The sequence below is a fragment of the Erpetoichthys calabaricus genome, chromosome 5 (assembly GCF_900747795.2).
Source record: "Erpetoichthys calabaricus chromosome 5, fErpCal1.3, whole genome shotgun sequence".
Lineage (NCBI taxonomy): Eukaryota > Metazoa > Chordata > Cladistia > Polypteriformes > Polypteridae > Erpetoichthys > Erpetoichthys calabaricus.
Genome location: NC_041398.2, coordinates 23117598 through 23189686, shown reverse-complemented (window position 1 = coordinate 23189686; position 72089 = coordinate 23117598). Strand labels below are relative to the sequence as shown.

General features: G+C 39.9%; 1 protein-coding gene and 3 non-coding genes across 4 annotated transcripts; 2 read left to right on the top strand and 2 right to left on the bottom strand.

The window, feature by feature from the left end:
* Nucleotides 1–28478: 28478 nt before the first annotated feature.
* On the bottom strand, nucleotides 28479–28560 carry trnas-uga (transfer RNA serine (anticodon UGA)). Its single transcript has one exon. It is a non-coding gene; the product is annotated as a tRNA-Ser (tRNA).
* A 1076-nt stretch (nucleotides 28561–29636) lies between these two features.
* trnak-cuu (transfer RNA lysine (anticodon CUU)) lies at nucleotides 29637–29709 on the top strand. The gene has a single exon. It is a non-coding gene; the product is annotated as a tRNA-Lys (tRNA).
* Nucleotides 29710–30400: 691 nt separating this feature from the next.
* Nucleotides 30401–30474, top strand: trnai-aau (transfer RNA isoleucine (anticodon AAU)). Its single transcript has one exon. It is a non-coding gene; the product is annotated as a tRNA-Ile (tRNA).
* Nucleotides 30475–50193: 19719 nt separating this feature from the next.
* LOC114643705 (oocyte zinc finger protein XlCOF6.1-like) lies at nucleotides 50194–71333 on the bottom strand. The gene is made up of 3 exons (XM_028792216.2): nucleotides 71178–71333; nucleotides 58623–59133; nucleotides 50194–51784 (listed from the first exon to the last, which is right to left on the bottom strand). The coding sequence occupies exons 2-3, from the start codon at nucleotides 58999–59001 to the stop codon at nucleotides 50829–50831; spliced, it is 1335 nt and encodes a 444-aa protein (XP_028648049.1). The 5' UTR covers nucleotides 59002–59133; nucleotides 71178–71333; the 3' UTR covers nucleotides 50194–50828.
* Nucleotides 71334–72089: the final 756 nt, after the last annotated feature.

Here is a 72089-nt window from a genome sequence, read left to right as displayed (position 1 = left end):
AAAGAAGATCGGAATAAAACATTTCACCACAGGAAATAAATTAAAGGCCTCCGTGGTGGAGAGATTTAACCGCACACTAAAATCTAAAATGTGGAAATATTTCAGCGCTTATAACACGAGAACTTACATCGATAAATTGCCGGATCTAGTATACTCTTACAACAAAAGTTATCATTGAAGCATAAAAATGGCTCCTTCCGATGTAAACACGTTAAATTCCTGGAAAGTTTTCAAAAACTTATATGGCGTAGCCAACCCCCCGGGTCCGCTGTTGTTTAAGTTCAAAGTAGGATACAGTTAGGGTGTCTAAAACCAGACATTCTTTTGAGAAAGGTTATGAACAAACATTTTCAGATGAAATCTTTACCATATCTGAACTTGTACCTAGGGCACCGGCGGTGTACAAACTGAAAGACTACAACGGTGAAGAGATCGTAGGATCCATTTACGACCCTGAATTACAGAAAATTAAAGTCGGATCCACAGACGTTTACAGGATCGAAAAACATACTGGCTAGGAAAGTTAAGAATAAAAAATGACTCATTTTAGTCAAATGGCTTGGCTGGCCAGAAAAATTTAACAGCTGGATACCGGAGAGCCAAGCCCAAGATGTTCAATAAAAGCCAGATCGCTCCTTATCGACTCTTCATTCTCTAGAGATATACGATGGAGTGCAAAAGTTTTTTTGTGACTCTACCGAGCAACGCTTCCTCAGACATTTTCCCTAACAACACAATTTCCAATTTCACGACGAAGCTTGCTAAACCCATAGAATTAGAAGGTTCTTGGGAAGTCGGTCTAGCCGAAATTCAGTACCCACATACGTGGAATACCATAGACAAACCGGATAACGAATTCTACGTTTCAGCTCTGGGGGTAAAAAAAATTACTACATTCCATGCGGATATTCCGAAGGTATTCACGACCTACTATCTTTTATGAATTCGATAACCCTAAGCCTACCCACTTTGACAGATGTTGCAGCTGGATTTGTCTCTTCTGAGAACCCTGTGAAATTCAGTTATAATGCTGTGGAAAGAATAGTCTACGTGGTACCAGGTGAAAAGGATGAAACTATACACTTAAAAGGACAGCTGGGTTGCATATTAGGAGCACATTCTGATCAGACTCGGGGTTTAATTTATAAGGCTCCTTTCCCCGCCAACATCAGGGCTGGCTTTTACACGTTGTACATGTACGGGGATATGGTATCTAATCAGAGAGTCGGAGACAGCTATGTACCCCTTTTGAGGTGTGTTCATATAGAGGATCAGGCCAATAAAATTACAACCATCACATACGACAAACCGCATTATGCCCCAGCCAGCAAGAATCATTTTGACACAGTGACTATTGAAATAAAGACGGACCAGAACAAAAACGTGCCATTTCATTTTGGTAAGGTGATAGTGAAGTTGCATTTCAGACCCGTCAGGCATTGTATGCACAACTGAAACAACTGAACTACCAAAGTATGTGGTGATTGGCATGGTAGATAATGAGGCCTTTTCGGGGTCTTATACACGGAACCCGTTGAATTTCAAGCACAATGATGTAGAGTTCCTGGCTCTGTACATGGATGGTGAACAGATTCCGGCCAAACCTTTTCAACCGGACTTTGTAAGCAGCAACAGTGCCAGAGAATATTATAACCTGGTATTGGCAACTGGTAAGCATTTGAAGGATCAAGCTCTGTCTATCAGCCGTTCAGAGTTCTCTCAAGGATATACTCTTTTCGCTTTTGATCTAACCCCCGATCAAGAATGCGGTGATCATTTTTCATTAGTTAAAACTGGAAACATGAGATTTGAATTACGCTTCCCCGTCCCTCTCCCTCAGACCATCAATCTAATTGTATATGCGGTCTTTGACAACATCATTGAAATCAACCAGAGATGTAATGTTCTGTATGACTACTGTAGAAGAAGAATGTTCTCCTCAGCACCATGTATTTTGTGTGTTTAGTAAATTAGAATCTTTATAATAACTATTTTGTAACTTGCCAGTGAGAGACGCTTTGGCTTATGAACTAACAAAAATATGTTATTCCAGGGTTCAGGAGAAATAGTGTCCAGATGAATAAAATGTAAGCTGTTTCTTGTTTTCCCTTTCTCAGAGTGAATGTTTCAGGGACAAGGTCACAAGGCTGCAGAAAGTACATGTAGTTATGCAAAGGCGTCTCTCCTGTGCTTAGCTTCCAAAACACAGATAATGCTTAGCTCAACAGACATATTGTTTAACTTTACTGTTTTGATAAGGATGTTCTTTCTGTCTTATTAATCATGAGATGCTGAAGTATAAAAAACCCCTCCTGGCTTTTGATCAGGGTTCAATTGAGCTTTGCGGCAATAAGTTATACTCTTTTGAATCTCTACTTACTGCGACTCCGAATGAATAAATAAAGTGAATTGAGAAAATATTATCTGTCTGCTTTCCAGTGTGCCTTTTTCGTCCACAGTTTTTGGCGCCCGAACATGGGGCAGGAGACGGGCAGACGACTCCCTGGGCGGGTTCGTCCAAGTGGACCGATTTCCGCGGATCGAGGACCAGCTCCGGTAAAAGTTAGGACTGGCCAACCTTGGGCGTTTTCCTGCGTGGGGAGTCGCTGACCTCCTCCTGACCGAAACGAAAAGCAACTGGATGGGATTTTTCCAGGCAGGCAGAAGGAGTCGTGGTGAGTAGATTCGGGGGATTCCCGTTGGTTTGACTGGTGTGCTGGAAGAAATAGAAGTATACGGGGAAAAGAAAAAAGAAAATAATAATAAAAGAGAATAAAAAATAAAAGCATGCTGAAAGAATAGAGAATCATACCGTATCGACCTAGAAGGGTTTTAGGGATTCATAGAGAGTGACGGCACAGTGTGAATGCTAGTAAGTCATCCCTTAAGAATTCGAGTAGAAAGGACCGAGTGGCACGTTCCTATATTAAGAGGAATAGGGGTGAAAGGGGCAGTTAGAGTACGTGTGAAATTTGGAAGAGGGGAGGTTGATTTCCACTTGTCGACTGGTTGATTCCGGGGACGACAAGTGGGATGAGAAATAATCAAGGATTGAGTTGCTCTCTGTTGAAGGCCTGCCGCTTACTATGGGAAATTATAATGGCACGCCAGTCAAACAGGTCCCCCAGGGTCCTCAAAACTTAATGTTAGAAGGATTATTTTCAGAGAATCACCAGGCTCCTAGTACACCGTCGGGATTGAAAGCGGGTCCCCTAAACAGTTAATAGAGAAGCAGACTGGGTTGGATTTAAAAAGGCATGTAAGAAGTGGAATAAGCAGAGGCGTAACAACCTGCTGGCTGCTGAAGTCAAAACACAAAAAAGACAAGGAAGAATTATTGCTAGCGTTGCAGAAAATGAAGATAGAGACAGCGCCCAAGCCTGAAAGTAAAAGAAAGCAGACCGAAAAGAAAGACCCCCTATACCCCGTAATCTGTCCACCCCCTCCTTACCAAAACTCCCCCGCTTCCACCTCCTGCACCCTCTTGTCCAACAACACCCCTGTTAACAGACGAACCGTCTGGAGCAGGTTTTTACGATGAACAATATCATTATGACCCGTCCTCACATATTGACCCTAAAGAAGATAATTCAGATCATTCACAAGGTGCTACTGGATTGTAATGGCAGAAATTAAAAGAGTCTCCCAGCGCACGAGCAGTCGGTGGACTGCAATTTGTGGAGCTGTTACAGCAGCTGGATAACATGTATAAAACAAATGCTGCAGAGTGGACACAGGTGCTCCGTCGACAGCTGAGCACCACATGGACAACTGTAAATCACGGTGATCATAATGGTGTCCCTTGGTGTTGGAATGAAGGTCCTTTCCTCGCCCAGTGAGAGCCTTTGAAAGGAGCCCTGGCAGAAAAAATATAAAAAAAGGGCACAAACTGGTCACTAATTTCAGCCGGCTCACCGATTGCAAGATCTGATGGCTAATCACTCTGGGCTAGACAATACAAACGATAGAACTCGTGCTGCAGTGCCTCCTTTCATCTCGGGACTGAGAAGTGCCATTCAAAGCAAAGTCTGCACGTCCTGCAAAAAGGCTGAAAGACCGCAACGTTCGAGGAAGACAAGCGTCATGCAGAGCATGCTGACAGACAGACTAAATTAAAAGAGTCAGACACACAGACCAAACTTTTGGCTGCACAAATAAATTACTATACCGGAAGAACTGACCTGGCTAGGGGGAGAGGACGTGGAAAATTCTTTGGAGGTCGAGGGCGAGGGCACAGAAGAGGACGCGGGTTCCATTTATCAAACCCTAATAATCCTTTTGCTCAGATGCCTAACCCTTCGGAGCAGATGCCAGCGTCATATGCCTGCCGCTGCTGCGGTGAACTTGGACATTTCAGACGCAACTGCCCACACAAGCGCCTCCGTCACCCCCTCTCCCTGAGCCTAATGACATTCCTTGGTCCTAAGAATTATCAGGGACCCAAGCCACTTTTTCCAGTTTCCTTTGCTTACTCGTCATGCTGAAATTGATCTTTTATTGACTTTAATGGCAAAGAAACTGCCTTTGAAATGGACACAGGAGCCATGCGCTGAAGGAGGTTCCTGTGCAATTACAGCTCGGCATTAACAGTTTCATTATTGACTCGTTGCTTTCTGTTAAATCATTTGTGTCCTGTGAAACTGCTGGGATGGAATCTTATGACTTAAATTGTCAGTCTCAATTTTCTTTAACTGACAAAGGATTTTTGCTGCTCCATTCCTAAGCTCCTGTGCCACACTTCACACCCCAAGCCCTCTTTTACAGCCTGGACCCTGAACATCTCCCTGCACACCTTCCTCTTGAAAGCCCTTCATTCTTTCCCCTCATGCCTATTTTCCTCACTTACAAGTCCCGGACACCCTGCTTTGTACTGCCCAGTATTTTCCCTACTGAAGTGGACACACCTTGGTTAGAATCTTTTCTTTCCTCCAGCACATGCCCTGAAACTTTGCACATTCCATGTATTTTTTGTTGTCTACTAAAGCAGTTGCTTCAGTGCACCTCACATATTCACAAAGCGTTTTCTATTTAGGAGATTCGGTTCCCCATGTTTCCTTAGCACTGTCGTCCCAAGGGAAAAATTGATTATGGAAGGATAGCACACTGAGCCACTGGTGATTTTCTCAAAATCTTCCTTCTGCCCGTACCATGTCCAGGATCCTCTGTCTCCAGAGGCAGAGGCTGGCATCGCCGCCGTACATTCTGATCTCGTGAGGCGAGGAGCAATTATTCCAATTACATACTTTCCAGTCAACTCCCCCATTTTTTCCTGTAAAAAAGGCTGACGGGTCCTATGACAAGTTAACTCTGCGTTTTTTTCCTAGAACACCTATTTTTCCTAATCCTTCCACTATTCTTTCCACGATGCCCCCGTCCGACCGGTACTTCTCTGTTCTTGACCTTGCTAACGCTTTCTTTTCCATTTCCCATGCACCCTGATTCTCAATCCTGGTTTGCTTTTACCTTTCAAAACCGCCGATGGACCTGGACCGTCATGCCTCAGGGATATACTGAAGCCCCTTGTGTTTATGGTTTTGGCCAGAAAAAGATAATAAATTGATACAGTATATAGATAAGAAAAAAGAAAAGAAAAATAAATAAACAACAAGTGCACATGATACTCAGAAAATTGCTATTCTTTTTAGGTGAAAATGGCCATAAAAAAGTGTCGAAGAAAGAAAAAAAAAAAAAAAAAAAAAACTGCAGTTACTTCAAGCTATCGTTAAATATTTAGGTCATGACATTTCATGCGATACAAGAGCTCTCTCTAGCGGCCGTTTAACCATCATTCAAAACCTTCCAAGACCGGTCACAAAACAACAGGTTAAGTCAGCATATTTCTCTGTGGCTGCATAGCTTTTGGTGGGAATGTTTTCTTGTTGTGGAGTTGTGCTGTGTGTTTCCCGAGATGGATTATTTTTGTTTGCAGTTGGCATTTGGGTCGCCACGGAAATTAGTGTTTCCTTGTTGTCGCTGACCCGGTTCCGCCTCAGACTTTTCCATGATCTGGAGGCTAGCATGTATGGCACCACGGTAAGATGAATTCCTTATTTAAAAGTAGTACCAGCTTGCGGCCTGAGAAGTTGTTTAATTGTAAGTTTTTCAGGAGGAGCACAGCCTTTACAAAATCTAGCTAACACTGCGATCTGGCTGCATGCAGTGGTATAGCAGGCTGACAAGGCTCTATGTGATTAAAAAAATAAATAAATAAATAAATAATAATAATAATGCATTACTCTCACTAACTATATTCTCGTCCATTCACTGTGTTCGTGGACGAAAAAGGGGGGATTAATGAATGCAGTTTTAACGCAACCACATACAGACAAACAAAGTGCTCATGAGCCCCCTAACAGTAAAGGTACCTCACACCGTTCGTTCTATTTTAGTAGAGGATTTAAGACCAGCACTGGCAAACCGATCCAACATCAAAAACTGATTGAATCCCTCTTAGAAGCTATAACTAAACCATCAAAGTTAGCAATCGTTAAATGTCAAGCTCACATAGGGAAACAAGATCCTGTCAGCAAAGGAAACGAATTAGCTGATCACTTTGCTAAATAGGCTGCATATAATAACACACCAATTTCTTTATTCCAACAGAGAAATAACCAGGACCCTGATAATCAACTTGTTTCTTTACAGAATGCAGCCACGGACAGAGAAAAAAGAAAATGGTCCAAAGAAGGGTCCCTCTCTGATGGAGTCTGGACCCATAGGCAAACTAACAAACCTTTCCTCCCAAAGGCTTCTTTCCCAGGTATGGCAAAAATCGCTCATGGTCTAGACCATGCTGGAAGGGACGCCATGATTCAGGATGTTGAAAAACACTGGGAAGCTGCAGGCTTTTCTACATATGCAGAGCAGTTCTGCAGATGCTGTGCATTATGTCAAAAGTCTAATGTAGGAAAGGGCACCCAGGTAAGTCCAGGTAAGTCCCGCCGTTACACCTAATCCAATGGGTCCGTTTGAACACCTCCAAATGGATTTCATTGAACTAACTCCGTCTAAAGGTTATCGTTATTGTCTAGTAATTGTTGATGTGTTCTCCCGATGGGTGGAAGCTTTTCCTTCTAAACACGCTGATGCTAAAACTGTAGCCTAAGCTTTAATCAAAGAAATTATTCCTAGGTGGGGCATACCACAGAAATTGCAAATTGATAATGGCACCCTAACATCTAAATTAGCAAAAATCTGTGAGCAGACAAATTTATCCTGGCCAGACACTTTGCCTCTGGCCTTAATGAGATTGAGGGCAAGAACACACCGGCAATTAGGACTGTCGCCATTTGAAATTCTGACCGGACACCCATTCCTGTGGGCATGGTTATAGGAAATGTTAACCTGCATACTGTGGACAATGATCTTCTCTCTTGTCTTACAGGTCTCCGAGCTTCTCTGAAAGAAGTCCACGAGCAGGTTAACCAGGCCTGGAGGACTAGTCTTCCATCTAAAGACACGCCGATTCCCTTAGGCACTTGGATCCTCGTCCATGACACTCGGAGGAAACATTGGCATCAGCCGAGGTGGAGAGGACCGTTCCAAGTTCTTCTATCCACACCACATGCAGTGAAAATGGAAGGATTGCCCGCCTGGATTCACGCCTCACATTGCAAGAGATGGCACCCTTGATTGCTGTGCTACTATGCTTTCTTTTCCCTTGTCTACTGCCCTGGTCACCTTGACTTTCCCGTTAGAAATCACCACATCAGTGCAGGTTGATTTCTGCTCTATTATCAACTGTGGGACTGGTCGACAAGCCCAGTGGACCTGGTCTGACAAATACGTGTGTATGACTGTTACGAAGTATTATTGGGGAAGTAACTGCGACAACTGGCAATGGGTTTTTGCTAACACTGGAACTGAGGACTGGGGTTCTCAACCTTTTGAGGCCCAAAAATACGGTTTGAAAAATCGATTTTCTATCATAAAAGGACATGCTTCTCATAAATGTGTTGACAACCATTGTAACCCCTTGATCATCATTTTGAAGAACTCCTCTTTACATGACTCAGGAACCTATATATTAGGGGCATATGTATCTGGAACAGACCCTTTAGGGAGATTTCAAATTAAGATTGACAATCCTGTTACTAACACCTCTCATTCTCCTGCACACACACCCGTCTCCCCCACTTCTGGTTCAGACTTTTCTCCTGTTAAGATTATGAATATTTCCACCCTTTCATCCACTTTTTCAATTGAAACTGGCTATGGCGATCAGAATCGTTGGTTACAGTGGGTATTATATTCGGCTAAGCAAGTAAATCAATCTGATTGCTACGCCTGTGCTATGGCCAGGCCACATTTGGCTACCGTCCCTTTCCCTCTTTCTAATATTTACCCTGTTGGTCTTCCTTGTCTCCTTGCCCTTTTTACCTCTCCGTCCACACCAAAAGACTCTAACTGCATTACACTTTCTCTCCTCTTTCCCCCCCCCCCACTTCTCATATGACTCCCCCGATGTTCCAGTCTCATGAAGGCAATTATACCTGCTTCTCTAGTAATTATAGTTCCCCCTTCCGAGGTACTAATGTTGGTCATATCCCTTCTTCCTTCTGTTCCCAGACTTTCCAGGTTAACTCCACCTCATTTAATTCTACATTATCACTTTTCCTGTTGACACAGTCCACTCCGCATGCTGATATTTGGTGGATGTGCAGTAGATTAAAATTACTTGATATTCTTCCCCCTGTTTGGACTGGCACATGCACATTAACCCAACTTGTTATGCCATTCCACCTCCTCCCTTTGAATTCTCCTCGCGTGTCGTCCAGCTCTGGCCGACGTTGTCGACCCCGCTCTGCTGACCCCTCCACATTCTCTCTTCACGGCCCTGGCGTTTACTTTGATTCCATTGGTGTCCCTTGTGGAGTCCCTGATAAATTTCAAGCGCGAGATCAAGTTGCTGCCGGATTTGAGTCTATTTTCCCCCAAGTTACAATAAATAAAAATGTAGATTGGATTAATTACTTATATTACAACCAACAGCGTTTCCTGAATTTTACTAAAGAGGCTGTTGAAGGGATACATGAACAGCTTGATAGAACATCCCTTATGACTTGGCAAAATCGATTAGCATTAGATATGCTCCTTGCTGAAAAGGGGGGTGTATGTGCTCTGTTTGGTGATGCGTGCTGCACTTCCATCCCTAATAATATGGCTCCCGATGGATCAATCACCATGCTTTGCCAGGTTTAACTGCCCTTTCAAATAAATTAGCTACCACTTCTGGCATTTCTAGCCCCTGGGGCTGATGGCTCAGGTCAGTTTTTATTTCACTGGCCGTTGCTTTTATCATTCTGTTGCTTGTGGCCTGCTGTATAGTCCCCCTAATTAGATATCTTGTGTCCCTGTATTTCACTGCCTCCGTGGCCAAGGCTTATACGTTACACGAAGAATGCATGCTTCCCATTTCTTCCTCCTTTCCTTCCACTCCTTCCCCTTCTCCTACTTTCTCCCTTGTTACTCCTATGTCACCCATATTTTTGTTGGTTCAAAAAGGGGGGAATGTAGAAGAAGAATGTTCTCCTCAGCACCATGTATTTTGTGTGTTTAGTAAATTAGAATCTTTATAATAACTATTTTGTAACTTGCCAGTGAGAGACGCTTTGGCTTACGAACTAACAAAAATATGTTATTCCAGGGTTCAGGAGAAATAGTGTCCAGATGAATAAAATGTAAGCTGTTTCTTGTTTTCCCTTTCTCAGAGTGAATGTTTCAGGGACAAGGTCACAAGGCTGCAGAAAGTACATGTAGTTATGCAAAGGCGTCTCTCCTGTGCTTAGCTTCCAAAACACAGATAATGCTTAGCTCAACAGACATATTGTTTAACTTTACTGTTTTGATAAGGATGTTCTTTCTGTCTTATTAATCATGAGATGCTGAAGTATAAAAAACCCCTCCTGGCTTTTGATCAGGGTTCAATTGAGCTTTGCGGCAATAAGTTATACTCTTTTGAATCTCTACTTACTGCGACTCCGAATGAATAAATAAAGTGAATTGAGAAAATATTATCTGTCTGCTTTCCAGTGTGCCTTTTTCGTCCACACTACTAATAAACACCATGAATACAAAACAATTAACAGAACTACTGTCCCAAGACCCCTACACTGAAAGATATTTACACGGTGTGCTGGGGTGTGATCAACTATTGGAAAAAAATAACGGTGTGCCGGCCATGTTTGTAGTGAATACTCACCGTCAAACCCAACCCGGAGAACACTGGCTGGGGATTTACCTCACAGAAGACGGAAATGGGGAGTTTTTTGATTCCTATGGAAATCCTCCGGACTTTGTCTACTTCCCGAATGACATTTACCGTTTCTTAAGCAAAAACTGTAGACAAATCATCTATACTAATAAAAGGCAAAGCCCTCACTCACTCACTCACTCACTCACTCACTCACTCACTCACTCACTCACTCACTCACTCACTCACTCACTCACTCACTCACTCACTCATCACTAATTCTCCAACTTCCCGTGTAGGTGGAAGGCTGAAATTTGGCAGGCTCATTCCTTACAGCTTACTTACAAAAGTTAGGCAGGTTTCACTTCGAAGTTCAAAGCGTAACGGTCATATACAGTAATGGACTGCAGCTCGCTGTCCGTGGGAGGCGGGGTTTGCGTATCACGTCATCACACCTCACACGTAATCACGTGAACTGACTGTGAAGGAGAAAGGACGGCCTTACATGGCGTTCGTTTATAAAATAGCGGACAGGCTGTGTAAAGGCAGCTTCACAAAAAAACAGATCCTTAACAAATTGTTATTAGTATATTTTCCCTCAATTTAAAAAGGTTTTCTTTTCTTCTTAATTAAAATTTAAAAGCAATACTTCACCGCTGTGAATCCCCTCTAGTGCTGACGTCCGAGGTTCGATTACCGTAAGCGAGTGCAGTGAGTGTGTACGCCTGATGAGCCAAGAATAAGGGGGAAACACGTGTCGCGTAATCTTTACATTATTTGACAGTAAACTATTTTCAACCATTCTATGATCTGCTTCTCACAACTGAAGGCACCATGGCTGATATTAGCAGACTTGCTGGCCAACCATAAGCGTTACCTGGTAGGTAACCACCCACGCACTTCACTCCCTTACAGGAATTGAACCTCGGACATCAGCGCTATAGGCGAAGCCCCTAAAATTGCGCCACGGTGTGTGGTTCGTTTATTTCACAGCATGTAGATCGGGGTAATTACATTCACGGCATTCGTAGTCTGATTCACAATCTGATTGTATGGGTGGTTACCTACCAGTTAACGCTTATGGTTAGCTCAATTTAAAAAGGTTTTCTTCATAATAAAAATTTAAAAGCAGTACTTCGCCGGTGCGAAGGGCGGGGATTTGAGCGACTGAAACTGAACTGACAATGTGGTATACAAACAGAACTATAACAATCGTAATAAACAAAAAAAAAAAAGCAGCGGACAACCCGTGGATTAAATAAAAAGGCTGGCGAAGCAACGAAAAAGGACGACCTTATATGGCGTTCGTTTATAAAACAGCGGAGAGGCTGTGTGAAGTCAGCTTCACAAAAAAACAGATCCTTAACAAATTGTTATTGGTATATTTTCCCTCAATTTAAAAAGGTTTTCTTTTCTTCTTAATAAAAATTTAAAAGCAGTACTTCACCGGTGCGAAGCGCGTGGATTTGAGCGACTGACGCATACAGACATATTCATGAGTGCAAGTACTTCGGAAAGAAAGCACCGTGTAAACCTAAAGTTTAAATTAAGTTCATAGACCTACAAAAGGTTGCCATTGATTTGAGGCAAGATTGCTTTTCTCCTGTACAACTATACGTTGCATTCTTTAACAGTAAGCTTGCATGGCTTGGTCATATTACAACCGGAGTACTGAACTGACAACGTGGTAAACAAACAGAACTATAACAATCGTAAAAAAAGAAAAAAAAAAAGCGAAGAACCCTTGGATTTAATAAAAAGGCTCCTTCCTTGGCGAAGCAAGGAAAAAGGAAGACCTTATATGGCGTTCGTTTATAAAACAGCGGAAAAGCTGTGTTAAGGCTGCTTCACAAAAAAAACAGATCCTTAACAAATTGTTATTGGTATATTTTCCCTCAATTTAAAAAGGTTTTCTTCTTAATAAAAATTTAAAAGCAGTACTTCGCGGGGATTTAGATATAGATATATATATAACTTTTTTCACATTGTCATTATGGGGTGTTGTGTGTAGAATTCTGAGGAAAAAAATGAATTTAATCCATTTTGGAATAAGGCTGTAACATAACAAAATGTTGAAAAAGTGATGTGCGGTGAATACTTTCCGGATGTACTGTATATAGTGTAGCAGTAGATGCTCGTGTCCACCTCTCGAATCCTCAGGTACCACTCTGATGACCAGGTGAATGTATAAATTATATTTATTTTATAATTATACTGTAGTGCACCAAGCACTCTCCTCCACACACTCATAAACACAATACTCTTCTCTATAACCAATACCTCCTCTCCCAGACACGTCGCCACCCTACCTCCCAGCTCAGCTCAATGTCTGGGCTTACCCATAGTCCTTTTATAGCCCCTGACCCAGAAGTGGCTCCAAGCCAAACCCACAAGTCCGTTTTCCTTCCGGGTCAGGGCAAACAGTCCTTTTCTTCATCCCGGGAGCACATCGCTTCTTCCAGTCACGTGACTGGGATGCACTCCCGGGTTATAGGGCATGCCAGAGCCCACTAGCCCCCCTACAGCGACTCCTGGCGGCCCCCAAGGTATCCAGCAGGGCTGTGTCAAAACACTACAAAGTCCATAAGGCCCTGCTGGAACTCGGGGCACAAATATGCTGTCTGGAGGGCTCCTCCTAGCGGCCTGGGGGTGATGACCGGAGTCCATAGCCGGTCGTCTATCACAATAGATATATATATATATATATATATATATATATATATATATATATATATATATATATATATATATATATATATATATATATATATACTAGCAAAATACCCGTGCTTCGCAGCGGAGAAGTAGTGTGTTAAAGATGTTATGTAAACATATATATACATATACATATATATATATATATACATATCTACATATACACATATCTACATATACATATATATACATACATATACACATCCACATATACATATATATATATATACAAATTTACACATCTACATATATATATATACATATGTACATATATATACTTATAAATATATACATATACACATATATATACATATGCACATATATATATATATATATAAATATAGACATACATATATACATACATACATACATTCACATATATATATATATATAGCAAAATACCCGCGCTTCACAGCGGAGAAGTAGTGTGTTAAAGAGGTTATGTAAACATATATATATATATACATATACATATATACATATATACACATATCTACATATACACATATCAACATATATACATATATATATATATATATATACATATAGACATCCACATATATATACATATATCAACATATATATATACACATACATATACACACATACATACATACACACATAAATATAAATATATATATATATACACATACAGACACATATATATATATATACATATAGCAAAACACCCGCGCTTTGCAGCGGAGAAGTAGTGTGTTAAAGAGGTTATGTAACCATATATATACATAAACATATATACATATATATACATATATATATATATAGATATACAAATTTACATGTCTACATATATATATATATATATATATATATATATATATATATATATATATAGATATAGATATAAATATAGACATACATATATACATACATACATTCACACATATATATATATATATATATATATATATATATATATATATATATATATATATATAGCAAAATACCCGCGCTTCGCAGCGGAGAAGTAGTGTGTTAAAGAGGTTATGAAAAAGTAAAGGAAACATTTTAAAAATAACGTAACATGATTGTCAATGTAATTGTGTTGTCATTGTTATGAGTGTTGCTGTCATATATATATATACAGTAAAATACCCGCGCTTCGCAGCGGAGAAGTAGTGTGTTAAAGAGGATATGAAAAAAAAAAAGGAAACATTTTAAAAATAACGTAACATGATTGTCAATGTAATTGTGTTGTCATTGTTATGAGTGTTGCTGTCTTTTATATATATAATATACACACACAGACACACATAAACATATATATACATATACATATATATATATACATATCTACATATACACATCTACATATACATACGTATATACACATCCACAAAAACATATATATACATATACAAATTTACATATCTACATATATATATATATATATAGACATACATATATACATACATACATTCACACATATATATATATACTGTATATAAACATATGTACTTATTGGCTCCTGTATTTAGGATATGGCAGGTTGGATAATGGACGGATGGACATCTGTATGCATAGCCATATTTTCCCGTTTTTGTTTTTTTTCTTTGTTCAGTAATATTTCCGTAAACCCGGAACTTGTCAGTTCAAATCCTGGTACTGACACCACTGTGTGACCCTGAGGAAGTCACTTCTCCTGCCTGTGCTACAAAAAACAAAACTAATGTAACAAATTGTACCTCAGATGTTGTAAGTTGGTGGAATAAAGGAATAAGTAAAATAGATAAATATGTATTACTTCCTACACGGGAAGTTCGAGAATTAGTGATGAGTCAGTCAGTCAGTCAGTCAGTCAGTGAGTGAGTCAGTGAGGGCTTTGCCTTTTATTAATATGTATAGATATACATATATATATATACATATACATATCCACATATATATACATATATATATATACATATCAACATATATATACACATACATATACACACATACATAAACACACACATATACATCCATCCATCCTCTTCATATATACATATATACATACATACATAGTGCGTTGTAACACGGGCTGTGATTGTTACATGGGAGGGAGACGACAAATCACAGCTTCCCGCTTTGTAATCGGGCCTGTGATTGGTGCTTTGACTGATGCTCAGATCCCACAGTATGTCCCCTTAGGAGAGGCATTAGGCAAGTGTAATTGAATAGTGGTGCTGCAAGTTTAGCTTTACACCTGTTTATAAGGCTTATTGACTGAAAGGGGCTTTCATGAAAAAACTTAGGGCTTTGCTACAGAATATACACCCTCCACAAGTTAAGGAAGTAAAAATAAAGGTATATATTTCTGTTTTATTTAAACCTTTTAAGTTTGTATGCGGGCAGCATGGTGGCGCAGTGAAAGGTGCCAGTTAGGAGACCCGGGTTCGCTTCCCTGCGTGGAGTTTGAATGTTCTCCCCGTGTCTGTCTGGGTTTCCTCCGGGTACTCCGGTTTCCTCCCACAGTCCAAAGACATGCAGGTTAGGTGCATTGGCGATTCTAAATTGTCCGTGGGTTGTGGGTGTTTGTGGGTGTGTGCGCCCTGCGGTGGGCTGGCACCTTGCCCGGGGTTTATTTCCTGCCTTGTGCCCTGTGTTGGCAGGGATTGGCTCCTGTATTTAGGATATAGCGGGTTGGATAATGGATGGATGGACATTTGGATTCATAGCCCTATTTGCCCGTTTTCATTTTTTTTCTTTCTTCAGTGATATTTCAGTAAACCCGGAGCTTGTCAGTTCAAATCCTAGTACTGACACCACTGTGTGACCCTGAGGAAGTCACTTCACCTGCCTGTGCTGCAAAAAACAAAAGTAATGTAACAAATTGTACCCCAGATGTTGCAAGTTGCTGGATTAAGGCATAAGTAAAACAGATAAATATGTATTATACACATAGGGACTATTCATTTATTTTCAGTTAAGTCATCTGCAGCAAACCTTTATAAATGAGGGTTTCTCCTTTTTAGAGTGCAAACTGTTTCTTCTTCATTGAGGTTTTCTCTTGGAGAGCTTTTTTCATTTCATTGAAAATTAAAGCAGCAGCTACCAAAATATGTAGCTTTCTTATTAATTTTTCAACATTGTGTAAAATAACTTTATAAAGTAACTTAAATACTGGTTATCCTTTTACACTAAAATATTACTAAAGAGATACAAAAAAAGTAAAATGCATATGTTCTTTTTCTTTAAGGAGATTAAATATTACTGAAGAAAGAAAAAAAAAAAACTAAAACAGCCAAATGGGGCTATGCATACGAACTTAAAAGGTTTAAATAAAACAGAAATATATACTTTTATTTTTACTTCCTTAACTTGTGGAGAGTGTATCCTGTAGCAAAGCCCTAACTTTTTTCGTGAAAGCCCGTTTCAGTCAATAAGTCTTAAAAACAGGTGTAAAGATATTGACAATAAGCTACGCAAAGCCACCAAGACATGGAATCGTTTAAATCAAATATCATTACATCTTTCTTTCTTAAAGAGATGTAAGGCAGTATTTATAAGCTTACATATATATATATAGACATACATACATATATATATCTATATCTACAGTATATATATCTATATCTATCTGCATCTATATCTATATATGTATATCTATATATCTATATCTATATATATCTATATCTCTATATACATCTATATATATATATATATATATATCTATCTATATACATATATCTATATATATATTTATATATATATATATATCTATATACTGTATATATATATATATATATATATATATATATATATATATATATATATATATATATATATATATATATATATATATATATATATATATATCTAAATCCCCGCGAAGTACTGCTTTTAAATTTTTATTAAGAAGAAAACCTTTTTAAATTGAGGGAAAATATACCAATAACAATTTGTTAAGGATCTGTTTTTTTGTGAAGCAGCCTTAACACAGCTTTCCCGCTGTTTTATAAACGAACGCCATATAAGGTCTTCCTTTTTCGTTGCTTCGCCAAGGAAGGAGCCTTTTTATTAAATCCAAGGGTTCTTCGCTTTTTTTTTTCTTCTTTTTTTACGATTGTTATAGTTCTGTTTGTATACCACGTTGTCAGTTCAGCACTCCGGTTGTAATATGACCAAGCCGTGAAAGCTTACTGTTAAGAATGCAACGTATAGTTATACAGGAGAAAAGCAATCTTGCCTCAAATCAATGGCACTCATGAATATGTCTGTATGCATCAGTTGCTCAAATCCCCGCGCTTCGCACCGGCGAAGTACTGCTTTTAAATTTTTATTAAGAAGAAAAGAAAACCTTTTAAAATTGAGGGAAAATATACCAATAACAATTTGTTAAGGATCTGTTTTTGTGAAGCTGACTTCACTTGAGTGATCACTTCGAGCTGACTTGCTGGCTAACCATAAGCGTTACCTGGTAGGTAACCACCCATACAATCAGATTGTGAATCAGACTACGAATGCCGTGAATGTAATTACCCAGATCTACATGCTGTCAAATAAACGAACCACTCGCCGTGGTGCAATTTTAGGGGCTTCGCCTCTAGCGCTGACGTCTGAGGTTCGATTCCCGTAAGGGAGTGAAGTGAGCGCTTCGCACTGGTGAAGTACTGCTTTTAAATTTTTATTAAGAAGAAAAGAAAACCTTTTTAAATCAAGTCTTAAAAAGAGGTGTAAAGATATTGACAATAAGCTACGCAAACCCACCAAGACATGCAATCGTTTAAATCAAGGCGTGAGTCGAAAAACACCATCCCATAATATTAGTTAACGATTAACACATTTCTATATGTATTGTAAGCATACAATACAACTGATAATATGTTGCGCTTAGTTATCTGGTGTACTGACATTTTTGCGCGTTTATCTGCTGAAATCTAACGTGGTTTGTGCCCTTCAGAATGAAAACAGTTTGCATTTACCTTTTTATTAAAAGGCGAGCTTTTAAGCCTGAGAAATCACCCCGTAAATGCACACGTTTAATTGCACATGTGTTAATATGTATGCTTACACAGTATTAAAAGACACTCAACAATTAACGTCATTTACCTTCTTTTCCACGTTTGACTCGTGCTGTAAATCTCTTCCTTGTTTTCAGTTCACGTGATTACGTAGGAAGCATGACTCCGCCTCCTCCATTAGAGTATATGGACAAAAAACAGGTTCCAGTTATGACCATTACGCATAGAATTTCGAAATGAAACCTGCCTAACTTTTGTAAGTAAGCTGTAAGGAATGAGCCTGCCAAATTTCAGCCTTCTACCTACAGTCAGTCAGTCAGTCAGTGAGGGCTTTGCCTTTTATTAATATAGATAGAAATATATATATATATATATATATATATATATATATATATATATAATATATATAGATATAGATATATATTTAGATAGATATAGATATATATATATATATTTATATATATATATAGATGTATATAGAGATATAGATATATATAGATATAGATATATACATATTTATGTATGTCTATATATATATTGTGGTGGATTGCCGGCTTCTTTCTCCGGCCCTCACCCCCAGGCCACCAGGAGGAGCTCTCCCAGCAGCGTGGACATGCCCCGAGTTCCAGAAGGGCCTCATGGACTATGTAGTTTTTATACACAGCCCTGCTGGATACCTTGGGGGCCACCAGGTGTAGGTGTAGGGGGGCTCGTAGGCTCGCATGTGCCTTATAACCCAGGAGTACGTCACGGTCACGTGACAGGAAGAAACGACGTGCTCCCGGGTTGAAGAAAAGGACTGTTTACCCTGACCCGGAAGGGAAAAGGAACTGTGGACTGTTGAACGGGAACACCTCCGGGTCAGTTTGTATAAAAGGACTCTGGGAAGCCCAGTACACAGAGAGCTGAGCTGGGAGGAAGGGTGGCAAAGTGTCTGGGAGTGTGGAGGATTGATTATTGATTGTTTATTATTGAGTATTGTGGAGAGGAGGGTGCTTTGTGCACGTTATTGTCCCAATAAATATTTATATTTGGACTTTTACCTGGTGTCTGGAGTCGAGTCAGAGGGTTCAAGAGGACGGCAAGGGCCTCTAACTATCACAATATATATGTAAGCTTATAAGTACTGCCTTACGTTTCTTTAAGAAAGAGAAATGTAATGATACTTGATTTAAACAATTCCATGTCTTGGTGGGTTTGAGTAGCTTATTGTCAATATCTTTACACCTGTTTTTAAGACTTATTGACTGAAACGGGCTTTCACAAAAAAAGTTAGAGCTTTGCTACAGGATACACCCTCCACAAGTTAAGGAAGGGAACAGACCTGTTCTTAAGCGCAGTTCGTCGGGGGTCTGTGCCTTTAAATCCACTAAGAGATAGCCGCACAGTAATTTTGTAGCATCTTCAAAAGCTTCCAAAAAGAACTTAACATGCCTCGGATACATTTGGCGGGCCAAGGTAGTAATCTGCAATTTGTCCCTGGGGTTTTTAAAAAGAGTAATATAATTGCCGTTAAGATTAATAGTTCTGCTTTTCTTTCCTTGAAAGAATAAATTTTGAACCAAGTAAATGATAGACAGATTCTGATGATGAGTATATTTTGTGAAAATTTTTTCTATTTCCTGGCTTTCAGTAGCCGATTCCGTCAGATCATTTATAATGACAAAATTTATTTTCTCAGGAGGGAGTAGTTCATCATTGCATAAAGACTTTGGGGGCCCCTCAATAAATTTTAATTGCTGAAATTTACCCAATAGCTCGTCGTACATTTTCTGCCAGCAACTATAAAACCAAATTATATTTGAAAAGGTTGAGACACAATGTGGTTTGAATGTTCCAGCAATTTTTTCACATAATAAGATTTACTGGAACAAGAGGGACCCGAGATAATTTTAGCGAAGGGGTGTTGAAGGCGTGCGTCAAAGTCTCTTTTAGTAGCCATAAGGTCTTGTGTTGTAATCTTTTAGGAGAACCCTCTTGTTATACACCACTCTGAATTTTCTTCCTGAGTGGTCTGTTTTGTAAAGTGAAACGTTTTTTATTTCGATGAATCTGCTTACTGTGAACCAGTAACTCTTGAGGAGGGGCTTCATGAGACATCACAAAATTCTGAACTAGATTGTTTAGTGACTCGAGGTTTACAATTTTACCAGTTTCATGATTGATGGTGATACCTTTTACCTTCATGCATGTTTTGCCTTGTGCCGTTTTATACCCGTACGTCTTTGGACCGCCTGAAGCAAATTCGGTAATATAATCACCAGGATTTAACTCACTGGTGAGCTCTCCTAAATAGTCGCCCAGAGGAGGATTGTACTGACCAGGCTGAGAAGTAAAAATGACCGAGTCAGTGTCGTGGTACAACACCCTTTCCCCCAGACTGTCCAGTAAATCGTACAACTCTAACATAGGCTGTGGTGAAAGCAGCAATGACAACATTAACGCTACCAAGTAGGGTATACTTTTCATCGGCATACTTCCATTGTATTTGAGCAATCTCATCACCAATAAATTCAAAATAAGAAACATTATACTGTTTGGAGAAAATATATTGCAAGAATTCCTCACCGTCCTTGACTAAGCTATTAGTGAGATGGAGAGGTTTTTGCCCAAATTTACCCCAAAGAGAATTTAAAAACAACTTTGAAATTTGTCTCTTAGCTGGATTTACAGCAATGTTATCGCGGTCCAATTGTACACCTTCCTTCTGATAATAATCTAAAATATAATTGGTCTCGGGAAGCCTCATCCGTACACCAGGCAGGCTAACCCGAGGCCTCCTGCTTGCCTTTTAGATGAAGCTTGACATAATAATAATAATAATACATTTTATTTATATAGCGCCTTTCCCATGCTCAAGGCACTTACAGAATATAATAAAGAACAGCAGCGTATACAGTATATAGCATTGTACAAACCAGATAAATAAATAAAGAAGATTAAGACAGTGAATTAGTCTGAGAATCACTCAGAAGTACGTTCGGGGTAATGCCAAATCTCGTATACTTTGCTATTTCCACACTGCTCCAAGTACCGGTTTAAGTTCTCTCGTCCTCTGTGTGATGACAGTCCACAGTCTGAGCTTCTGTCTCCACGCAGGTGCAACAGAGGGTGAACATTAATTTCCCGCAAAACCTGAGAGGCAGGACTGGAAAATTGAGACCACGTGGAGGCTGGATGGTGGCTTTAATTAAGCCAAAATACTGCCCGAGATCGCCAAACTGCTGAAAAATGATAGTGGGGTGACCGACCGGGTACATTTTTGTTTTATTCACAAACGGGTACAAGCTAGTGAAATCATAATAGTGAATCTGTAGTGAATTTTATGGCGTTGGTATGGCCGCAGAACAACGAGTCCCTCGGTTGTATACGATGAGGGAAATCACAGTGTTTTAAGAAAGTTTATAGCCTGAGGTCTTGTTTTTTCATCGTCTCCCAGTCATGCTCCCAGAGCACGCGCACATCTAGATTAAATTTTGTCCTAAGTATTTCCAATTTTCGCATAAACTTTTGATACATAACCGCACAAGTCATACCGGCTAAAGGATGGGTACTGTTTAAATCATAACATTCTGGACAACCATGATAAAAACAACCAGCAAATTCAAAGGCAGTCAGAATACCTTTAACTATGGCATAGCCGTCAAGATAAAAGGAACCCTTCTTTACTTCCCCAGGGTTTAGAGCGTGTCGAATGTTCAATTTTTCTGTTTCACAGAGATACAATAACCATTGAATAGATGCGTTCGAATAGTTTTTCTGACTACTATTGTAATGGTCAGAAGGAATTATACCGATAGACTTTGGGGGCATACAGTTTTGCCTGTACATGGCCATACATAGAGATGCCAGGGTCATGCCTTGAAACGGGTCAATATTGCCAATTTTGATGACCTTGTCTCTGAATTTAATGCATGCTGTTCTAAGAATTTCAACGTCATTTTTACAATAAAAAGCCATCTCCTCTTTAAAATTAAAAACGCTTGACACTATCGTACCAGGTAAAAAATTCTTCTTTTTCTTTGGTCATCATGCTCTGGACACCATAGCATTCAGGTTCAGGGTAGGGACCGATATAATTCTGATTTTCAGCCTTATTGAAGAAATGGGGGAAATAACCATTTGCGGCTTCAAACCCCATGGCTTTAGGCATGGCACTCAATTTCATTGTTAAGAAATTAAAAGAATCTATAAAACGTAATTGATAACCATCATCTGTGAAAACACATCAGCTTATTTCCTTGAGTAGTAACACGAGGGTTCACACCATTTTCAAGCAAATACAGTGATCCCTCGCCTTTCGCGGCTTCACTCCATCGCGGATTTTATATGTAAGCATATTTAAATATATATCGCGGATTTTTCGCTGCTTCGCGGGTTTCTGCGGACAATGGGTCTTTTAATTTCTGGTACATGCTTCCTCAGTTGGTTTGCCCAGTTGATTTCATACAAGGGACGCTATTGGCAGATGGCTGAGAAGCTACCCAACTTACTTTCTCTCTCTCTCTCTCTCTCTCTTGCGCTGACGTAGGGGGGTGTGAGCAGGGGGGCTGTGTGCAGCTGCTTCCTGAAGGACGTGCTGCACGGTGCTTCGCATACTTAAAAGCTCAAAGGGCACGTATTGATTTTTGACTTTGTTTTTCTGTGGCGCTCTCTCTCTCTCTCTTTCTGCTCCTGACAGAAGGGGTGTGAGCTGCCGCCTTCAACAGCTTTGTACCGGCGGTGCTTCGCATACTTAAAAGCCAAAAAGCCCTATTGATTTTTTTTTTGACTGCTTGCTTTGCACTCCTTTGAAAAGGAAGATATGTTTGCATTCTTTTAATTGTGAGACAGAACTGTCATCTCTGTCTTGTCATGGAGCACAGTTTAAACTTTTGAAAAAGAGACAAATGTTTGTTTGCAGTGTTTGAATAACGTTCCTGTCTCTCTACAACCTCCTGTGTTTCTGCGCAAATCTGTGACCCAAGCATGACATTCTAAAAATAACCATATAAACATATGGGTTCTACTTTGCGGATTTTCCTATTTCGCGGGTGGCTCTGGAACGCAACCCCCGCGATGGAGGAGGGATTACTGTACTTCATTAAAAAGTACCCATCGTAACCTTTTGAATTGTGAGCTATGAAGGTATAGCCTTGATACTTGGGATGATGGTATCTGGCAAAGAACTGGTGTACACAATCTTCACCCGCCCAGAACCAGGATTTACCCCACAAGGACTTACAGTATATATAATTTAGAATGTGCACACCCGTTTCTTGCCGACTTTCAAAATCATAAAACATGTATTTCTCACAACGATCCTCAGACTTCAAGGTTTCTATAAAGCACTGATGGTTTTCTGCATCATTTTCAATTTTTGCTTTACAAACATGGCATGCCTCGGGCCGACATTTATGGGGTTTTGAGACGGCATTCACTGTGTAAGTTTTGTAACACAGGGGACACATTTTTGCAGTGTCGCAGGCCGCTTCCATATCGTTGGTCTTGTTGTTAAATTTAGGAATCGTATGCTGAATAAAACAAAATTGGGACCGGCAGTAACGGTTGCAAACACCGCATTTGACAAGTTCTTCAGGGATCGGCCGGCAATCTGGGGAGAAACAGACATTGCAGTGGCCTTCACAACGATGGCTAAGGATTGAGTGGTAGCTTGTGTAACAGTAGTCGCACAAGTATTTCACCCCCAGAAACCCCTTTAAATTCAAAATACCGTAGTAATGGTTATCGTGTAAAAACATAAAATAGGTTTTGGGGTTTCTACCTCGGGAGCTTTCAGATTTTAAAAATTTCTAATTTCTCAGGCACCTGTACCAGACAACAATTTTAATATCCAGCAAGTTTTCAAATTTATGAAAGTCCGCAAAGGACACTTTTTCATGCTCAGATAATCCAGCCCTGTTCTGAAGGTTATACGCTTCACGCATGCATAACTGCGGGTTTTGCATGTACCGGTCATCCATTAGGCTACGCAGACAAAAGGCAAAACAGAGCTGATTCCCATAATTATAAGAAATAATTAAATGCCTCATTTTCTTTCTAACTATTTCATGATTGAGTAGAGATGATACCTTGTGAGCGCCACGAGCGCCCCCGCTAGGTGACTGAACAATCTGTGTAACTAGCATCAGAGACTCATCCGCTAGCACACTCGCATGACTCTGAAGAAGATTCTCCATCTGATGAAGAAAATCGTCTACATTAGTATTAGAGCCAGGCAGCTGTATAAAAACACTGATAGGTAAGGAATCAGCACGCAATTCTAACTGTACAACATCTTGCGGATTTAAAGTACCTGAAAAACTATCCAGAATTCTTTACAGCGTCTCATGAATACTGTTAAACACCTCCTCATAAGACTCTAGCTCATAGGCGTCGGCAAAATTTAAGGGGTGTCTTATTTCAGTATGATTAAAAGCAGGTCTGTCGATCTGCTGAAAAATACCTCGACCGTCATCACTAGAGACAGCAGAGGGCCCGGCCGTGCCTGTTACGCCTGAAGTAGATGAGGGCGAAAGTGTAGATACCACAGAACCCCCGGACATAACTGGCGCGACTGAAGGGGTAACCACAAATGTTTGTGCAATAAGGGCTGAGGAAGCAGTGACTGAAACAGAGGGCAAGATTGAAGCTGAGGGGGCAGAAGGGGATACTGAAGCAGAAGGCTTGGCAACAGATGGCAGGATTGAAGCAGAGGGCAAGACTGGAGCAGAGGGGGCAGAAGGGATAGAAACAGAGGGCCCAGAAGGGATAGAAACAGGGGACAAGAATGGAGCAGGGGACAAGACTGGAGCAGGGGGAAAGACTGGAGCAGGGGAGACTGAAGCAGACGGCTTGGCAACAGATGGCAGGATTGAAGCAGAGGGCAAGACTGCAGCAGAGGGGGCAGAATGGATAGAAACAGGGGGCAAGACTGAAACAGAGGACAAGACAGAAGAAGAGGTGTTAGCAACTGGTGCTGAAGCAGAGGGCCCAGAAGGGATAGAAACAGGGGGCAAGACTGTAGCAGTGGGCCCAGAAGGGTTAGAAAGAGGGGGCAAGACTGTAGCAGAGGGCCCAGAAGGGTTAGCTGAAGTAACAGAGACCGAGGAGACTTGAGCAGAAGGTACAAATTGCATAACTGAAACAGATGTAACCAAAGGGGTAACCGAGACTGATGTGGCCATACTGTGAGAGGGGGCAGCATTTACAGAACCCAACGTGTTTGTTAAACCATGACCCGTTTGAGCATTCACATTTTTGTTCAAAGACCGCTGAACCCTTTCTAACAAGTTATTTAATGTTTACATTTCATCGGGGGTAGCTACTGGACGTAGGGTTTCTAAAAGGCTGTCAAGTCGGTCAAAGTCGATGGGAGTGGTAACATTTGAAGGAACTCTCATGGTCGCTATTATATTATTCATTTGGAACATGTTTTGATTTTGCCAATTAATATATTCCAATTCATTAAAATATCGGGGTGGTGGAGTAGGCATTTTTGAGGGCCGAATAGAATAACTAAGTTCATTCAACATGTCATGCAATAACCCAGCATTTTGAGAACCGCTCCCAGCATCCAAGTCCTCACTTGCACGCCTTTTGCCAGACATTACTTGGGGAACAAGTTTTCTAAAATCGCATACAATAAAATAACCTTTTCACGTATATCTGGAGACAGTGGTAAAAGGTCTGGTAATGCACTTTGAAAAATCAACAGCACTCGTTCGATTTCAGCCTTCAGCTCAGCAGCCTTAGCAGTGGGATCAAATCTTTCAGGTTCACCGATTATTTGGGTGAGAAGTCCAGGTGATGATGCAAACGTTGGTGAACACCCGAGTATCTGAGTCAGTAAGTCTGTAGAGGCGGGTTCTGAAAAAAACAAGCAAGATTAAGTTTTCTTTAAAAATAAACATTTGCTGTGCACTCGCACAAATAGTTCAACTTACCGGGCTGCATGAATGAGATGTTCAATAGTAGACTGTCCGAGGGCCTTTGCGCCGATTCTAGATGCTGACTGGAAACTTCGGAAGAATAACCACTCTTTGGGAGCGTCGAGTATTCTGCTAAAAAGTACATATTTAACCCCAACGCCTTATTTTCTTCCACACACACGAACCCTCAGTTGAAAGTGGTACTTACGGGTTTCTGGGGACTCTTGTCTGAGACAGGATTTTTATTCTCAAAAAGACAATCTGTGGCAGCTATTAAATCCTCCAATTGCGAACTAGTTAGATTTAAAGAATCAAACAGTTCAGCCTCCGATTCTAAAATATTAAAGACTAGGTTTGTACGTACTTAAAGACAATTACATTAAAAAGTAATCAGCCAGAACGTTCTTATAAGTTTGTGCATTTCCATTAAAAGTAATTAGCATGAAATGTACATTACCATTAAAAAGTAATAAGTTTGTACATACTTAAAGACATTAAAAGTATTAAATCGGCGCGGTCTTATAAGCACCATTTCGATTTATAAAAGGGTAGTCTGTATAACTACTATAATTAACATGAAACGTACATTACCATTAAAAAGTAATAAGTTTGTACATACTTAACACCAGAATTACCAGAGCCTACGAAAAAATTCGTAAATCCGTCTCACTTGAAATCGCGTCTTAGATCCGTTTGCACCTCTCCGCCAGAGTCCTTTGTCATCTAAATGTGCTGATAAACAAAAGCTACTAGCACCCAGCTATTCCATCCCCCCACCGACTTAGAACGAATTTCTCCTAGCTCATGGCTTGCCTTGATTTGATTTTCTGGGATTGAAGTGGAGTTTTAGAGTGGAAATAATATAGTGTTATTTGGAATACACGCATTTCATGTGTGTTCCGTTTCTATAGTAGTCTGTGCAAGCACATTTTTAAAACAGAAACGTTTTTCATATTCTAATAGTAAATGACAAAATGTAGGCATAAACTATATAACGTATGAAGCCTGAAGTCCATATATCAAAGAAACACTTTCACAAAAGGTACAAATAAGAGAACACGTGCGCTTTTATTCGAAAATATAACTGCACAAAAAAAAAAGCCGCGTTAGCATGCCACATTGACCTTCCTACTAAAACAGCCGTGGTGGCGTAATGGTATCAGATCCTGACTGGGGATCAAAGGGTGGCGAGTTCGATCCTGCACGGCTCCACTTCGAGAAATGAACTGCTCTTATTCTTACAATTTTAGAATAACAACATAAATTTGATTTCAGTCTGTAACAGCCGGTGTAACTTATGATACTGGTAAAGGTTAGCTTTTTTTTTTTTTTTTTAATTCACTTTTCATTCTCGCAGTTGCATTCAGAATCAATCCATACAACCTCATCTGACATAAAGACGCGCTATAGGTCTGCAGTGTACCACGATGCATACTACCGCCCGCCCCCCCCCCCAAAAGGGTTCTGACACACAAACGCTGGCGAAGCTGCCTTCTTCGTATCTCACCGTCACTTGAAATCAGCAGTTCTTAGCTGCTTATCAATCCATACAACCCCATCTGACACAGCTGTTTTCACATAAATAAAAGTGTACTTTTATACAGGACTATAACCGAAGAATAAAGAAAGCAAGTTACAGTTGGTGGTTGATACGACAGCTTGCGTGGTGCAATGCTAAGAACTGCTGATTTCAAGTGAGCGGGGAGATACTAAAGGATTTCTAGTCCATCGCCTTAACCAATCAGCCATGTCTACTGCTCACAGGTGCTACTGACATAGCTTTAGGGGGTATTTTTATGTTTTTTTCTTTTTTTAATTTTCACTTTCATTAACTTTTGAGAATTCCTCGTAATTCCTGAGCCTATGGAGTGAAACTACAGTGGGCCCATCATGCTTAAATTTGTTACTTATTTCTTCATTTAAGTTTTCTTTTTTGGCTGAATTCTAAGTTGAGACACAAAATTTCACCGAAAAGAAGGAGAAATAAGTAAGAAAACACAGGTGATATGGATTTTAAGGAAAATAACGACGGGCGACGTGTAGTGTTAGAAGTGCAGAGCCGATTGTTTGTCAGCTCTTCTTTACTTCTTCTATTCTTTATCCTTTGCCTCCTCCGAAGAACGCAGACACGCATGATTTACTGACACCCGTTCTTATTAGATTCGTTTCACATTACAGTACATGTAAATTCTGTCATTTTCCACCCAGAATCATTATTAAATTTAAACCTTCAGACCCTGGCAGTGCCTTTCACCCGTGGCACAGCAACGAAAAGAAATAAATGAGCTTTGTGTTACAACGGCCTTACTGTCTTCTTGTCCAAATTCAGACCGATTTGAACACGACTGTTTTTGAAATCATTATTATCAATATCAGTATGGTTATGGTGGTCACTGCTGTGGGGGTTTACAACGTATGGCGTTTGTATGGCAGCTGATCATTTTCTAGACTGCAATTAAATGCTTTCCTGCAGTCTGTGCTGAAAGGACACTTAAATTTGCACAAACGCGTTCATTATTTGTGCCGTGAATAGAAACTGGTAAGATGTCAACAGAACGTGTTCTTTTGCTTCCCATCGATTGCAGTATCTACCACTGTTTTGTTATTTGAACCGTGAGCTCCTGACAAGCTTTGCAAATTGTGTTTGCCAGTGTCAAGTGAAGGCTTAATACCTCGAATTTGCTAAAGTTTAAACCACGTAGTCGGCAGGAGTCGAACCTGCGCGGGGAAACCCCAATGGATTTCAAGTCCATCGCCTTAACCACTCGGCCACGACTACTGGGGAGACTTACCCGCTAACGCGTCTGAATTCCTTCAATTGTCGAATCGCCCTTTTTCTGTTTGTCAATATGTGCTCTGAAGACATTTGGACTGGAGCAGGAGCGGTAATATTTTGGTCTTTTCCCAATCATTCTTAAGGAGGCAGAGGATTTGAAGCGGTTCGATTATCTGTGAGATTAGAACAGTTAACAGCTTGTCTTGGTTGCAAAGTCGACATGTGTTAGCTACACAGCCAGACCACCTGATACGGATTTTAAGGAAAATAACTATGGGCGACGTGTAGTTTTAGAAGAGCGCAGCTGATTGTTTGTCAGCTCTTCTTTACTTCTCCTATTCTTTATCCTTTGCCTCCTCCAAAGAATGCAGACACGCATGATTTACCGATACCCGTTCTTATTAGATTCGTTTCACATTACATGTGAATTCTGTCATTTTCCTCCCAGAATCATTATTAAATTTAAACCTAAATTTTCATTCATATTAAAACTATTTGAAAATGAGAGACAAACAGTTAATTTACAATCCAACATAGTTTCTATGTTGGATAGTAACAGTTTCAGAAACAGAGAGAGAGAGAGAGAGAGAGAGAGAGAGAGAAAAGGAATTAAACATATCAATAAATGTAAACTCCATTGCCCCATTTAACATTCGTGGAAGGGAAGATTACGAAATATATATCATTCAGTCTTAGGAAAGATCCTATGCGGTGCAAGAAGTTCAAGGTCACAGTGCTCTCGTGGCAGTTAACATGGAAGTTTCTCCACGAGCAGCTTTATTTTCATACCTCTCAGCTCTAACTGGAGGGCAATCTGACACTCAACGGGCTACAAATAGGACGAGATTGCCTCATCCGTCCCCTCCACATTACTGCGTGAAGTTGACAATAACACAGATTATCGAGGGATCGCTACAAGTTCTCATGAACATTAGGATTCTTAACGTCCGTTGCAAACGAGCAAATGTTTCTGTTAAAAATGCAATGTTAGTGACTAATCCGCAGCAGTAAGGATCGGAGCCAGATTAACTAACGTTCATATAATTTGGAGAGACACACTTGTGGCTCTTTAGTCCCTTACCCGGCTAGCTCAGTCGGTAGAGCATGAGACTCTTAATCGCAAGATCATGGGTTCGAGCCCCATGTTGTGCGATTGAGAACTTTTCCTTTGAAGGAAATGTCTTGTCGATCTGAAAAATCGCAAGATGAGCCTAGCGTTCCATCTCGTCAAAGCTGTTTCCAAACTTAAATAGTCCTACACGCTGCAAGAATCTAACGAGAAACATAATGTCCACATCGGGATCGTTCTGTCCTTCTCTTTTGTCTGATATTCCAGGTGTCAGAAAAGTATTGCACAGAGCGCAGGCGACCACTTCTCAACGTGCAGAAATGTTTGAAAATCGAGACTTTAGATTTGCTCCAGTCTTGAACGTCACGCTCAGCCATTATCTGTGTGGAAGCATGTACGTTTTGCCAAAAAAAAAAAAAAATGAACCAGCCTTTCAATCTCTTCACTGTGAAATGACGAGTAATGAAGGAGAGAAATTATTGAAGACTTGATTGCTTAAAATGAAGTGCTTTTCCTTTTCTTCACGCTTCATCTATAAATTGCACAGAAGGTATTCTCGGATTGACGGACAAGGAAGAGCGCATGACGTACTCGGAAATGTTTGATAGATAGATAGATAGATAGATAGATAGATAGATAGATAGATAGATAGATAGATAGATAGATAGATAGATAGATAGATAGATACATAGATAGATAGATAGATAGATCGCAAACTTAAAGATATGCAGTGAAAGCACAGATTACTTAACAAGAGGTTGAAAGTGACAGTTTGGCCGGTTAGCTCAGTTGGTTAGAGCGTGGTGCTAATAACGCCAAGGTCGCGGGTTCGATCCCCGTACGAGCCAGCAACGATCCGATCAACTCTGGTCTTTTGCTTAAGGTTTGTTTCCATCGCATACTTATCCCACAGAGTTTTTTGTTCACCCTCCATGCTTTTGCATTCAGATTAAATCTATTTGAAAATTAGAGACAAACAATTCATTTACCATCTAACACAGTTTCTATTTAATTTTGCCTCGGTAACTTTAATTGAAATGAAAATCTCTCCATCATTAACCGAGAGTATACTAACGACACACTGCGTCCTGATCAATCAAGTGCAGCCCTCAGTCTGTGAGCAGTGCAGCAAAGTCCACTGTGCAAGACAGGGATATTCTCTCTTTGCAATCTCTTTTAAGTTTGATAGCATTGCTTTAAGTATTTTCCCTTTTATTCTAAGCAAACTGTACATCTCCAAGTTTCAGAAACAGAGAGAGAGAGAGAGAAGGAAGGAAATAAACATATCAATAAATGTAAACTCCATTGCCATATTTAACATTCCTGGAAGGGAAGATTATGAAATATATATCATTCAGTCTTAGGAAAGATCCTATGCGGTGCAAGAAGTTCAAGGTCACAGTACTCTCGTGGCAGTTAACATGGAAGTTTCTCCACGAGCAGCTTTATTTTCATACCTCTCAGCTCTAACTGGAGGGTAATCTGACATTTAACGGGCTACAAATAGGACGAGATGGCCTTATCCGTCCCCTCCACATTACTGCGTGAAGTTGACAATAACACAGATTATCGAGGGATCACTACAAGGTGTCAGTAACATTAGGATGCTTAACTTCCGTTGTAAACGAGCAAATGTTTCTTTTAAAAATGCAATATTAGTGACTCATCCGCAGCATTAAGGAGTAGCTAACGTTTTTGTAAATCAGACAGAGACGCTTGTGCTTCCTTCATCCGTTGCCCGGCTAGCTCTTCCGAGCAGCCATGAGTCGAGGTAATTCTTGGTAGCGAAAACCAATCAGATCGTTTTCTGCTTTCAAGTTTCTACCAAGAATTGAAAGCTCGGGCCAATCGCGGCCCGTATCGGCTAACAAGAATTGACCATTTACAGCTCGGGTTGGTTACCAAGAATTAGCCAATGATGGCTCGGTCGGCTATCAAGAATTGACGAATTGCGGCTCTCAGAAAGGGCGAACCAGCCTCTTCTCGGTTAATGTATTCTGCAAAAGTTTGTTCGTGTCTACACACAGACGCTTTGCGATTTGCGTTTAATTTTGAACTTTCTAAAAATGTTACTCACGAGTGTCGGTTTGTGCAGATATAGTTACATTCACGTACACATTTTTGAATGATATTTTTAACCATTCTTGGTGCAGTTTATTACATTTTATTAAATATGTGTGCAAAACGTGTAAAGTCACATATAATAATGTTTAAATATAATAGATAGATAGATAGATAGATAGATAGATAGAGATAAATAGATAGATACTTTATTAATCCCAATGGGAAATTCACATGGGAGATAGAGTTCTTTACATCCCTGTTGGAATCCAGGGATGCCGTCAGGGGGTGCTACCAGGGCCGGCCCTAACAATTGCGGGGCCCTATGCGAAACGGATTGCGCGGGGCCCAGTCGGGGTAGGGATAAGGATAATAAGTGAAAATTTGTTAATGATCTGCATATGCATGCGCTTGTCGCTTAGGTATGAATCGGTACGTTTTCAGCAAGTGTTTGTGAAAAATTTTTTTTTTATCTTACCCCTACTACGGGTAAGATGAAACAATCGTTTGGGTAGACGAATCACGTTATTTTATTTTGTAAAACTATCTTAAACATTTGAAATGAGAGACTATTCATAAACTGCGGTGGGTTGGCACCCTGCCGTGGATTGGTTCCCTGCCTTGTGCCCTGTGTTGGCTGGGATTGGCTCCAGCAGACCCCCGTGACCCTGTGTTCGGATTCAGCGGGTTGGAAAATGGATGGATGGATGGATGGATGGATGGACTATTCATAAAACAAATTGTATAAAGATACAAGTTGACGTGCCGATGATTCTATGGCTGACTGTTAACATAGGGTGGGTTATCAATGTACAGGATCTTCGAATTTTATACAACGCTTGTTTCTGAGGAACAAGCTTTACTCACCGGTGAAAAAATCTTCGTCTGGCAGAAAAGAGAAAATTTAAACCACTGCCGATAAATTTCAAACTATTCATCCAAAAAATCGATAACATCATCTCCATAAATAGCTCCTCCTATTTGATTGGTTTCACTGAGCTGAGCCATCATAAGGTTAAGAACGGTGTCTGTTTCATCTTACCCCAAGTTCCCCTAAATGACGAGTTTAGAGATAAAGCACCCGAGCAGCTACAATTTTTTTTCAATTTTATTTACTTGTCGTAATCACTTGAAACAACGACGTAATAGATAAAAAACACTGTAAAAACATAAAAACAGAATAAACACGCTGACCTATACATGATTATAAGTTAAATTGGTTTAATTTAATAATTTACACCTAGAATTAGCGCGGGGCCCACTGAGGCCGCATAGGTTGCAGTGGCCTAAGGCCGGCCCTGGGTGCTACAGCTGTTCTTGAGACCATGTGGGCAGTTCTTCCGCCACACCCAGAAGTGGGGCAATGAGCACCTGGAGGAATTCTGGGTAACTTATATAAAGGGCCAGCAGTCGGGAGGAGGGCGATAATGTCTGCCGAGAAGGAGTGTAGGAGAATATGAAAGTAAAATAAAGGATTGTGTGGGAGTTTGCTTTTGAACTGTCTAGTGTACTTGTGGGTACAGGGAAGACGTTCCCCACAAAAGAAGAAACAAAAATAAACTATTTATTTATTTGTGTTTTAGAAGTGTGTGTTCTGCATCTGTCTGTGTTGGGTTAAGCTCTGGTATAGCTGCATCTGCTGTCAGTATATATATATATATATATATAAAACCACTACCACCACTATCTACTACCATCTGACCTTCTGAACTTCTCTGCTTGTCAGCATATACACCCATCATCTCCTCATCTCCTCTGTTCTCTTTACCAACATGTCCATTGAAATCTCCATTCTCTATCCCTTGAGTATGCGCTCCACCACTTCATCTAACTCATTCCAGAAATCTTCTTACTCATCCATTGCACACTCAACTTGCGGGGCATATGCACGAACAACGTTTATCATCACACCTTTAGTTTCTGCTTCATGATCATCACTCTGTCCCACACACTCTTGACATACTGTTCCTTCAGGATAATCCCTACCTAATTTCTCCTCCCATCCACACCATGATAGAACAATTTGAACCTGCCTCCGATGCATCTGGCCTTACGCTCCTTCTATCTGGTCACAGGTGTTTTCACAAGGATAGACCCCCATATCTTTTGTCTTGGAAATATTAAGTCGTAAGTTCAGAGTTATTTTGTTTTAGGAATGCTGTGTGAGTGTTACATGGTGGTGCATGGTTTTCACTGATAAAACATACTGTAAGCAAAATATTTAGTTTGAGGGCGATATTACACAAGTATATGCCTTGATATGCCATTATCACTTCTATGATAGAAGTGTTAAGTATTCATGAGCCCTGTTGAGAGGCAACTCACCTCTGGAATAGGCAGGATTTAGTTGCACGAGTCCTGGATGAAAGGCAATTTGGCTATTAAATGACTGCTCCACTTCAAAAATTAAACTTTTTAAAATGTTACTTACCCCACGTAGTTAGTACTGAGGGATAAAAAAGAAACTCTATGCTTATGTTTTCATAGTGAGGAGAAAAAACACAGTTTCTACTAAAAAAGGCATCAATGTGACCATCATTGGACAATAGCAAAAAATAGCAACCATATGAAAACTTTCACATTACCCATGTTGCATAATCCACACATCAAGCCATCCAGTTGTATGCCCATTATGTTCCAAACACTTATTTTTACTAAACTTTTGCAAAATAAACCACTTCTGGAAAACACACTTCTAATTTGATTGGGTTCTCTTTCCCACGCTAAAGGGTAAGAAATATGGAGGCAGTGGTGACCCGAGTGCTCTTAAGATTCATTCTGTAGTTCCAGATCTCTGGTCCTAGCACCTGGTGTTGAAACTTTAACAAGTTTGGTTGCCTTTTGCAGGTCCTTGTCTCCCAGACTTGTGTTTAACATCCCTGCTTAGCCCTTCAGAGAAACCCTTCATATGACAAAACCCCCACCTGAGCCTCTGAGGGCAGAACAATGTTAAGAAATTAAATCAAATTGATGTTAAAAGCATTTACCATATAATACTTAAAGCACAGGGTGGCACGGTGGCGCAGTGGGTAGCGCTGCTGCCTCGCAGTTGGGAGATCTGGGGACCTGGGTTCACTTCCCGGGTTCTCCCCGTGTCTGCGTGGGTTTCCTCCGGGCGCTCCGGTTTCCTCCCACAGTCCAAAGACATGCAGGTTAGGTGGATTGGCGATTCTAAATTGGCCCTAGTGTGTGCTTGGTGTGTGGATGTGTTTGTGTGTGTCCTGCGGTGGGTTGGCACCCTGCCCGGGATTGGTTCCTGCCTTGTGTCCAGTGTTGGCTGGGATTGGCTCCAGCAGACCCCCGTGACCCTGTGTTCGGATTCAGCGGGTTGGAAAATGGATGGATGGATACTTAAAGCACAATAATAAAATACTAAGTTAAAAAGACTAAATGTAAAATCTAAATAGCAGAAAATATGATATTCCCAAAGCAATTTAGCAGTGACAACTCTGGTCATCTTGAAGATAGAGAGGAAGGTCACAATCTGTATTTCTCCTAAAGTTTAATTTAATTTCTATAAGACAAAACTGCCAAAATTTTACCTCTTTGTTACTGCACTTTTGTTCCACCATAGATTTTCTCTTCCCAGATTGTGTAACACTTAAATTAAATTTATAGCTAGCAACCCATTAAAGCTATGATTAAAATAGTCATGTCTTTGCATAGTTAACATTTACTTATTTCTGACTACATGTATCTCAAGCTCTACATTTGTGTTTATTTAAAAAGCACTACTAAAATCTAATATCTCAATGAATAATATCTGAGTAAAAAGCAGTTCAGTTTTTCTCCATTGCCTCATTGGAAACTGAAAAATGGCTTAGTTCAAGTTTTTCAATTGATTCACCACAAGAAGTTACAATGTTGCTCAGCTTAATAGGAGAACTCCCAAAATTCAAAAGTTAAGATTCTGACCCGAATTGTGCCATTGTCTTTTTTGGGTCCAGGCCATTACTTAATCTGTAATTGCTCTAAACTATCAATTACATTTTTACAAACCAATTTCTACATCTTATTATCTGAGTGTCTCCAGTCCTCATTCATTGGTCAGGAGTCCAGCCCAGTAACTGCTTATTCATTGGCTAACAAACATTGCAAAGAGCTATTAGAGAGAGATAAGTACAACTGAAGTCTAAAAGAAGAGTGAAAACATCATCAGGAAGAAAATCTCCATCTGACTTGTACATATCTGAGATGCTTCAACAAGCAGAAGGTCAACTCACCTATGCAGTTACACAGACTGATGCAAAATATTCCTGGGGCACTCCAATTGTGGCTTCACGGTGTGAATATAAATGTAATGACAGAAAGAGGGTCTACAGTTCAAAATGGTCATTCATGTCTGAAAGTATTCCATTTTTATTCACAACAGTATTTTTCCTGAAATTACTTATTTAATAATATTTTAGTTAAAATACATGTTTTTGGGACATTATCATTATCCATCCATCCATCCATTTCCCAACCCGCTGAATCCGAACAGTTATACAACTGGATAACTTGACATGTGGATTATGGAACAAGAGTAATGTGAGATCTTTTTTTTTTTTTTTTAAATTTTATTTATAATTTTATTGTAATCATTCATACAAATCAATACATTTTTTACAAATAATAGGATTGAAAAAAAAAAACAAAGAAAACAAGTCGACCCCCACCCCAGAGAGAGAGAGAGAGCATGGCCAACAGAGTAAAACTTAAGGCTTGTAGACATACCTAAATTGATGAGTTTAATAGGCCAGTAGAGATGAATGGAGAGGAAAAAGAGATGCGGAGATAATTGCTTCCTCGGTGCTTATCCTAAAATTTTATTGATTATATCCTGCCAGGTTTTAAAAAAATTCTGTAGAGAACCTCTAACTGTATATTTGATTTTTTCCAATTTCAAATACAGTGATACCTCGCTATATCGCGCTTCGCCTTTCGCGGCTTCACTCTGTCGCGGATTTTATATGTAAGCATATTTAAATATATATCACGGATTTTTTGCTGGTTCGCGGATTTCTGCGGACAATGGGTCTTTTAATTTCTGGTACATGCTTCCTCAGTTGGTTTGCCCAGTTGATTTCATACAAGGGACGCTATTGGCAGATGGTTGAGAAGCTAGATTGCTTACTCTTCTCTCTCTCTTGCGCTGACTTTCTCTGATCCTGACGTATGGGGATTGAGCAGGGGGGCTGTTCGCACACCTAGACGATATGGACGCTTGTCTAAAAATGCTGAAAGATTATCTTCACATTGCTATCTTTTGTGCAGCTGCTTCCTGAAACGACATGCACGGTGCTTTGCATACTTAAAAGCTCGAAGGGCACGTATTGATTTTTGACTGAAAAACAAACTCTGTCTATCTCTAGATAGATAGAGATAGATAGATGGATAGATAGATACTTTATTAATCCCAGGGGGAAATTCACATACTCCAGCAGCAAAAAATATTAAATTAAAGAGTAATAAAAAATGCAGGTAAAAAAACAGACAATAACTTGAATAATGTTCAACGTTTACCCACTCTGGTGGAATTGAAGAGTCGCATAGTTTGGGGGAGGAATGATCTTCTCAGTCTGTCAGTGGAGCAGGACAGTGACAGCAGTCTGTCGCTGAAACTGCTCCTCTGTCTGGAGATGACACTGTTTAATGGATGTAGTGGATTCTCCATAATTGATAGGAGCCTGCTGAGTGCCCGTTGCTCTGCTACGGATGTCAGACCGTCCAGCTCTATGCCAACAATAGAGCCTGCCTTCCTGACCAGTTTGTCCAGGCGTGAGGCATCCTTCTTCTTAATGCTGCCTCCCCAGCACACCACTACGTAGAAGAGGGCACTCGCCACAACCATCTGATAGAACATCTGCAGCATCTTACTGCAGATGTTGAAGGATGCCAGTCTTCTAAGGAAGTACAGGCGGCTCTGTCCTTTCTTGCACAGAGAATCAGTATTGGCAGTCCAGTCTAATTTATCGTCCAGCTGCACTCCCAGGTATTTATAGGTCTGCACCCTTTGCACACAGTCACCTCTGATGATCACGGGGTCCATGAGGGGCCTGGTCCTCCTAAAATCCACCATCAGTTCCTTGGTTTTGCTGGTGTTCAGTTGTAGGTGGTTTAAGTCGCACCATTTAACAAAGTCCTTGATGAGGTTTCTATACTCCTCCTCCTGCCCACTCCTGATGCAGCCCACGATAGCAGTGTCGTTAGCAAACTTTTGCACGTGGCAGGACTCCGAGTTATATTGGAAGTCCGATGTATATAGGCTGAACAGGACCGGAGAAAGTACGGTCCCCTGCGGCGCTCCTGTGTTGCTGACCACAATGTCAGATCTGCAATTCCCGAGACGCACATACTGAGGTCTGTTTGTAAGATAGTCCACGATCCATGCCACCAGGTATGAATCTACTCCCATCTCTGTCAGCTTGTCCCTAAGGAGCAGAGGTTGGATGGTGTTGAAGGCGCTAGAGAAGTCTAGAAACATAATTCTTACAGCGCCATTGCCTCTGTCCAAGTGGGAGAGGGATCGATGTAGCATATAGATGATGGCTTCTTCCGCTCCCACCTTCTCCTGGTATGCGAACTGCAGAGGGTCGAGGGCTTGTTGGACCTGTGGCCTCAGGTGGTGAAGCAGCAGCTGCTCCATGGTCTTCATCACATGTGATGTTAGAGCGACAGGCCGGAAGTCATTCAGCTCACCAGGACGTGATACCTTTGGGACTGGGGTGATGCAAGATGTTTTCCAAAGCCTCGGGACTTTCCCCTGTTCCAGGCTCAGGTTGAAGATGCGCTGTAGAGGACCCCCCAGCTCTGATGCACAGACCTTCAGCAGTCGTGGCGATGCTCCATCTGGGCCTGCTGCTTTGCTGGCACGAAGTTTACTCAGCTCTCTGCTCACTTGCGCTGCTGTAATTGTGGGTGGGGATGTCTCTCCTATGTTGGTATCAGCAGAAGGATGTGTAGAGAGTGCAGTACTCCGAGGTGAGAGTGGGTTAGGGTGGTCAAACCTGTTAAAGAAGATGTTCATTTGGTTTTCTCTTTTCACGTCTCTCTCGATGGTGGTACCCCGCTTTGAGCTGCAGCCAGTGATGATCTTCATCCCATCCCACACTTCCTTCATGCTGTTGTTCTGCAACTTCTGCTCCAGCTTTCTCCTGTACTGCTCTTTCGCTGCCCTGAGCTGGACTCTGAGTTCCTTCTGCACACGCTTGAGCTCATGCTGATCACCGTCTTTAAAGGCCCTTTTCTTCTGGTTCAAAAGGCCCTTGATGTCACTTGTAATCCATGGCTTGTTGTTAGCATAGCAGCGTACAGTTCTTACTGGAACTACAGTGTCCATACAGAAGTTGATGTAGTCAGTAGTGCAGTCAACAACCTCCTCAATGTTCTCACTATGTGATCCCCGCAGGATATCCCAGTCTCTATCTCTCTCTCTCTCTCTCTGCTCCTGACGAAGGGGGTGTGAGCTGCCGCCTTCAACAGCTTTGTGCCGCGGTGCTTCGCATACTTAAAAGCCAAACAGCCCTATTGATTTGTTTGCTAGAGATTGTTTTCTCTATCTATGTGACATTCTGTGCTCCTGACATGCACTCCTTTGTTTGCATTCTTTTAATTGTGAGACAGAACTGTCATCTCTGTCTTGTCATGGAGCACAGTTTAAACTTTTGAAAAAGAGACAAATGTTTGTTTGCAGTGTTTGAATAAACTTCCTGTCTCTCTACATCTTCCTGTGTTTCTGTGAAAATCTGTGACCCAAGCATGGCAATATAAAAATAACCATATAAACATATGGTTTCTACTTCGCGGATTTTCTTATTTCGTGGGTGGCTCTGGAACGCAACCACCACGATGGAGGAGGGATTACTGTATGTATAAAACATCGGTTACCCACTGACTTAAAAGAGGAGCGTTAGGATTCTTCCAGTTCAGCAAAATAAGTCTGTGTGCCAAAAGCGTAGTGAATGCAGTCACAGTTTGTTTGTCTTTCTCCACTTATAAAACCATCTGGAAGAACACCAAACACAGCTGTAAATGGGTTAGGAGGGATTGTGACACCAGTAATGTGAGATCTTATTTAGATGTTTTTGGTATTGCTTTCTATTGCCCAGAGCTTAGATAAACAGGACTATGTTTGTCACCAGGGGTAAATTTTAGCATTTACAGAAGCTCGATAAATAAAAAAATAATCAGAATGACTAAAAAGAAAGAAAATTTAAAAAGAAAATTCTTGACTTGGAAGCCCCATTGAGGCATTATGCAGATGTATTGCTGTTAGTACAAAGGAGCCCCCTGTTTTGTTCCTTGACATACTTCTGCAGAATAATTCATTCGCTGAAAGTCCTCAGTGTTATTGTGTCACAGAGAGGATATGCAGCATTGTTAATAATGGCACTATTTTTTTTATTTTAATCCCTTCCTCCTCTACTACCTTCACAGGGTACAGAGTGCATCCCATAACTGAGCCAGCACAGGCATACCACAACATAAAAAAATCACACTGACCATAACAGAGGTGTAGAAGATGTGAAGGATGTCACTTCCCACAATTAAAGGAACACAGTCTGCTATGGAAAAAGCCTGCTCTGCTCTTTCTTATGTAGTTCTTCTATGTTCTGAGACAAGTCCAACAGTCATTGATGTGGACCCCCAAGTACTTGTAGGAGTAGACCACATCCATATTTGCTCCCTGAATAGTGACCAGGCATAGAAGCATTTTGATGCGTCAAAAGTCATTAAGCAGTTCTTTGGTTTTGCTGATGCTAAGTTGCAGACCATTCTTTCTGCACCAAGAAACACACTTCTCTACCTGACTCCTATCCTCTGTCTCTTCCCCCTTATCAATGCACTCCATAAGTGAAGAATCATCTGAGAATTTCTGTAAGTGAAATGACCTGTTTGTACATTTAAAATCTGAGGTGTACAGAGTGATGAAAAAAGGAGACAGAACTGTTCCTTGTGATGCTCCAGTGTAGCTCCCATATGAATCAGAGAGACAGATCTTGAGTCTCACAAACTGACAGTTTGTTCATTATCCAAAAGGAAACAAGTTAAATTTCACACCAACATTAGGAAGTTTTTCATTACAGAAAGAACCATAGACACATGGAATAAGTGACCAAATTAGGAGGCAGGACTTCATGTCGACTTGATGTTATTTTGGGAGAATTAATTAGATAAGACTGATGAGCTTTGTTGAATGGCTTGTTCTCATCTACATTATTCTAATGCTCTAGAAAAAAAAATCCAGGACAACATGGGCTCATCCACCTGCATATCTATGAGCTTTAATTTGTCAGGCATCATTACAAAAGTGGCATCAGATATCCATCCATCCATCCATTGTCTCCCGCTTATCCGAGGTCGGGTCGCGGGGGCAGCAGCTTGAGCAGAGATGCCCAGACTTCCCTCTCCCCGGCCACTTCTTCTAGCTCTTCCGGGAGAATCCCAAGGCGTTCCCAGGCCAGTCGAGAGACATAGTCCCTCCAGCGTGTCCTGGGTCTTCCCCGGGGCCTCCTCCCGGTTGGACGTGCCCGGAACACCTCACCAGGGAGGCGTCCAGGAGGCATCCTGATCAGATGCCCGAGCCACCTCATCTGACTCCTCTTGATGCGGAGGAGCAGCGGCTCTACTCTGAGCCCCTCCCGGATGACTAAGCTTCTCACCCTATCTTTAAGGGAAAGCCCAGACACCCTGCGGAGGAAACTCATTTCAGCCGCTTGTATTCGCGATCTCGTTCTTTCGGTCACTACCCATAGTTCATGACCATAGGTGAGGGTAGGAACATAGATCGACTGGTAAATTGAGAGCTTCGCCTTGCGGCTCAGCTCCTTTTTCACCACGACAGACCGATGCAATGCCCACATTACTGCGGATGCCGCACCGATCCGCCTGTCGATCTCACGCTCCATTCTTCCCTCACTCGTGAACAAGACCCCGAGATACTTGAACTCCTCCACTTGGGGCAAGATCTCGCTACCAACCCTGAGAGGGCACTCCACCCTTTTCCGGCGCATCAGATATCATTTCAAAAATATATTCATCCGATTTACATAACCCAGCTGCTTGTGCCGCTTCTTGAAAGGTACTGTATGTAGTTACATCTATAGTTAGAACATCTTTATACGACGTTGCTCCTTTCGATTCATGTAACAACAATTTTAAATGAAACCGTTAGATATGTTTTAGTGATACAATATTTAATCGAGCAACACTTTTGCAATTAATTTTTCTTGGATGCCACACTCTTTTTTGTTTCTGCCATGTGTGATGTTGAGGAATTTGCACCTACGTATATGCTTTTGCATTTACGTCTGTTTTATTAAGTTCAAAATAAGCCAATAATTTTGTATTTCTATTTTTCACTACCTCTAAAGCTTCTGCTTCTTTGCCCTCTTTAAATTGAATCACATTCTGACCTGTTAAATGAATCTGTAATAATTCAACAGAATGACTTAGACCGTGCATTGGCAATTCCATTAAATGCCACCCGCTTTCCATTGCACTGACATGATTTGACCGAACACTGTTTTGAGTTCTTTCAATAAAAATAAGACTTTCTGATAAACCAATCTACTTATGAAAGTGGGAATATCCAGAGCCAATGTAACCGGTGGCATTGTTCTCAAGAATCTGCAGATTTCTGGCCATTGTGGATTACACATCATTGTAATAAATAAATCTGTCCAACCGATAGTTCGGGATATTGCCATTGCATCATCATATAACTGTTGCAATGCTCTTGGACTAACTTGATATGATGATGGTAATATTACTGCTTTACCTATTTTGAATTTGTCTGAACTATTGATATTTGAATTTTGAATGTGATCAATGAGGCCTTGCAAATGATCCTTTCTAAGTTTTTCTTTATATTCGATTTAATAATGAAGAGACGATTAGCTTCAACTTTTAGATATGCATTAATAATGCAATGTTGCAATAGATGTTGAGATGACAGAAGTGGGTTAAATACATTGGAATGTATCTCTAATTTTGACCTGAAATATTGTGTGGGTGATATTCAGTTTTCAGAATATGTTTGTTTCATATTGTACAACCATCCTGTTTCACCATCTGGGAAAAGCAAAGGAGAGAGTAAAGGATCAGAATGTGGCAATTTATTTGACAGATATGATGAATCGTGCTTTACTTTTGGATATACATGAATATCTACTCTGTCTTTGATATCTCCGTCTTTCGTTTTATTGCTGAAATTCGTCACATGTTGGTTTATTATAAATGCGACTGTGATTTTTCAGATTCATATAGAAATCCAAGAAAATTTCTTTATCCGTGTTATGCAGACAAATTGTCCTGCGGTGGGTTGGCACCCTGCCCAGGATTGTTTCCTGCCTTGTGCCCTGTGTTGGCTGGGATTGGCTCCAGCAGACCCCCGTGACCCTGTGTTCGGATTCAGCGGGTTGGAAAATGGATGGATGGATGCAGACAAATTTCTTGTAAAGTACGATACTTTTGGACATATGGATTTGTATCCATTATTGGCTGTAGAATTTCTATTACGTCCGATCATTTAAATCTTTCGATTCTATGTTGCGTCGCTTCTCTTTGATCATATATATACACCTGACCGAACTGTGGTTTCTTCGAAATTAAACTTGTCGTAGCTTTAATTGTTGCAGGACCACAGATTTTCATAGCGTATGGTTCATTATATTGTAGACACATATATTGTGCCTGTAGTGTTTCTGGATTTCACTTTCACCAAACAACAAATCTTTTAATATTCGCGGATACGCCTCTTCATTTGGAAGCAACACGAATTAGACAATCTACAAATCTCCGACTTAACTCTTTCAGGGCTGATGTCAACTTTTGTCAAAATTCAGGGGTAGAGGACGGTAATCAGCTGTAAACTGCAACAAAACTCCCCCTTACGTTTTAGTTTGACTCTCTTTGCTAGAAGGAAAGTTACATTGCTTTGCTGCTTTAATCTCGATTCCCTATGCATGCATGAGTAGCGAAGAGCAAACAACCTCTAAAATGGCATCGACATCTGGCGAGAGTCCAAAGCGAATGTGCAAAGCAAAATACTCCATGGATGTTTTAATTCGTAATTTCATTGAATAGGACTCCTACTTGTCGGACTCCGAGTTTGATGCAAGTGATCTGGACATGGATATCAAAAAACGAAAGTGAGGTACCAGCATCATCTGATTGGTCCTCAGCTGATCGTGGTGCTGAACACTTTCGTGTAGCTGATGCGCCTACAGCAGCATTCACCTGGGAGGACCACCACTTATGATGACAAGAGGTAAAAACCATATTGTGTCACACTGAGACCACTACCGCCACCCTCCTGCTGTGATGCCGAACATGCGCCAACAACATCCACAGCACATAGCAACAGACATTTTATGTTGATTTATGTGTGAAACCATTGCCTTGTGTGCTTTACAGAAAACTTGAATTTTTTTGGAAAAATAATTCAGCCCTCAAAGAGTTAAACTTTAAAGCCTTACAATATCTACATACTTCTGTCATATCACCAATGTCCATATATTCAATCTCTTTTTGCTGTTTCGTTATTTCACCAAGTAATAATTTCTATTTGTTAGCGCAAATGCAATCTTTACTATAGGTTGTTTGATACTTTCAAATTTTACTACTTGCATAAGCTTTAACTTGCTTTGCATGTTCTTTGCTTAGTCGTTGCTTACTTTCTTTATTTTCCATATTTGCACATAGATTATTATTGTTGTTTTTTGCATTTTTTTTTTTTTGGTATTCTTTTCTCTCCAACGCTTTTGGGTCTCTTTTCGACACGCTGCTCTTTCTTCTTCGCTTAGTTGTGGATGTGTCATCTTTAACATAGAAATTTTTTTATTGCTGCTCTTTTTTCTTCACTTAGTCGTTTCTGAAGTTCTATCCAACAACTGAGAGGTTAGATGACCATGATCTTGTTTGAAAATGGTTGTAAGTAGGGCGTGACTTGCAAAGGTCACACTCTCACGGGACTTGCTTCCAAAGGATGTCAGTATGACGTGACTTGACCATGTCGCGGGATGTGAAAGTGTCTCTCTTGAAAAGATCACGTCGCGAAAATGTCTTGTCCCAAGTTTTTGTTTTTATAATATACAGTATATATATATATATATATATATATATATATATATATATATATATATATATATATATATATATATATTTGCAGCTGGAGATCCACAAAGGGAGAAAAAATGAATCACGTATCATAAAGTAGTTTTTATTCCTGAGCTTTCAACCCCTGCCAGGGGTCTTCATAAGAGGATAATGCTTAGATTTACAAGTATTAAAGGCAATATATAGCAAAAAATTACGTGGGGGTGGGGTGGGGGAGGTGGCTAAGTCAGTGTGGACACATTCGTCATACTAAAAAATGACCAGCTGAATGAATTCTACAACCACATCAACGCAATATTCTCTGCCAGTCCAATTCACAATGGAAAAAGAAATTAACCAACACATCAACTTCCTGGACATCTACATCAAAAGAAATAATGACGCCACCCTGACCACAAGTGTTTACCATAAAGAATGCTACGCAGACAAGATATTACACTTCACCAGCAACCATCCGGTATCTCATAAATGGAGCTGTGTTAAAACTCTATTCAGAAGAGTCCACACCCATTGTAATACGAAGGAAACAAAAATGAATGAGAGACGCTATCCCTTCCATCTGTTCACTTCAAACGGATACTCAAAAACATTCATTAATCGGAGTTTACACAGAAGACACCAAAAAACTCAACAAACAATCGACTTGAATCACAACCTCCGCACCACCTGGCACTCACTCCCTTATCACCACAAGGTGTCTGAAGGTACAGCGCACATCCTGACCAAGTCAGGCATCAGAATAGCACACAAACCCACGAACAATTTACGCACGGTCCTCTTTAATGCCAAAAACAAGAAATTGACAGCAGAAACACGAAACGCAGTTTATAGTATTCCATGCAGTTCTTGCTCAGCGATATACATAGGACAAACTTCAAAAAGAATCGCAACACGTATACAGGGACATTGCAACGCCGTCAGAAGAAAGGACTCACTATCATTGATCTATACACATACTAAATCAACAGGACATACATTTAACTGGGACAATGTACCAGTAAAATTCAAGGTCAGTACTAAAAGTGCCAGAGAGCTGGCCGAATCCTGGCTATCAAATGAGAACGCCATCAACAGACACTTGGACGTAAATCCAGCATATGCAAACTTAAGAAGAACATATTCATAATAAACAAGACTTTACACTCAAAAGCCCCCCCCCCCCCGGTCCATACTGACTTAGCCACCTACCCCACTCCCACCCCCCCGTAATTTTTTGCTATATATTGCCTTTAATTCTTGTAAATCTAAGCATTATCCTCTGATGAAGACCCCTGGCAGGGGTTGAAAGCTCAGGAATAAAAACTACTTTATGATACGTGATTCATTTTTTCTCCCTTTGTGGATCTCCAGCTGCGAATATGCAAAAAAAAAAAATATCACAGACCTTCTCTTCCATATATCCTCTTTAATAAAATCCCTATGTGCGTCCAGGTGTCCGTGTGTGTGTCTTCTGGTGAAGTGTGCGTGCGCGGGGCACGGTGCGATGCGCGATATTACTGTCAGAGAAAGTTAGAGGCGTTTTACGGAAATACAAACCAGTATTACTGCTAGAGGAAATTAAAGGTACACAATACAGTGATGCATATTACAGCCACATACAAGCCAGTATTACTGTCAGAGGAGATTAAAGGCATATTACCGACGTGCATGCCTGTATTACCACCAGAGAAAATTAAAGGTATATTACGGATGTACAAGCCAGCGGACGTACAAGAAAGTATTACTGTCACAGAAAATTAAAGACACACAATACACGGCGGCAGCCCACGAAGAACGGTCAGCTCAGCAAGTAAACATCAACAAAAGAAAGGCTGAAAGAAAGAAAAATACGACCAACAAAAAGAATGAGGTCAAAGTCCCTTGCCATTTAATATAGACTGTTCCTACTAATGTTTATGCACTACTGTTCTAGCGCCCGTTATTGTAACGGGCTAAATGACTAGTTATATATATAAAATCCTTTGACGTGACGAGACTTTTTGGCAATGATTTTTTTTTGGAATTTTTCAAGTCATGACCTTCCTCTCAAATAAGACCTCACTTCTCATGAATGCTTTTATCAGACACACTTCCTGTACTCTCAGCTCTTATACATTTTAACATTTTCCTCACTTTAAGTTCCCAATTATAGAAGATGTATCATCTCCAAATCTCATTTAAGAATTTCATCACGAACATAAAAAATGAGTACATGTGAAATCCTAGCACTGAGAAACGAGGAAGTCAAACAAATTAACGCCAAAAATGTTGATTGGATACACATCAAACTGGTTAAATGCATCCAAAAATGTTGAATGGTTACATGCCAAATTGGTTAAATGTGTATCAATAGACTATGCTGAAACAATTGGTGGTGATGGTGTGGAAGATGAAAACAACATCTTACAATATCACAAAGAATATCTACAACAATTAACAACATCTGGTCTTACAATGCACAAATTACTGTAGAAAGAAGGATGTATCCAAGAAAGGTAATGTAGTACATCTTCCGGGGATAATATTAGACAACAAAGGAACTCTTGTTATGACATTCGTATTAAAACGTTAACCATTTCCCATTAGAACAGCTTTTGCAAAGAAAATTAACAAATCTCAGAGCCAAACATCCATCCATCCATCCATCCATTTTCCAACCCACTGAATCCGAACACAGGGTCACGGGGGTCTGCTGGAGCCAATCCCAGCCAACACAGGGCACAAGGCAGGAACGAGCCAAACATTCAAAAAAGTAATTTAATAGAAAGAAATTAAATTCAATCACAGGGAGTAATGCGTTGCATTGATACATACGTAGCAATTCCAATGAAAACAAAAATCTGTTTAAATTGTACATCTGCAGGCCAGTGGGTTGGCGAATGAAGTGAGCAGGGGGTGAAGCCCCCTAGTATATATAATTTTTGAATCAGAGATCCCTCGAAGCCAAGGCACCTTGGAGACAGAACCACACCTAAATACAGCTTTATAAGTTCAGGCAATGAGCTGGTTAATAAAAGAGAGGAAAGTCAGACCGAGAGTGTTTTCAGTTACTGCCAAATTTTCAAGCAATTTCAAGATAAGAGTCACCTGGAACAAGAGCACATTTGTTGCATGACTTAGTGAGCTTCATTTGGTTTACAGAACTACACTTGATTTCCTACACTTTATTTGCTTTCCTCTTACAGCAGTAGCTTTTGGAATAATGTTAAAAGATTAAAGTTTATAAAGCCTTCTTTCTCATTTGCATGTTTGTGCTACTGTACTGCTGATGGTTAGGAACTTTTTCCTTTCCCAGCTAGGTAAATTCTGGTTTAAGGAGCTATGCCAGCAGGCATTACACACGTGCTTCAGGATAGATAGATAGATAGATACTTTATTAATCCCAAGGGGAAATTCACATAGGTCATCCACCTGAAGCTAAGCATGTTTTGGCCTGGCCAGTACTAGGATGGGAGACCATCTAGGAAAAGCTTGGGGTTCATCTGGAATAGCTGTGGGTGAAACCAGCAGCAGATGCTTAACCTGTGGTCTGAATGTGGATCCTGGTGTAGTGACAGGGACACTATGCTGTAAAAATGTCACTGTCCTTCAAATGAGATGTAAAACTGAGGTCCTGACTCACTGTGATCAATAAAAATCCCAGGGCATCTTTTGAAAACAATAGGGTTTATCCTGATGTCCTGGATAAATTGCCCTCAATAGCTTAGTCATCGTGGCCCCCTAATCATCCAGTGTCTTCTCTTGGTTATCTCTCTCTTACCATCTAATAGTTAATGTGTGGTGAGCATACTGGTGCAATAATGGCTGCTTTTACATCATCCTGGTGAGTGCTTCATATTGCTGGTGGTTGAAGTGGTTACATAGCAAGAAAAGTGCTATAGAAATGTAATTATCATTATATTAGTGGTTTGACCTCAATTTTTATTATTATTATTAATAATTTAAAGCTCACTTTTTATTGCGTTTTCTGACATCATTTTGCTTTGTTATGGTCTGTGGTATCTTGTGTTTCTGTTACTAGAGTTGCCCTAGGATTTCTATAGGTGTTTCTTCAGAGGTCATGAGCTCAGACCAGTGATCCTGCAAAGTTAATAGTCACTCAGAAAGTTAAGGTCCTTATCTGAGCTCACGGCTTCCAAAAACATTTCAGCCTTATGTTTTGATCTCTTTAGTATTCTGGTTTTGATCTTTGCCATACTTTTGACTACCATTTTTACCTCATTGGCTTTGTTTTGGTTATTAGTTTTCTGAATGCCTAGTTTCACCATTATTTGTCTTTGCTCCTGGTCAAATCAGAAAATATCTTTGCTAGTTTTCCTAGCAGTACAGCTTTGAACTGTAAGCTACAGCATGAATCATACTTGGGTGGTGTCTAGAAAACTACTGACATGAGGTAAGTAGCTGCAAGTAACTATAAAATGTATATCCAAAAAGTTGGTAAGTGTAAGAATGGGATAATAAAAGTAGCAACGGAGGTGTGACACAATAACTGGATCTACCTGAAAAAGAATCTGCAAGATCAAAAAGTGGGCTGATGCTTTATGTAGCAGCCAACCCAAAGCCTTTCTATTATATACAATATAAACAGTTGACCATCATCTTTATGCTTCACAGAAATGCTCCCAATATCATACTGCATTGTTTTAAAGGCTGCTGTGCAAAACTGTGGAGTTAAAGAGATGCCACATGTGTCTTATCCTGTAGACCAAGTCCCATATGATTGCCACCAGTTTACCATCTCTATGAGGCATAATATACTAATTAACAGAATCGTCAATAATAGAATGACCGTACAAGCAAGACATTTTATTTTAGTGGTACAGAAAAGGCTTTGTGAAATGTTTGAACAAGTATATTAGTGCTCACAGAGATTATGTTGAAAAATAAAATTTGTTTATTTTTATTGTTGCTTCTATTATTCAATCAACCCTTACACATTCTCAAATCCAATTCAGGGCTACTAAGCTCCACAGCATATCCCAGCAGCACCAGGCAAAAGGTGAGAAACAACTGTGGAAGGAATGTCAGTCCATGACCAGACAGAGACATACAAACACCCACAATAGGGTCAGTTTAGACTTACAAATAAACCTAATATATACTGTATGTCTTTTTGGAAGTGGAAAGTAAACATTCAGAATATGGTTGGATACCCGGAATGCATTACACAATGTTATATTTAATTTCTCATGTCTGCAAACACAGGAAATAGGCTATTTGCAGAGGATTTCAATGTAATTAAATTCAAACAATGTCTAGTTTCCATGACAACTTTCCTATGTAACAGTTGGTCCTTTAATTGATTTGATTCATCTCCTTCCTTACTTCATTGTTGCTAATTTTTTTTTCATTGTTCTTTACTGTTGTGATCCAACTGTTCCTGTCAGTGTTTTACATTTACAGGTGGGATACTCCATGGGGAAGTCTTTCTTTTTTTTTCTCTAAATGTAGGCATATTCTTCCCATGCTCACTGATATGCTCCATATCCTGACTCAGAGATGCTGCTTCTGTTAGTCAGAGTGCGGCGATGAATCTGGAGCCACTGATATCTGGCTGATTGCAAGTTTTGGTTTGCTTTCTCTTCTGTTGTGACTTCACACTGGGGTCTGCAATTTTTTTTTCCTCTTTTGAGCTGTTCATCTACCTGTCCTTTGTGTTAATAATTTATTACGAGTTTTGAATACCCTCCTTCAGAGATTACCCTTATGCCTCTAAAGAGTGTAAATGAAAGGTTCTCTCATATCAACACATTGTTATGTGTCTCTTAACTATTCTACTCTGAACCTCTTCCCTGTTAGTTTCTTTGTCTTTGACAGTGACTTGAATTTCCCTTTAAATGATTGTGTTACTCTCCTCTTTGAAGGTGCAACACAATTAAGAAATCTTCTGCTCTTGACATGACCTTACATCATCCTTGTTCTCTCAAATTCAATTTATGGAAAAAGGATTATTTCTGTGCTTCTTCTGTCCCAGTCAGAAAAGCAAAACAACCATTCCAGTGTGAAATCTTCAGTATTTCTCAAGACAAATTGTTTTCAAGCATCATTTTCCTTAGTCACTTCAGCCAAATGGCTTCTGTCCTCTGTGAGTTTTTGTGTGTAAATGAAGACTGCCTCTGCGTGTGAATCCTTTGCCACACACAGAACAGCAATAGGGTTTCTCACCAGTGTGAATTCTGGTATGCATTTGAAGACTGCATATTTGCGAGAATCGTTTGCCACACTCAGAACAACAATATGGCCTTTCTCCACTGTGAACTATTTTATGCTTCTGAAGACTGCAGATTTGTGAAAAACATCTGCCACATTCTGGACAACGATATGGCTTCTCTCCAGTGTGGATTCTTTCATGCATCTGGAGCGTACTTTTGCGTGAAAATCCTTTGCCACATTCAGAACAGGAATGTGACTTTTCCCCAGTGTGAATTCTTGTATGCATCTGAAGACTGCATATTTGTGTAAATCTTTTCCCACATTCAGAACAGCAATATGGCTTCTCTCCAGTATGAATTCTAGCATGAGTCTGAAGATGGCTTAAGCGTAAGAACTGTTTACCACATTCAGAACAGGAATGTGGCTTTTCTCCAGTGTGAATCCTGGTGTGCACCTGAAAATTGCTTACCTGTGAGAATCGCTTTCCACATTCCGTACAGCAATATGGTTTCTCCCCAGTGTGAATTCTGGTATGCACCTGAAGGCTATTTTTGCGTGAGAATTGTCTGCCACATTCAGTGCAGGCATATGGCTTCTTCTCAGAATTAATGATTTGGTCATCTTTGAAATTACATTTGCATTTAAAATCCTTCTTACATTCCTGGCAGTTACATAAACCTGCTGGCTTTAAATTGTGCATCTGTCCTTGAGTCTTTCCAGAATCTCCCATATTTATCAGGTTACCATGAGGTAATGTTACTGACTTCAAAGGCTCTGATGTCATTTTCTTCATATGCTGAGAGTTATCATGAGGAGAATCCACATCAGATGAAGACAGGTAGCAGCTGCCATATGCTTGCAAATCTGCATCAAAACAAAGACAAAAATGCTTCAAGTAAGCAGTTAAAATGGCTCATCAAGGTCATTATACACTTGAACGGATCAGAATGGAACTGGAATGTAAAGCCACTAGTGCTGTCAGGCATTGCTCTGTCAGAAAAAGGGGTATATTTGTGATACTTTGGAAATGTAAAACTCAATCACCACAAAGTCACGTACAGTGGTACCTTGAGATACGAGTGCCCCAACGTATGACTTTTTTGAGATACGAGCTGTCACTAGGTCGATTTTTTGTCTTGAGTTACGAGCCAAAATTCAAAATACGAGCAATCAAAGAGCTTGTCCCTGCACATTCCGAGGAACTGATGACAGAGGAGTTGACAGAACTACAGACACAGCAACATACGGAGGTTCTGCAGGAGATCGGCATCGCGGAGAAGGTTATCTCTTAAAGCGAGATAAAGGAAGTGTTTGCAATGTGGGAAAAAGTTTTGAACTTTAAAGAAAAGAAATACCCTGAAAAAATTACAACTGACCATACAGCGGCACTATTTAATGACACTTGCCTAACACTTGACTTTATTGAAAAGAAACTGAACGTGCAGCAGCGCTAAGGAGACTGTGGAAGATTGTGGGTTTGCTTCCCGGTTCCTCCCTGTGTGGATAGCGCTTTGAGTACTGAGAAAACGCTTGACTTTATTGAAAAGAAAGTAAACGTGCAGTGGTGCTATTTAATGACACCTGCCTAAAGCTTGACTTTATTGAAAAGAAACTAAACGTGCAGCAGCGCTATTTAACAATAGAATTACCAGAGTCTACAAAAAAACTTGTAGATCCGGCCCACCTTAAAACCGTTCTCACCTCTCTTTTGTCTTCTAAATGTGCCGATTAAGACAAGCAGCAAGCAGCCGGCTATTCCATCTCCCACCGTCGCAGAATGTTCACTAAGTTTTCCCAGCTCATACCTTGTTTGATTATTTGGGAGTGAGTGAACTGCTGGAGTTTTAGAATGGAAATAACAGATTGTTATTTGGAACACACACATTTCATGTGTGTTCCGTTTCTAAAGTAATCTGTGTAAACACATTGTTAAAACAGAAACTTTTTCCTATTTTAGTAATAAATGTTACAAAATGTAGGCATAAACTATAGAATGTGTGAAGCCTGACATCCAAACATCAAATGAACACTTTCACAAAAGGTGGATGGGTTACACAACACCATCTGTGGCGTAAAGCTAAGATTTGCTGACTCAGAGCACAGCAGCCTTGCTTTGCCTTAGAGACCAGAGTTCGATTCCCTGCTGGGGAGAAGGTGCTTTTTTTTTTCTTTGTAACCTCAAACGGACATAAAATTTATAAATTGGCATGCACTGTAAATCGTTAAGTTTAAAATGTTGATCGCGGTTATTTCTGTTGATTAATTCATGCTTTTTTTACTTAGAGATCAGAACAGGAGCTTATTCAGCTTCTGATCTGACTCTACCAGCGCCAGTATAAATTCACACACAATCTGACGCTGTTCGTTTTCAAATAATATTGCATTACTTCGATGATGTTTTCTGATTGGTACTATTCGCGTCGTAAAATGATTTCTTCAAAACGTCACATAAATTTGTCTCTTTCTTTTTTTAAACTGTGCATTGTTCACTGCCTGCATGTTGTAGCACACAGCAACTGGCCACCTGCATGTTCTTGCACGCACTGAATAAGACAGTGCTATATGCAATCATCAGATTCAAATGTTAACAGTTCACACTCACGCAAGGATCGTGTTACAATGTACTCACTTCTCTCTATGCTGTGGTTTCTATTACACACCTGAAAGAAAGACAATATATGTGAAAATATCATCGCACTAATGCAATATTATTTGAAAATGAACAGCATCAGATCGGGTGTGAATTTATGCTGGAACTGGAAATTCTCTGATGTGGAATCAGTTCTGTATGGTTGTGGGCGTGGGTGTGAGTGGTGGACATTACTGGGAATTACTGTGAATGTGCGTGGTGTTTTGAGATAATGAACAGAGCTGCAAATTACAGGTGCTTGTTCAGTGTAATAGGAACCATAGCACAGAGAGGTGTGTACACTGCAACAAGTACATATGTCGTAAATGTAGGAAGGGTGAGCTATAGCGCGTCTTTATGTGAAAACAGCAGTGTCAGATGGGGAGTGTCTGATGATTGCATATAGCGCTGAAGTTACTGCTCTTTACTATGCTTTCCTCTGCATGTCCTGGAGTACAAAAGAAACAGCATACAGCAACATGTGGGGACTGGCAAGATTGGGGAAAAAAAACACACGGTCGTATGTATCGTGATACACTGCAGAGCTATAGCATGTCTTTATGTGAAAACAGTAGTGTCAGATGAGGTAGGGAAGGATCCTGAACGCGACTGAGGGAATGAAAAGTGAATAAAAAAACCAAAAACATAGCTAACATTTACAAATATCATAAATTACACCGGCTGTTACAGACTGAAATCAAATGTATCTTTTTATTCTAAAATAGTAAAAATGAGAGCAGTTTACTTCTCAAAAGACAGTCGTGCAGGATCGAACTCGTGACCTGTTGATTTTCAGTCAGCAACTGATACTGTTGCGCCACAGCAGCAATCATTGTAAATGAGTGTCAATGTCACACACTAAGGCGGCTATTTTTTCTTCTCCAGTTACATTTTCGAATAAAAGCTCACTTGTTCTGTTATATTTGTACCTTTCGTGAAAGTGATTCTTTGATATTTGGACTTCAGTCTTCATACATTATATAGTTTATACCTACAATTTGTCATTTACTATTAGAATATGAAAAACGTTTCTGTTTTAAAAATGTGTTTACACGATCACCGTAGAAACAGAACACACATGAAATGCGTGTGTTCCAAATAACGATCTATTATTTCCACTTTAAAACTCCACTTCACTCCCAGATAATCAATCAAGGCATGAGCTGGGAGAACTTCATGCACGTTCTAAGTTGGTGGGGGGATAGAATAGCCGGCTGCTTGCAGCTTGTCTTTATCTGCACATTTAGAAGACAAAAGACGATGGCGGAGAGGTGCGAACGGATTTAAGAAGCGATTTAAGGTGGGACAGATCTACGAGTTTTTTCATAGGCTCTGGTAATTCTAGTGTTAATGACACTTGCCTAACACTTGACTTCATTGAAAAGAAACTGAACATGCAGCAGCGCTATTTAATGTCACTTGCCTAACTAATTTCAGAAACATTCTAAAGGGGAGAACTAAACAAAGCTCCTTGGACAGGTTTCTATTGAAACGCCCTACGAATGAAAGTGACGAAAGCATGGCAAAAAAGAAAAAAAAACTAGTGAAGAAGAAAATTAAGTTAAGCAAAAGTGAAGTGAAAGAAAAAAAACATTACAATACACTAATCGGCTTCGCCAACATCTGTTTATTTCTTTAGATTCTCTTTTATGTATTAGGTTTTATTTTGTTTGTATACAATATTTGTTCATTATAAATACATTATTCTTATGTTGAAAACATTTAATAAAAAACTGGGGTGTTTTTTGGGGGCTGGCACGAATTAATCTCATTTCAATTAATTTCAATGGAGAAAATTGACTTGAGATACGAGAATTTTGACTTACGGGCTCGGTCACGGAATGAATTAAACTTGTATCTCAAGGTATCACTGTATATTTAATATCACCCCGTGATTTATAATTGTATTATCTGATGAGGAGGTGAGATCAGCAACTGCACAGCTTTTGACATCACTTATGTAATGTGACATTGGTTTTGCTCGAAATGAAAACAGAAACATTAATATTTATTCAATCAAATTTAGATTTTTGTAGAGAGGAGAGAGCAAAAAGATTTTTGCACAATTTGCATTTTATTTTCTATTCAATTTAGCTTATTTTTGCATAGTGCTCTTCACTGAATGAAGTTGCAGAGGGCTATGAAAAGTTTGGAGGTAGAAACCAAAGAGTACACAAAGACACAGATTTGTTTAAACTGACAGGAAAACAAGGTCATTTGAAACTGATTAAAATAAATACAGCCTGGCCATATTTCTTCTTTTTTTAATTTTTGAAAAGCTATGAGCAAGCCCACTCGAGCATTGACTTTGCTGAAATAACAGAAATGTTTGTGAACACCAAACTCCAGGAAATTAATTGCTGTCAATGGGAAAGGAGGAACTGAAGCTGCTTTGAGTGGATTATAATGATTCACTGCTCATTTAGGTGTCCCTGTGAGTTAAGGTAGCATCTGCCAGCTATGCTGGACCAATTATTGTGGCCAAATATGTGATATGAGCTGTGAGGCAGCAATGCTAACCACAGTACCACTGTGTCTCAAACCTCAAAAGACACTGAGGGAGTGAACAGCACAAGCACAATACAACATATGGCCACAAACTAGCAATAGTTAAATATAATATAGATTATTGTACTCACAGAATGGCAATCCTGGAGCACACATTTGCCATGCCACGAAGTGGTGACATGGGACATATTTGTACAATTGTTTGAAGTCATGGCTCCAGGCTCAGCTGGAACTTTTTTTTGTTTCCCGTGTATCTGTGCAGATGATTCACTCTTTCTTCTTTCATCAAGAAGAAATAAACACCTTGTAAATACTAATAAATGTTTTATTTTTTTATTATTTCACAGAGTTGTCCAATGTTTTATGATGAGGGTGGGGCAAGGGCTCCCTTTTGAGATGTTGTTGGGCACATGGCTAATTTGCATGCATAATTAGCCATGTAGTGCTGGTCTGCAAGGATCAGTGTGATATACCCAGCAGCAGTACTGGTAATACTTAAAGTTTTTAAAAAAAACACACGTAGGATGGAAATTTGGGAGTGTCTCTTAAACTTTTTGGCTTCAGGACTCATTTTTACCTTTTTAAGTTCAGTAACAACCCACATAGAGCCCAAGTTGATGAAATGACCAAAGTGCTTTGGTGGATGGAGTGGTGGTTTCAGCACATCTCAGTAGCTGAAACTATTTTTTTGTTGTTCCTCTGTGTGCATCCAACCCAGCAATGGCCACATCTGCAACGATCTTACAGGAGGAATGCATGAAAGCTGTGCACATGGCTGCTACAGTTCTGTGATGTCAGGTTGGCCTTACAAAGCAGTATGGAGCGCTGAAAAAAAAAAATTCCCCAAAGCCAGCCGCATGGCAGATTTCCAGTAAAAAATTCAGTGAACACAGCATATTCACTGTGAAAAAAATTTTTGGTCAATTTTGCCTATCAACATTATTTCTGAACTATGGATAGTTGACAATGGAGAAGGGGAAAACAAAAACCCCAAAAACTAAATTTTCTACTCAATTTAAGCCATTGCACATAATTTGCTTATAAAATATCTGCAGTGGGGCGGCATGGTGGCACAGTGGGTAGCGCTGCTACCTCGCAGTTGGGAGACCTGGGTTTACTTCCCGGGTCCTCCCTGTGTGGAGTTTGCATGTCCTCCCTGTGTTTGTGTGGATTTTCTCCGGGCGTTCCGGTTTCCTCCCACAGCCCAAAGACATGCAGGTTAGGTGGATTGGTGATTCTAAATTGGCCCTAGTGTGTGCTGGGTGTGTTTGTGTGTGTCCTGCGGTGGGTTGGCACCCTGCCCAGGATTGGTTCCTGCCTTGTGCCCTGTGTTGGCTGGGATTGGCTCCAGCAGACCCCCGTGACCCTGTGTTCGGATTCAGCGGGTTGGGAAATGGATGGATGGATGGATGGATATCTGCAGTGTTCAACAATGACTTTTTCCACACAAAGCTCCAATTTTAGTAGCAACATATTACATATTTGCATACTGCAAACCGCTGGTACACCAACTCATATCTGCTGCTAGCTGAAGTTGACCAAGGTACATTAAATAATCTTTTGCAACATTAAATTATGTAAAGCAAGGTAAGCAAAAAGTCACTTAACTTATGTAGAAATAAATGGAAGAGGAAAGCTCCCTAAGCATAGCCGTGTAAGCCGTTATGCTTACAGTGAATGAACCTGTCCTCAGTATTAATGTTCATGTAACACTTAAACAGCCCCCCAGCGGTTGTACCTGCAAATCATAAGGACTGAATATTTTTCTTATACTATAAAGTATCTGAAAAATGCCATAGTGTTCTAGTATCAATTATGGTCCATTGTAGGCAAAAATGTTAGTTTGAAACTTCAACACAGGTTGAAAGTCTCTATCTGGTTCTTCTTCAGAAACTTTTACATTAAAGAAATATGAGCTCCAATTAAGCACACAAAATGACAATCAAAAAAATAACAATAGAACAAAAAAAATGCCATTTTGAAATCATTTGAGGTAGGCTACGCTCTCTATGAAAGCAAACTGAAACAAGTCAATATAGGTTCAGTTTTTAACTACATGATATTGTAAAATGCTACAAGAAAAGCAGGGATTTTATGTATTCTTTTAACACATGTAATTGCGTTCTATTATCACTTTTATTTTTTAATATTACTTAATGTTTTGAAAACATTTGATAGAAACATTTAATAGAAAGAATATGATATTTGTGGTTTTGAATTAAATAATGAAAAATTGTAAATGTTCCAACAGTTAACCAAGTCCTTGGACGCACCTGAACTGGATACTATACAGATATTTTCTTACTTTTTAACTGTTTTATTGATTAGGCTCTTTACTATATGACCTGTGATTATAATAAGCATGGTAAGAAATTTAATAAAATGAATAATAATTATTTGTGTCGTGTAAAAGTTTGCTGATGTATTTGTTTATACATTCCTTCTTTTGAGAGATATCAATCTGGTTTCATTAAAATATACCTTTGTGCTCTGACATTTTATTTAGATATAAAAAATAAGGGCAATGCCTATGAATATTCAAAGTTTTACCATTGCACCACCTACTTTTTTCAGGTGACCTGTAGCACATTTCTTCATCCAAATCGTCCTTAAACATCACCGACTCAGACTTCACAAGGAGATAATGCTGTTCAGGAGAGGGCCAAGTAGACCCTAAATCTGTTGCCTCCATTTTCAATGTAGACCACTTCATTAAATTAAAGTCATTTTCTGAAGACATGTCTTCAGTTTCACCGTTAAATGTTTTAAGGCTGATGAACACGTGTTCAGAATCCTCACCTTTAATGCTGACAGTTCCCTGCTCAGCATTGTCATCCCTAAACTCAACACAATCTTCTAGCTTGACATGATAAGCCCTGCGTGCAAGGTGGTCAGATTCCCTATCACAGTTCTCTTCTTTAATGTAAACTATTCTTTGTTCCATGGCATCTGGTTTGTCTGGAATGATGTTTTCCTCTTTTTTTATGACTTGGTCTTTCTTCTTCTCATTACTAAGAGTCTGGGACACACTTCACAGAGGGACATGTTGCAACTGGAAAGGCAGTTTCCAATTTATCTGTGAAAAGAACAATTGACATAGTTTATTAACAAGACTAAATAAAGGAGATTATGTTACTATTTCAAGTCAAATCAAGGTTGTTGTCATGTGTACACAGTACAATGAAATTTACATTTGCATGTTTCCTCAGAACAGTTACCAATAATACAAATCTATCTATCTATCTATCTATCTAACAAAATGTATACAGCAGTTGGGATGCAGTACAATTACTGTATGCATAATATATATTATCAAGCATTATACGAGGGGGAGTCAAAAATAATCTACACTCCAGTTATATTGAAATTTCTGTTGGAAGCAGTGTCTTATCAGCACTTTCCGTAAGAGGTCCCTGTATCCCTAGTCAATGCTGTGCAGGTGTCAGCATGTTACGTTAGATCATTTGGTACGAGAAACAATGGCTGCCCCATGTTTTTTGAGGTCTGAGGGTGTGCCTGGTGCCGATAATTATCGAGGAATTTGTGCACAGTATGAAGAAAGTGTTTGGTTTTGAAGAAGTGTGTATGAATGGATAGAGAAGTTTAACAACAACAACAACATTATTTATTTATATAGCACATTTTCATACAAAAAGTAGCTCAAAGTGCTTTACATAATGAAGAGAAGAAAAAAAAAGACAAAATAAGAAATTAAAATAAGACAACATTAGTTAACATAGAAAGGAGTAAGGTCCGATGGCCAGGGTGGACAGAAAAAACAAAAAAAAACTCCAGAAGGCTGGAGAAAAAAATAAAATCTGTAGGGGTTCCAGGCCACGAGACCGCCCAGTCCCCTTTGGGCATTCTACCTAACATAAATGAAATAGTCCTCTTTGTAGTTCAGGTTTTTCACGGAGTCACTTGATGCTGATGGTCATACAGACTTCTGGCTTTTAATCCATCCATCATTGTTGGAACATCATGGTGCTTTGGGTAGATGGTGGTGGCGCACGCCACCACCAACAGGACACCGGAAAAGGAAACAGAAGAGAGAGTAGGGGTTAGTACAGATTTTGAATGAATAGTTATTATAATGAATTGGATATACAGAGTATCAGGATTAAATTACAGTGAAGTTATGAGAAGGCCATGTTAAAATAATGTGTTTTCAGTAGTTTTTTTTAAAGTGCTCCACTGTATTAGCCTGGCGAATTCCTACTGGCAGGCTATTCCAGATTTTAGGTGCATAACAGCAGAAGGCCGCCTCACCACTTCTTTTAAGTTTTGCTCTTGGAATTCTAAGGAGACACTCAGTTGAGGATCTGAGGTTACGATTTGGAATATAAGGTGTCAGACATTCCGATATATAAGCCGGGGCAAGATTATTTAAAGCTTTATAAACCATAAGCAGAATTTTAAAGTCAATTCTGAATGACACAGGTAACCAGTGTAGCGACATCAAAACTGGAGAAATGTGTTCGGATTTTCTTTTCCTGGTAAGGATTCTAGCAGCTGCATTCTGCACTAGTTGCAAACGATTGATGTCTTTTTTGGGTAGACCTGAGAGGAGTGCGTTACAGTAATCTAGCCGACTGAAAACAAACGCATGAACTAATTTCTCTGCATCTTTCGATGATATAAGAGGTCTAACTTTTGCTATGTTTCTTAGGTGAAAAAATGCTGTCCTAGTTATCTGATTAATATGCGATTTAAAATTCAGATTACAATCAACGGTTACCCCTAAGCTTTTTACCTCCGATTTGACTTTTAATCCTAATGCATCCAGTTTATTTCTAATAGCCTCATTGTATCCATTATTGCCAATCACTAAGATTTCGGTTTTTTCTTTATTTAATTTGAGAAAGTTCCATCCATTCTGAGATACAAGTTAGACATTGTGTTAGCGAATCAAGAGATTTGGGGTCATCAGGCGCTATTGATAAATACAGCTGTGTGTCATCAGCATAGCTGTGGTAGCTCACGTTGTGCCCTGAGATAATCTGACCTAATGGAAGCATGTAGATTGAGAAGAGCAGTGGACCCAGGATAGAGCCTTGTGGAACACCATATAGAATATCATGTGTCTTTGAGTTATAATTACCACAACTGACAAAGAATTTTCTCCCTGCCAGGTAGGATTCAAACCAATTTAAGACACTGCCAGAGAGGCCCACCCATTGACTAAGGCGATTCTTAAGAATATTATGATCAATGTTGTCAAATGCGGCACTCAGATCTAAGAGGATGAGAACAGATAAATGGCCTCTGTCTGCATTTACCCGCAAGTCATTTACTACTTTAACGAGTGCAGTTTCTGTGCTGTGATTTGTTCTAAAACCTGACTGAAATTTATCAAGAATAGCATGTTTATTGAGGTGCTCATTTAACTGTATAATGACTGCCTTCTCTAGAATTTTACTTAAGAAAGGCAGGTTAGAGATGGGTCTATAATTTTCAAGAGCAGAGGGATCGAGATTATTTTTCTTAAGTAGGGGTTTAACTACCGCAGTCTTAAGACAGTCTGGGAAGACCCCCGTATCTAATGACGAATTTACTATGTCAAGAACATTATCAATTAGCACGCCCGATACTTCTTTGAAAAAATTTGTTGGTATTGGGTCAAGGGCACAGGTGGAGGGTTTCATTTGAGAAATTATTTTATGTAAATCAGGTAAATCTATCCTAGTGAAAGACTTTAATTTGTTTATTATGGGGTACTGGGGTTTAGGAGGATCCTTAGTGTTGGGGAGATATACTATGTTAAAGGAGATTAAGGAAGGTTGCACGACTATCAGCCATGAAGAAGGAGTCGGACGCCCGTCCACGACTGATGACAATATTGAGCGTGCACGTGAAATGATTCTTTTGAATAGACGAGTCACAGTAGATGATGTGGCAAATCAGCCATGGCTCTGCCTATGCAATAATCCATGAAAGACTTGGGTTTCAAAAGGTTTGTGTGAGACGGGTAACGAAACAACTCACAGAAGAGTTCAAACAGAAACATTTGCATATACAGTAATCCCTCGCTATATCACGCTTCGACTTTCGCGGCTTCACTCTATCGCGGATTTTATATGTAAGCATATTTAAATATATATCGTGGATTTTTTGCTGGTTTGCGGATTTCTGCGGACAATGGGTCTTTTCATTTCTGGTACATGCTTCCTCAGTTGGTTTGCCCAGTTGATTTCATACAAGGGACGCTATTGGCAGATGGCTGAGAAGCTACCCAACCAGAGCGCGTATTACATATTAAATAAAACTCCTCAAATATATTGTGAGCACGGGGGCTGTTCGCACCCCTAGAGGATACAGCCGCTCCTCAAAAAACGCTAAAAGATTACCTTCACATTGCTTTCTTCCTTGCTGGGCTTGCATGTGGCTGTTTTGTCAAGCGATATGCTTCCTGCACGGTGCTTCGCATACTTGAAAAATCAAACAGCACGTATTGATTTTTGATTGTTTACTTTTCTCTCTCACGCTCTTGCTCTGACATTCTCTGCTTCTGACGGAGGGGGTGTGAGCAGGGGGGCTGTTCGCACCCCTAGATGATACGGACACTCGTCTAAAAATGCTGTAGGATTACCTTCACTTTGCTCCCTTCTGTGCAGCTGCTTTGTCAAGCGACATGCTTCCCACACGGTGCTCCGCATACTTAAAAGCTCGAAGGGCGCGTATTGATTTTTGATTGTTTGTTTTTCTCGGTCTCTCTCACTCTCTCTGACATTCTCTGCTCCTGACGGAGGGGGTGTGAGCAGAGGGGCTGTTCACACACTGGCCTAGAGGATACGGACGCTCCTCTAAAAAATGCTGAAAGACTACCTTTACATTGTACATCCTTGCAGCTGCTTTGTCCGGCGGTGCTTCACATACTTAACAGCCAAACAGCCCTATTGATTTTTGATTGTTTGCTTTTTTCTCTCTCTGACATTCTCTGTTCCTGACGCGCACTCCTTTGAAGAGGAAGATATGTTTGCATTCTTTTAATTGTGAGACGGAACTGTCATCTCTGTCTTGTCATGCAGCACAGTTTAAACTTTTGAAAAAGAGACAAATGTTTGTTTGCAGTGTTTGAATAACGTTCCTGTCTCTCTACAACCTCCTGTTTTTCTGTGCAAATCTGTGACCCAAGCATGACAATATAAAAATAACCATATAAACATATGGTTTCTACTTCGCGGATTTTCACCTTTCGTGAGGGGGTCTGGAATGCAACCCCTGCGATGGAGGAGGGATTACTGTATACAAAGAAAATTTGGATTACTCTAAGGAATGTGAAAGTTTCTTAAAAAGAATCATTACTGGTGGCTAGACATGGATTCAGCCCTACAAGCTTGAGGGTAAATGGCAGAGTATGGAATGGAAATATCCTCAATCGCCGACCAAGAAAACTTCAAAAGTCAGTCATCGCCTTTCTGGGATTCTCAAGAGCCAATATTGGAACATCATCAGGAAAGAAGGTTCAACAATCAACAGTGCTTGTTATGGTGAGATGCTAACTGAAGAGCTAAAGCCTAAACTTTGGGCAATATACAAAGGACTGTCATCCAAGAACATTGTGTTCTTGCATGACAATGCATGTCTGTACACTACAGCTAACAATATTGACACTATGCAAAAAGGTGTTACAGCATCCTCCCTATAGTCCTGATCTCTCCCCATCGAACTGTCACTTGTTTGGTCCCCTGAAAGAAGCCCTATGAGGACGAAGATTCATGTCTGATGAGGAGGTGAAGACAGAGGTGCATTTGTGGCTTGCAGCGCAGTCTAAAACATTTTTTAATGAAGAAATATGAAAGCTTGTTGACAGATGGACAAAGTGCATTGAAATACAGGGATACTATGTTGAAAAAGGATGTATTTATCTTTTCTGAAAGTTGATTAAAATAAATTCTACAGCCAGAGTGCAGATAATTTTTGACTCACCCTCGTATATACACAAAGCATTTGTTAAGATACAATATATTCTTGTTCAGCTACTTCACGACCAGTGAATAGAAATGGAGAGGAGTGAGAAAAGGTGCTGTGCTTGATGGGTGAGGTCTTTAAGTTCTACAGCATATCCCCTGAAAAGAAGGCAGCTCTGAGCAGAAGTTTCTAAAAGTTTTATTTCTTTTCCCTTTGATAGACAAACTATTAATGAATAAAAAAAAAAGGTTGCAGAATGACTTTTGCTACATAAAGCAGAAATTTCTAAATTTTAACCCTATCCCAACACTTTCCCTACACTGATATAGTTCAGTACATATCCCTGATTGACCAACAAGAAATCCTTGGCTATTTGCAGACAACTTAACAAACTTAAATCAACCTTCACGGAAAAGTGAATTTTACTGTGGAAAAAAATGAGAAAACTGTGATGATTTTTCGCTTTCAGCAGTTCAAAAGAGTCATCTTAGTATTTGTATACAGCAGTTGCAGAATAACACAGGTGGTAGTACGTCCTGCTGCAAGTCACTAGCATAAGGGCTGGAGCCCTGTGTGTTTTTTTTTCTTCTGTTATTATTAATGTTTAACACTCAAAAAAGTAGCAACATGATCAATACTATGCATATGATGTTAAAAATGAAATGTTCATGCTAACAAAATGATCTCATCATAGAAAAATATGTGCTCACATTTCTTTAAAAATGTAGGATATCTATTACATTTATTATTTACTTCAATATTTTTTAATATTTACACTCTCAGTTCTCACAAACAACGAACAGTTACTGCAAAATGACTCTCCTGGATTACATCTTACAACTACCTGTATACAGCTGGTTGTAAAAATAAAACAATCCCTTGCTAAAATATTTCTTGAAAAAAAGGACATTGAACTTTCTACAACACATTACAATTTAATATTTTCAAAAGAATCATCATATTTTTTAAACAAAAATTTAAAAAAAATCATACAATACCAAAAATTCATACTATGCCCACACTAATCTGCATTTATTTTATAGTCTGGAATCAAAACAGAAACTTTGGATTTCCTGCAAATTTTCCATTGACATCATCTGTACAGTATTCTAAAACTGATTATGTTACCAATGTGCCATCTCTCTCTGTCTCCTACATTGCCTTTTACTATTTACAGGTCTGACTTGCACTATTCTTTAGCAGGGATTTTTAAATGATCACACGAGATCAAAAATATGTCAGCAGGATCAGAGAAAAGGCTGAGAGTGACATCGCAAGAGAACAGACAGAAAAAGAGACGGTTTTGTCCACCGTGTAATAACAGCAGCATCCTGCACAGCTTGGTAAAGATATTCCCCTTGACCGAAACACCGGGGAAGACTATATATATTTATACACAATATACTCCTGGGACGGGACGAGACTTTTTCAGAGAGATAATTTCAAGTCCTACGAGACAAGACTTTGTACCAAGTGATTTAACCATGCCTGGGTTAGAAGACAAAGCAGAACACCGTAAAGAGGTTCAAAAACGTTGGTGCGATACACATGCAGAGCAGGTTAGAGATAAAAGTACTAAAATTTGAAAGTGTCAGAAAACTGATAGTACATTGAAATTATTACTCGGTGAAATAACAGAAGAACGAAAAGAGATTGAATATATGGACATGGGTGATATGACAGAAGTATGCAGATATTGCTTGGCTTTAAAGTTTAAATCAGAGACTTGTAGATCGTCTAATTCGTGTTGCCATCAGAGAAAAGTAGTGTTTCTTCCCAATGAAGAGGTGTATCCGTGAGAAATAAAAGATTTGTTATTTGGTGAAAGTGAAAGCCACAAACACTACAGGCAAAATATCCAAATCTACAATAATCTGCTTGCGTTCGCATCATTCAATGCTCAAAATGTAGATTTACATGATTCAGGACCATACTCTATGAGAATCTGTGGTCCCACAACAATTAAAGCTACTATAAGTTTAATTTCAAAGAAACCACATTTCGGTCAGGTTTATATTTATGATCACGGAGAAGCGATGCAACATAGAATCGAAAGAGTTAAATGATCAATGGATACAAATCCATACATCCAAAAGTATCACACTTTACACAAAAATTATCTGAAGAACATGGACAAAGAAGTTTTCTTGGATTATATATATATATATATATACATACATACATACATACATACATACATACATACATACACACAGTATATACAGTATAGTGTCTAATTCTAGGCTCAACTGAGATAAACAATACCACCCCATGACACAAGGGGATGCAATCACTAACAGTGTAATTTCCAAGAAGATGCCCAATGAGGACAATTGACACTGCCACTTCTGGCCAGAGAACTATAAATCTGAGGTACTCCTGGAAAGTGCAGTCTCATTTGGATGAAGATCCACCAGAGGAGCTCTAACCGAGTCTGACCGCTCAGACAGGCATCTGCTTTCCAATTTTTTGTTTAACTGCAATATAGATCATTATTTATTTTGTTTCTGAACACATAAATAAATTCAGTTCACCATGGAAAAAGAAATGAAGCAACATATTCATTTCCTGGACAACTCCATTGAAAGAGGTAATGACACTGCCTTAATTTTGAGATGTTTATCACAAGGAACATCAAAAACACTCACAACATGCATACAAGATTATTACAACACTGTCAGGAGGAAGGACCCATGATCTCTGATATATGCACATACAAGTTCAACTGGACACATATTCAACTGAGGCACAGTGCAAGTAAAATTCAGGGAGTGCCAGAGAGCTGACTGAATTGTGGCTATCCAATGAAAACTCCATTAACAGAAATTTGGACATAAACCCAGAATATGCAGGCTTGAAAAGAAGAACATGCAAATAATAAATAAAACTTTATGACCAACACCCTCTGAACCCCACCTTATTGATCCACCCCCTGTTTCACTACCACCCTCTTCATTTGCTATATAGTGCCTTTGATTCCTGTATATCTAATAATTTTCCTCTGATGATGATACCTGGTAGGTTGTTGAAAGCTTATGAATTAAAAAAACTATTTTAAGATATGTGATTCATTTTTTCCCTTTGTGGATTACTAGCTACAAAATATACAAATCGTATCACAAACCTTCACTTCCATATGCAGATATATGAATATGTATATACAGTGGAACCTCGAGATACGATCACCTCTGTATACGAGAAATTCAAAATACGAGGAAAGTATGAGCGAAAAATTCAGATCTAAATGCGAGCATTGGCTCGCATAACGAGCCACGAGCCAGGCTGTGGGTATAGCTCGCGGCTTAGCGAGGGGGCGTGGTAGCAGTTGCGAGCCACGATCTGCGGTGTCTGCGTTTCTCACTTAAGTGCACAGGTGGGAAACTGCCCACATCCATGATTGTTCCTGTGGCTGATGGGCTGCAGCTGCCATGTCCTCCCCGCATATATAGAGAAGCGCGAGCCGGTTAAGGGGGAGAAGAAGTAAAAGAAAAGAAAAGAGAGGAGAGAGAACGGAGGTTGCAGCAGGCAGGCAGGCAGGCGGTGCGGGAGAGCGAGCGAGCGAGTGCAGGCTCGCGTGTAGCTGAACAGTGAGCTGAACAGGCGAGCCAAACAGCTGAAGCAGGACAGTGTAGAGAAGGTCAGCAGCATTAAGAGTGTCTCGCCTGTTGCAGAGCCCGCATGGGAGACGCTAACAGAGAAGAAGCACCGGGGATTGTCATCTGTTTTTTAAAGACTGCATTCTTTTGACGTTTTAACCTCGTGTTAAAGGATTGTTATTCTTGTGTATTTTAAACCTCCATTTCACAACTGTTTTAAGGATTATTTATTTAAAGATTTATTGAATGCTCTACTGCACTTTAGACACCTGTTTTGATTCTTTTAATAATCAGTTATATTATTTACCAGTGTTATTTATTAAAGGTATACTACAGTATATATAATTTATCAGTGTTATTTGTTAGGAAAATTGATTTTTATGTTAATATATTTGGGGTTTGGAACGGATTAACTGGATTCCCATTATTTTCAATGGGGAAGTTTGTTCTAGATACGAGAAATTCGCTATACAAGCTCAGTGCTGGAACGAATTAAACTCGTATCTAGAGGTTCCACTGTATATATAAAAAAAACTGCTCAAAAAACTTAAAGGTACACTTTGAAAACACATCAGATATGAATGAGTAAAATAATCCTGCTGGCTATATCTACTGATATGGAATGGGTAATGTGTTAGGAACAAAAGGATGCTATATCGTTTGAAGGAAATGAAAATAATCAACTTACAGAGGGCAGAATTCAAAGACACCCTGAAAATCAAAGGGAGAAAATGATACAGCAGCAGGCAGGCTCATCCATTTTGCCGAAATTTCATTGCAGCAACTCCAAATCGTACTCAGTAGTTTGTGTGGCCCCCACGTGCTTGCATGCATGCCTGACAACATCCTAATAAGGATGGTGTCCTAGGGGATCTCCTCCCAGATCTGGACCAGGGCATCACTGAGCTCCTGGACAGTCCGAGGCATCAGATGGACCGAAACATAATGTCCCACCCAGGGGTGTTCTATTGGATTGAGGTCAGGCAAGTGAGCGTGTGGGGGGCAGTCAATGGTATCAATTCCTTCATCCTCCAGGAACTGCCTGCAAACTCTCACCACTTGAGGCCGGGCATTGTCATGCACCAGGAGGAACCCAGGAGCCATTGCACCAGCATAGGGTCTGACAATGGGCCCAAGAATTTCATCCCGATACCTAATGGAAGTCAAGGTGCCGTTGTCTAGCCTGTAGAGGTCTGTGTGTCCCTCCATGAATATGCCTCCCCAGCCCATCACTGACCCACCACCACACCGGTCCTGCTGAAAAATGTTACAGGCAGCATAAGGTTCTCCAATCCTTCTCCAGAGCCTTTCACATCTGTCACATGTGCTCAGGGTGAACCTGCTCTCATCTGTGAAAAGCACAGGGTGCCCACCAGTGGTGGACCTGCCAATTCTGATATTCTATGGCAAATGCCAATTGAGCTCCACGGTGCTGGGCGGGCAGTGAGCACAGGACCCACTAGAGGATGTCGAGCCCTCAGGTCACCCTCATGAAGTCTGTTTCTGATTGTTTGGTCTGCTGGAGGTCATTTTGTAAGCTCTGGCAGTGCTCATCCTGTCCCTCCTTGGCCAAAGAAGCAGACAGCGGTGGGTTCTGCTGATGAGTTAAGGACCTTCTACAAGGGGCCCTGTCCACCTCTCCTCGAGTAACTGCCTGTCTCCTGGAATCTTCTCCATGCCCTTGAGACTGTGCTGGAAGACACAGCAAACCTTCTGGCAATGGGAGGCACGTATTGATGTGCCTGCCATCCTGGAGAAGTTGGACTACCTGTGCAACCAAACTATGTAGGCTCCAGATATGGCCTCATGATACCAGTAGTGACACTGACTACGGTCAAATGCAAAATGAGTGAAAAAACAGATGAGGAGGGAAAAATGTCAGTGGCCTCCCTGCAGCTGTTAAACCATTCATTCCTGTTTTGGGGGTCGTCTCATTGTTGCCCCTCTAGGTCACCTGTTGTTCATTTCATTAACACCAAAACAGCTGAAACTGATGAACAAGCCCCTCTGCTACTTAACTGACCAGATCAATGCTATACTCTCATTAAAAAGTGTGACTTTCATTCTTTGAGTGAGGGGTTTAAGGCAGCATATTAATGCTTTTCTCTTTTCATCACTAGAAAGAAGCAAGAAAAACATCCCGCACCTTGAACACCACTCCAGAAAATATAGCTCTGTCTCATGAAGAAACTTCCATGTTCTCGCACATCCAGCCCTGACAACGTCACTTCGTCACCCTCTGATGATATCACCTCCTTCATCTTCACCCTACGCAAACAGTCCTTCCGCCATCTTCCACTTTAAAGCATATAAATTCATCTGTTTGTACGAACTCAGTTGTCAATTGTTTCATTCATGAACCTGACTGTTATTTCAGTGCATAATGAATTATTTTTTGATACAACAGTACATGGAGACGGTTGCCAAACCCTTAATATGTTTGCTTCTCGCATTTATTTCTTCACTATATATATATATATATATATATATATATATATATATATGTGTGTGTGTGTGTGTGTGTGTGTGTATTTTTTGCATAATGATTTATTTTAATATTTTATTTTTATAATCATTGTGTAAAGGAGTAGGTTCAAATGTGGAAGTGCTCCTAACAGGAATAATTTGAATTTTTATCAAACTGGAAGTAAAAGAAAAATCATGAATTCAGACTTGACTACAAACATACATGAACTGATTAAATACATTAATGAATCATTTTTAATTAATGAGAATAGGTCATGTGGTTTAACTGTAATGACTATGTAAATAAACTTAAAATAAAATCACTTAAACCAATTGAATATCAGGGCCTTGCCTCTGTCTCTTTCTGACACTTATTAACATGTTTTAAACAGTTTGTCTGAAAGTAAAAACGTCCAAATTGTTTCAGTAAGTCCTCCACTGGATGTGGAGTCTAAACGGTACTTAACAGTTTAAAGATGTGCTCCAGGCTTTGCGGTCTAACCGGGTAGTGCTTATTAGTGTCTCTGTGATGCCTGCACGTTCTTCTTAGTTATTCCGGATTTCCCTCACATCCCACAAAATCAAGTGTGAAAGGACTTTAATTGTACCATGTGTATGTATGTGCACATGCAATAAACTGTTGCCTACTTCGTCAAAGAATGACTTCTATCTGTACTCAATTTTGACAATCTAAGCTCTGCCCTCCTAAAACCGCTAAACTGGGTGCAGTTAAACCTTAGGTGACTAGCTCTCAACACTGTATATAAATATAACAGTCACAAACTCCCACAATATGGCGTGTACGTCAGGTAATATATACTTTGCAAGTTTCTGAGGTAGCAGATTACGAATGGAGAAGCAAATCTGTTGGGAGTTCCACTAGTTATGCAATTAGTTCACAGCACCGATGACAGAGACCTTATTACATGAACATTTCAAACCACTGCTCAGTGACAGCGTGCACGTTTTTGTCATTAACGTTAATTCATACCGTTAATCTATTACATTTTTTAATACGGCATTTTCAAAAAGTCCCTGCACGCGAGGAGTACAGCGGCCTTCAGTGTTTCCTCGGGCGCAGTCACTTTAAGAATCAGATAGCCGCGGTCCTCGCGGAGGAGTCTGCAGCACAGGTGCTTAACATTACCTTTTACAGGCGCTCATTTCCTTCACAGTCGCACGAATCTGCATAGAGGTCCTGCTGGACAACTCGCACACCACACCAAACGGTCTAAACTGTATTCTTAATGCATTTCTTCTATTTTAGTTTAATGGAGTTGAGATATACACAGGAATGTGTGCATCATCGCCACCTACTGGACTGGAGTGTGAAGAAGCGATAGCGGTCATCACCAAGTTAAACTGTTTTTGGGAATGTCATTGAACGCGTGACAGCACGGACCCTATGTCATTATCTTAAACCTATTTGGGTTTATACAGCGGGCTCGATCATAAGGTGAGGAATGTGGGACTCGTCAGCTCCTTCACCCTGGGCGTGCATATAATATTTTCCTTTGATAATATTGAAAGTTTTAATGGTTACGTACACGCGCAAACATTTTTCATTAGGCTTCCTTTTACTTATTTGTATTACTTGCTAATGAACGCAAGCGACTGAACGAGAAAGGCGTGTTTTCAAACGAGAGTTCTGCGATGTAAGTTATTAACAGAAGCTGCTGATGGAGAGATTTGTGGAAGGTGGACTGAATTGGACTGGACTGGATTGTATCCGGGAAGCTGCCTATCTGTGTTTGTTTGCAGCAAGGACTCAACTGATTTAACAAAAAAATCTATAAAAATACATTAAATTAACAGTAAAACAAACGTAACATAATTAATGGCTAAAACGTTTTTAAACCGATAAATGTGTATATATTTACATTTAATCAGTGTTTTATCTGTCAATATCAATTATTTCAAAGCGCAAGAATATTTTATGGATAATTGTATTGTATAAAATATATGGTTGACATACGGAATAGCACAAGTTTTAACAAAACACTAAAAAAAAATAAAATAAAATAAGAACTGATTGCGTTGTAGCTTAAATCACTTTAGC

What these genes read in the sequence shown, in the direction of transcription:
- LOC114643705 (XM_028792216.2), bottom strand. Translation starts at nt 59,001, where the DNA reads ATGGAACAAAGAATAGTTTACATTAAAGAAGAGAACTGTGATAGGGAA. An exon ending in CTACAGGTCACCTGAAAAAA is followed by an intron (nt 51,785 to 58,622) that starts GTAGGTGGTGCA and finishes GTTTTGATGCAG; the next exon opens with ATTTGCAAGCATATGGCAGC.